Source organism: Panicum virgatum, chromosome 2N, assembly GCF_016808335.1.
Source record: "Panicum virgatum strain AP13 chromosome 2N, P.virgatum_v5, whole genome shotgun sequence".
NCBI lineage: Eukaryota > Viridiplantae > Streptophyta > Magnoliopsida > Poales > Poaceae > Panicum > Panicum virgatum.
Window position 1 is genome coordinate 55,858,384 of NC_053146.1, and position 68,933 is coordinate 55,927,316.

General features: G+C 51.0%; 11 protein-coding genes and 1 pseudogene across 12 annotated transcripts in view; 5 read left to right on the forward strand and 7 right to left on the reverse strand.

The window, feature by feature from the left end:
- Positions 1-530, reverse strand: part of LOC120658246 (auxin-responsive protein SAUR36-like) — a 960-nt gene extending 430 nt beyond the window's left edge. The window contains exon 1 of the mRNA XM_039936481.1: positions 1-530. This exon is cut by the window's left edge and continues 430 nt beyond it. Within this exon, the coding sequence (XP_039792415.1) occupies positions 1-116 (116 nt within the window). The 5' untranslated portion in view covers positions 117-530.
- A 737-nt stretch (positions 531-1,267) lies between these two features.
- LOC120658247 (auxin-responsive protein SAUR36-like) lies at positions 1,268-2,237 on the reverse strand. Its single transcript, XM_039936482.1, has one exon. The coding sequence runs from the start codon at positions 1,727-1,729 to the stop codon at positions 1,322-1,324; it is 408 nt and encodes a 135-aa protein (XP_039792416.1). The 5' UTR covers positions 1,730-2,237; the 3' UTR covers positions 1,268-1,321.
- Positions 2,238-11,416: 9,179 nt separating this feature from the next.
- On the reverse strand, positions 11,417-12,631 carry LOC120658248 (auxin-responsive protein SAUR36-like). The gene is made up of 2 exons (XM_039936483.1): positions 12,110-12,631; positions 11,417-11,727 (listed from the first exon to the last, which is right to left on the reverse strand). Exons 1-2 carry the CDS (start codon positions 12,512-12,514, stop codon positions 11,689-11,691), a joined length of 444 nt encoding a protein of 147 aa, XP_039792417.1. The 5' UTR covers positions 12,515-12,631; the 3' UTR covers positions 11,417-11,688.
- A 4,505-nt stretch (positions 12,632-17,136) lies between these two features.
- Positions 17,137-17,970, forward strand: LOC120658250 (auxin-responsive protein SAUR36-like). The gene has a single exon (XM_039936485.1). The coding sequence runs from the start codon at positions 17,268-17,270 to the stop codon at positions 17,697-17,699; it is 432 nt and encodes a 143-aa protein (XP_039792419.1). The 5' UTR covers positions 17,137-17,267; the 3' UTR covers positions 17,700-17,970.
- Positions 17,971-19,819: 1,849 nt separating this feature from the next.
- LOC120658249 (auxin-responsive protein SAUR36-like) lies at positions 19,820-20,958 on the reverse strand. Its single transcript, XM_039936484.1, has one exon. It carries the CDS (start codon positions 20,341-20,343, stop codon positions 19,909-19,911), a length of 435 nt encoding a protein of 144 aa, XP_039792418.1. The 5' UTR covers positions 20,344-20,958; the 3' UTR covers positions 19,820-19,908.
- A 703-nt stretch (positions 20,959-21,661) lies between these two features.
- Positions 21,662-22,986, forward strand: LOC120658253 (auxin-responsive protein SAUR36-like). The gene has a single exon (XM_039936487.1). It carries the CDS (start codon positions 22,332-22,334, stop codon positions 22,740-22,742), a length of 411 nt encoding a protein of 136 aa, XP_039792421.1. The 5' UTR covers positions 21,662-22,331; the 3' UTR covers positions 22,743-22,986.
- Positions 22,987-24,129: 1,143 nt separating this feature from the next.
- LOC120658252 (auxin-responsive protein SAUR36-like) lies at positions 24,130-24,689 on the forward strand. Its single transcript, XM_039936486.1, has one exon. The coding sequence runs from the start codon at positions 24,189-24,191 to the stop codon at positions 24,600-24,602; it is 414 nt and encodes a 137-aa protein (XP_039792420.1). The 5' UTR covers positions 24,130-24,188; the 3' UTR covers positions 24,603-24,689.
- A 1,231-nt stretch (positions 24,690-25,920) lies between these two features.
- On the reverse strand, positions 25,921-26,834 carry LOC120658254 (auxin-responsive protein SAUR36-like). Its single transcript, XM_039936488.1, has one exon. It carries the CDS (start codon positions 26,422-26,424, stop codon positions 26,005-26,007), a length of 420 nt encoding a protein of 139 aa, XP_039792422.1. The 5' UTR covers positions 26,425-26,834; the 3' UTR covers positions 25,921-26,004.
- Positions 26,835-29,907: 3,073 nt separating this feature from the next.
- LOC120658257 (auxin-responsive protein SAUR36-like) lies at positions 29,908-30,703 on the forward strand. Its single transcript, XM_039936491.1, has one exon. The coding sequence runs from the start codon at positions 29,993-29,995 to the stop codon at positions 30,404-30,406; it is 414 nt and encodes a 137-aa protein (XP_039792425.1). The 5' UTR covers positions 29,908-29,992; the 3' UTR covers positions 30,407-30,703.
- Positions 30,704-34,378: 3,675 nt separating this feature from the next.
- On the reverse strand, positions 34,379-35,094 carry LOC120658256 (auxin-responsive protein SAUR36-like). The gene has a single exon (XM_039936490.1). It carries the CDS (start codon positions 34,903-34,905, stop codon positions 34,477-34,479), a length of 429 nt encoding a protein of 142 aa, XP_039792424.1. The 5' UTR covers positions 34,906-35,094; the 3' UTR covers positions 34,379-34,476.
- Positions 35,095-35,809: 715 nt separating this feature from the next.
- LOC120658255 (auxin-responsive protein SAUR36-like) lies at positions 35,810-36,660 on the forward strand. Its single transcript, XM_039936489.1, has one exon. It carries the CDS (start codon positions 36,017-36,019, stop codon positions 36,443-36,445), a length of 429 nt encoding a protein of 142 aa, XP_039792423.1. The 5' UTR covers positions 35,810-36,016; the 3' UTR covers positions 36,446-36,660.
- A 1,157-nt stretch (positions 36,661-37,817) lies between these two features.
- Positions 37,818-40,825, reverse strand: LOC120658259 (annotated as a pseudogene). The gene is made up of 7 exons (XR_005668565.1): positions 40,570-40,825; positions 40,290-40,422; positions 39,531-39,634; positions 39,261-39,432; positions 39,017-39,157; positions 38,843-38,934; positions 37,818-38,746 (listed from the first exon to the last, which is right to left on the reverse strand). The product of XR_005668565.1 is annotated as an uncharacterized LOC120658259 (transcript).
- Positions 40,826-68,933: the final 28,108 nt, after the last annotated feature.

Consider the following 68,933-nt stretch of genomic DNA (forward strand, 5'->3'; position numbering starts at 1 on the left):
GTGCTGCACGGTGACCCTTGGGTTTCTTTCGCCGGTGACGTGATCCGCTTCCTCGCGAGGGCCGCCATTCTTTGCCACTTCTTCGCCATTTGAACAAGTCTCTTGGCACTGACCATGGTTGTTGCTTCTCCTGCTGTTGTGGCTAAAAGTTCAGAGAGCAGTCTTGGTGCTTAGCTACAAGCTGTAGTGCTTAGCTTGCTGATGGACTGATGAAGTCTTGGTGCTAAACTGGTGGATTTATAGGTGGAGGGAAAGAGGAGCCTGCGGGTCAAGAGCAGCTATCAGCTCCGGCTGGCAAGAGACATGCCCACGAGCTCTGAACATGCAGTGTTGCAAGAGAAAGCAACATGATTTCGATTGGATTTCTCCAGGTCCGGCCCACCGGTGTTGACACTTGTTGGAGACACTAGCCAGTTGCATTGTGTGGATATCACAATATGCTGCCCTACTGACCAGTTCTGTCCATGAAGCATACCTTATGAAGACCACATGTAAATTGGGCCCAACATGTTAGGAGTTAGGACCATTTTCTGTCTGTGATTTATTGTTTTTGGGTGATTAATATGTCATTCCTATCTGAATAGGATCCTCAGATTGGGACATGTAGTCTGACAGTTGTCCATTCTCATAGCACATTGTATCTGACCAACCAGATGGAAGTGTTCGACGGTCCAGGCAACTTGCTCGACAGCTTCATATCACTTCTTCCATTGGTGGTTTGTTGGATCTCCATCATCTCATGTGAGCTTCGTTTCGTCGCTTCTTCGAGCATGGACCTACAAAATTAGCACGCTGGTATCTTGGGACAGTGATAAGCACTTTTGCAATCTTCCCGCATATCAATGCTAGTCTGAGCACTGCTATAGTTTTAAAGTTGTCGAAATCGCTAGTGTGAGCCCCACATTAACACCATAGTTTTCTATTTGGGGGGGGATACGTACTTATGGTACAATGCCAGCGCTACGTAAATCTAAGACATTATAGTCGGTTCTTAAAGATTTAAAAAACAGAGAGTATAACAGCTCAGTTTATTAGACCAGAATTTGGAGAACTTGGTGTTCAATTTCTTGGTATGCAATCATGTTAGCTCCATGTCCCATGGGCTGCGTCAGGCCATGGGACATGGAGGTGAAAGAATTGGAAGCAGAGGTGAAAGAAAGAATCAAAACAAGAACAGATGCTAGCTCTAGCTGTTTAGTACTAATCTTCAAAAGCTAGGAACATCAAGTCCCATGGGCTGCGTCAGGCCATTTCCACAGTGGTAAGGAAGAAAGAATCAAAACGGGAACAGATGCTAGCTCTAGCTGTTTAGTACTAATCTTCAAAAGCTAGGAACATCAAGTCCCATGGGCTGCGTCAGGCCATTTCCACAGTGGTAAGGCCTCGGCATGGAGCTCAGGAACGCTCTTTCAACCTCTTCAGGGTCCTCTTTCCTAAGCAAGCACATCACATACTCCATCACCACAGCGTCGCAGGGCAGCATGATCTTGCACTCATTGCCTGCAAACGCGAACTCCTCCTGTGACATGCTTAGGAGTTCACATAAAACCATTGAGCCAAGGTACGTCCGCGGGACCTCAAACCGCCTGCCATCAGCTGAGTACACGATGCAGTGGCCCCTACTGGCCACCGACAACGTGCTGCACAATGATCCGTCAGTCTCTTTCGCCACGGTGGGCATGAGCCTCTTCCTCGTCAGAGCGGCCTTTCTTTGCCACTTTCTTGCCATCTGAGCGAGTCACTTGGCACTGATCATGGCTGATTCGGTGTCTGCCTTGTCTGAAAGTTCAGAGAAGCTCAGCTTGTATCAGGTGATGTTCAGCTCTAGGTGTGGTGCTTAGCTTGTTCATGGACCGATGAAGTATTGGCGCTAAGGTGATGGATTTATATGCGATAGCAAATAGAAGCATGTGGTTAAGTGCAGCTATCAGCTCATCTGGCTGGCAGGAGACAAGGCCATGATTTCAGAACATGCATTGTTGCAGGAAGAAGCAGTGTGATCTTGATTAGATTAATCTGGTCCATCTGTTTGGCACTGCTGGAACCAATAGTTTCAGTGTTTTGCCCCACTAGGGTATCCTCAATGTGCTGACATACTGACTTGCCCGTGCTGTCGAGCATTCCTCATGAGGACCACATAAACATTGGGTCCAACATGTCATGATCAGTTTTGGCCTCTTCAAATGTCTGAGCCAAAATGTACGCACGTCCAAGATCATGGCCTTGTCCCCTGCCAATCATCCTGTGACAGACCCGCTGAGTTAAAGCATTTAATTAAGCGTAACCGCTATCATTTGGTGTATTAGCTTAATTAAGTGTAACTTGACAGGCTGTTTCCAACCCACAGGACGATCGAAACACACCAGAAGTCTCGCACGACGGCGAGCGCAGAAGGTACCAGCATGAAAAAATCTTACAAAAATAGTAATTAACATTAATGCTTTTACAAAACAGCTTTAACTTTTAAATTTACAAAAGAAATGATAGCAGCGGAAGAGAATCTAACTTACAGAGTATTTTTACTAGAGAATAAATAAAACAAACTAAATAAGTCGAGAACTACCGAGGCGTGAAGACAGGACGTCACATCGAGCCCGCCGATGCGAATCCTGGTTAACTCCTATACCTGAAAATAGGGTAACAACAAACCCTGAGCAACTAATACTCAACAAGACTTACCCGACTAGTGGGTATAACTTAGCACACATATCTAGACATGCAAGGCATCTGGCTGGTGGTTTATTTTGCAGAAAAACATCTAAAAGTGGATCCTTATTTTCAATATTTTAGCTCCAAGTTCTATATAAATTAACCTCAATCTAATATTTGCACAAATCAACTATTGCACGCAAGGTGGAGCAATCATAATAATTCAAGGTGTTCAACATTATATATATATAATTCACCATCTAACATTTTGCTACAATGCAGCAAAGAGATCAAGGATCTCGTAACCGCGAGATACGGCAAATCGATTCGATTTAACCTTGCAAGGTGGACCTAACCATCACGGCACGCATTTGCCCCGTCGGACGATACGAGCCAACCATTCCCCTCCCCGCCTCGAACTACAGAACCGCCCCACCTACATATAGTCAGCCGGGCTCAACGAGAGACCACCAAAAGTAAATACATGCATCCAATTCTCCGCGACTACCCGACTCGCCCTAAGGGGTGGTGATGAAGTTCTGTACTTTCGACACGAGGCAGTACTAGGCTTACCGGTTTCGACTACCTCCTACTCCCGGCATGCGGTTAGTACAGCTCAATCCCCGATCAGCACTGCCGATAACGGATCGGTCCTTAATCGACACAGACGGAGCTAAGACACCCAGGCACCCTGTCCTGCTGCCATACCTACATCTCATCATCATTCTCCATCCGATCTCAATTTTCCTTCATTCCATTATTATTCCAATAGCTCATGTACCAAAATATAAGGATATCCTATATCTCGCGTGTAACAAGAGATTACTCGACTTCTATCCTATAGCTCGCGAGTGACAAGAAATCACTCGACTTCTACCGAAATCTATTAAGCGTAGCAGTACTATCGACCTACACATACTAGTATAAGACCAAGGGAGTCTAGGGATAATGCAACCAAGGTTTCAAACAATTCCTGAAACATAATGCATAAGTAATAAATCCATATATAGTGAGACATAATTTAAAATAGTAGGTCATGCACCAGGGCTTGCCTGGGGGTAACACTAAGTTAGTGTTAATTCTACCAAGGCCTTGGGCCCTTCCGAACTTGGGTCGGGTCTTCGGTTGCTTCAGCGGGTCCTTCCATCTTCTGAATATGTCCACCGACACCGCCTTGTGGGTCGACTCCAACACCGCGTGCTTTATGTCCACACGTGCACATCTAGCGTACCTAAATGAGGTGCAATAATGCATATGCATAAATACATATAAAATACCAATTAAATGCATATACATTGGATATAAATTAGTGCAACTAAAATTTCCTTCTTACAAAAGAACTATACGCATAATGGACTAGCTGGCGGACTGTCCGCTATGCAGCAGCGGACTGTCCGCAGCTCAATTTGCCGACCTACCAGACCTACCAACGTCTCTGGATAAACTTACAACTATACTGCGGACTGTCCGCGATCCAGGAGCGGACTATCCGCAATACACCTCTACCAACCCAACAGAACCCACGACGTCTCTAGACGAATTTCAAACTCTCTAGCGGACTGTCCGCGCCCAAGTGGAGGACCGTCCGCAGTTCAGCTCGGCCGACCCACCAGAACCACCAATGTTTCTGGAGAACTTCTAGACTGACTGGCGGACTGTCCGCTCACCCTTAGTGGACCGTCCGCTATACACCTTCACCAATCCACCAGAGACAACGACGTCTTTGGACAAATTTCTAATCCTAACGGCGGACTGTCCGGCCCTCCTTAGCGGACCGTCCGTAGTTCAATTCTGTGAAACCATCAGAGATAACCACGTCTCTGCTCAATTTTCTAACCTAACCTGCGGACTGTCCGGCCCTCCTAGGCGGACCGTCAGCGGTTCGTCTCTTTGACAGTGTACGACAGGCGGCAGCAAGCGCGGCGGCGGCGGCCGTTCACCGGCGCCGACGACGCACAACAGGAGGGGAAAAAGGCCAGGGAGCACAAGTAACTCCCATGAATCCATTCTTACGGTCGGTTCGGGCGGTGGATGACTGGAGAAGCGGATCGACGGTGAAGCAAAGCTTCAAGCGGGCTCCAATGGTGACCGGCGGTGGCGGGGGCGATTCCGGCCGGGAATGAGCTGGCTGGAGGTTGGGAAAGGTGGAGGAGGTGCTGGGGAAGATGTTCGCGCAAGGAATCGAGGTATGGTGGCCGAAGGAGGGAGATCGAAGAAAGGGGGCGACAGTGGGGCGAGCGGACGAGCGGAGCTCGTCTCTGGTCGATGTGAGGAGGAGAAAAGAGGATATGACAGGCGGGTCCCACAAAGAGGTAAAATATCTGGGTGTTACCTGGGCGGACCGTTCGCCGCTCCAGAGCGGACCATCCGGAGGCAGGGTGTTACAATCCTACCCCCTTAAAGAAATCTCGTCCCGAGATTTAAGCGGCGAAAGGAATGGTGAGGTTCAGATTGCTAACAGGTTCCATAGATTTATTTTTAAGAGATTGATATTAGTAGTTAAGACATTTATTCAAACTCTTAAATATCTTTTCTGAACTTTGCGATATTAAGGACCTAGTTCCAGAGGGTGCTAGTTTCTAGATTAATCAACGTAGCCGGTTTTAACGGTATAAACAGTGCCAATCGATTTACTAATTCGTTGCTCCACATGGTTCTGGAAGATATAAATTTTATAGTAACTAGATTATCATTACCTAACTGGAGATTGGCCGTGCCACTGAGTGAAAGGGCTGGATAATGTAGGTGGACACAATCACCATCAAAGTCGGCTGGAAAGGGCCGGTTGACTATTCTAGTGCTAGCACATAGTAGAATTTTGCAGAGAAAAGAGGTTCTAAGCTTCTCAACGAATATATAAATCAAGGAGGTTCTTGGGAAGAATTAAATGCCGGTGCTACTGAAGGTGCAGGTGCTGCGACCCCTCCTGTGATGCCGTCCTCTACTCCATCCGTCTCTACTGGCACCAGCACACACTTCAAGCGTGCCAGATTTGGTGCCTGGAATGACTTCGACGAGATCTTTGAGACCTTGCCGAACGACAAGAAGGTAAGAGTTGCTGTCAAGTGTCGTCACTGTTCTCATGTGCTTTCTGGCTGGTCTTCTGCTAGTACTGGGCATTTGCTCCGGCATCAGAAGGTATGCCTTTCTAAGGCTAAACATGCTGCTCTTGTTCAGTCTCGTCTAAAATATAATCCTAATGGTTCTGTCCACACCTGGGAGTATAAGCTTGATGTTGCTCGTAGGGAGTTGTGCCATTTAATTGCTAGACTTGATTTGCCTCTAGGTTTTGGTTTCGAAGATGCTTTTGAGGAATATATTCAGCGTGCTCAGAATCCTCGTTCTGCTAGAGTCTCTAGGCAGACCACAACTAGAGATCTAGAAAAATATTTCCTTGAGCGCCGTTTTGCTCTAATTGAATGCTTGAAGTCTGTTTCTTCTGTGTGCCTTACATCTGATATATGGTCTGACAATGTTAAGCAAGACTATCTTAGTGTTGTCATCCATTTTATTTCTGCTGATTGGGAGTTAGTGAAGAGGGTCTTTGGTCTTAGGCTAATTGATGTTTCACATTCTAGTGCCAACATTGCTGAACGTGTTCAATCTGTTGTTACTGAGTTTGGTTTGAAGGATAAGGTGTTTTCTGTCACACTTGATAATGCTTCCTCAAAAGCTTCTGCCATGTCTAGACTTATTCCCAATTTTCTTGGTTACCTTGGTCCTGACCCTAAACCACTTGGCACAGAGCGAACAGTGCGTGGTCTCTTGCACCAGCACTGTGCTTGTCAAATTATAAACCTCATTGTCAAGTCTGGTTTGAAGAGGATCAAGTCATATCTTGAGGCTTTTAGGACTACAATTTCTTATTTGAACTCTTCCAACCAACGTATTGCTGAATTTCATAACTTTTGCCTTGTTAAGGGGGTAGCCCCTCGAAAATTTCAGTTGGATATGGATGTGAGGTGGAATTCTACTTATATCATGCTTAAGCACCTCTTACCCTACAGATCCACCTTCTCTGTTTTCATTGGTGCTAATTATGGGTTGGTTAATGGTGAGCCACTACTCAGTGATGGTCATTGGTCTATTGCTGATAAGATGATGAAGTTTCTTGAACTGTTTTATGATTCAACTATTGCTTTATCTGGTGTTTATTACCCAACCAGTCCTTTCATGCTGCACCATATTCTTGACATTGCTGGTCATTTACACACACAAGAGTTTGATCCTTTGCTTATGAACATTGTTACTCCTATGAAATTTAAGTTCCTCAAATACTGGCAGAACATTCCTGTTTTGTATTCCTTTGCTTTTATTTTAGATCCTAGAGCCAAAATGAGAGGTTTTCAGAATGTTCTCCAGCTTCTTTCTCAAACCATTGGTTCTGATTATTCCAGTTACTTTAGTGAGGTAAGAACTGAATTGTACAAACTATTTAACAAATATGAAACAAAGTTTGGTGGAGTTCAGTTGCAAAGGACCTCTCAAACAGCAGGACCTACTTGTAAGAAAAGAACAACATGGGGTAAGATCTATGGTGCTACTGCTTCTGATTCTTCTACTCCCCTTGCATCTGCATCTGCTCCTGCAATAGCTGCTGTTTCTGAGTTGTCTTCCTACCTGGACAGTGACACTGTTACTTGTTTTGATGATGACTTTAACATTATAAGTTGGTGGCACGAGCACAAACTTACATATCACATACTGTCCATTCTTGCTAGAGATATAATGTCTGTTCCAGTGTCCACAATTTTTTCGGAGTCTTGCTTTAGTCTAACTGGCAGGGTGATCGAGGAGCGGCGCCGACGGTTGCAGCCTCATACGGTGGAGATGTTGACCTGTGTCAAAGATTGGGAGTTGGATGATGCAAGGGCACATCACGAGGTTGAGAAGGCGGTGCAAGATCTGGAAGATGCATTGAACAAGGACCTGCTGGGTGAAGGGCAGACTGGTGAAAATCAGTAAGTCACTAATGCATTCTTGTTTTTATTGTCCAAATTCATGTCACTAGAGTACTAGATACTAATGCAATTCTTTTTCCTTGGTAGGACTGTCTCTAGGGCTAGAAAAAAAGCTCGCGGCTCAAAGCTCGGCTCGAGCTCGGTGCGGCTCGGCTCGGCTTGGAGTGGCTCACGAGCTTGGAACGAGCCGAGCCGAGCCTCTTTTCTTGGCTCGCTAAAGCGCCGAGCCGAGCCAATCCGGCTTGCCCTGGCTCGCGAGCTGAGGCCAAACCAAGCAACCAGCCCAAATTGCCAGCAGCCAGCCCACCAAAGCTACATTCTATTATGAACTTTATGCCTTTTTCCTTGCTGTTACATTCATGAACATAATTAGTGGGGCTAAGTGAACCTTGTTGTTATGACTTATCAGTGCTTGCTGTTAAGACTTAAAGAACATTGTTGTTTGCCTTATTCTAGCCTTTGTCGTTTGCATTTTTCCTACAAAAACTGCTATGTAATGCAATGGGCTGCTGTGGCTCATGAGCCTGCTCGAGCCAGCTCGCGAGCCGATAACGAGCCGAGCCGAGCCTCTTCTATGGGCTCGTGAAATTGCCGAGCCGAGCCAGGCTCGGCTCACTGCACGACCGAGCCGAAGCGAGCCGAGCCGAGCCTGGCTCGGCTCGGCTCGTTTCCAGCCCTAACTGTCTCTAACACTGGGTATGCGCTGTCTGTCTAGTGAACAACTGATGGCATTTTGATCTTTTGGGAAATGGCAAGCAAGACTGCAAAGCCAACCAAGATTGCATTGCATATTTGCATCAATGAGAGAGTGTGCCTCTGTTCATTATTCTTGTGATAAACTCATGATGTGATATAATATTGTAATGTAATGAACAATTGAATTCAAATTATAAATCTGGGCTGTACTCTTTTTTCCTTCCTAGGGTTTCTCACAAGGGTGAGTTTTACCTAGGAAGGTTTTTAACGAGGCAGACAAAACTTGATCACACAGATCAAGTGCAAACAGATCTATAATTTGTATCATCACTTGCAAGTTATAAAGTGATGATCTTTTGCTTACTTTGGTTCCTTGTTTTCTGTTGATTCTGAAATTCTGATTCTGAATTCTGTTGCAAGTGATTCTGAAATTCCTTGTTTTTTGGAGTTGATTGAATGTAAATTTGGAAACCAGGCCGTGGGCCGGCACGGCACTCTATTTCTGGGCGTGCCAAACGGGCAGGCCCGGCACGAAATTGGCCCGTGGGCTCGTGCCTGGGCCGTCGGTGCCGCCCGTGGGCTGACCCGACACGGCCCGCTAAGTTGTAGGGCCGGATCGGGCGGCCCGAATGGACATCTATGGGGGCAAGGGGCGGCGACGGTTTTACAGAAAACCGCCTACCGCTATCCAAACAGTTATACAAAACTCACTCAAGTGGATCGCGGTTATTAATCGTGGTCCACCTTTTTCATACAACACCCTAAATCGTATCATAATTATTAAGTATGATGTAACTTTTTTCATAAAACCCTTCAAATGGATCCTCCCCTTCTTTTCTCTGTCGTCCGGCCGCATCAGCCCTGGTGGCGCAGTGTTTGGCCGAAAAACGACTCTGTGTTTGGTTAGCGTAAAAAAAATTCGCGAAAAGAGAATTTTGCATTCATGAAGTATTGTCGGTACCCCGACTGGGGTACCCCTTCTTGCTATGTCTAGGCAAGGGCCTTGAAGTTTTCCTTGGCTACGTCCAAACAGCCGGACCCCTGTGGTCCGGAGTCCTGATCTCTCGGCAACGGATCGGGACCTGCCTCACGACTGGGAAAGATCCGGGAGCGACGTGTGTCCCGGAAGAGGCGGGCAGCCCGAGCAGCCGGGGGTCCGGACCTCTCGGGGGATCCGGACACCCGCGGAAGTCCCAGACCCCTCATGGGGTCCCGGACCCCCTGTATGGTAACTGGACCCCTCGCTAAGGGAAGAAGTCGACGCCCTGCCTCGGGGTGGTCCGGAGCCGACACGTGTCTACAAGCACGGACACGTGTACAAGGCCGCTTGGTCTCCATACTAAGCCTCACCCACCACTGCATTCATTGTGGAAGGTGGACGCCCGCATTGATGCAGTAGAAGGCGAGGCGATTCTTTGACTAGGGGGCACTATTGATCGCGTATTACCAAGGTGCATAGTGGAACCGCTGGCGCCGCCCACGCCGCGCCTATCAGTCTGCCATAACAGGTGGATACGACGGCTCGGCTCCACCCATTATGACGCCTACATAATAGCCTCAGCAGGTCACGCCGCAAGCTACGTTCCCCCAACGGTCACCTTGCTGACGGGACAAGAGAAGACCTACTTTCGTCAGAGAGCCAGCAGGGCATGGAAGCATATCGGAGGAAAGATTCGTAACCACTGTAGTCATTTGAGTACTCTGCGCAGTATGCTGCACAGCACGTTGGGCCCACTTGTCGGGGCCCCAACGTCCAATGTATCCGCACCCCCTTGGTCTATAAATGGGGGGCGCCGCTAGAAGAAAACCTCAAGCTGGGTGAAAGCTAAGACCCGGCAGAGGATAGGTTCATCCCCAACCAAGAACAATACTACACCTAGTGGATGTAGGGTATTACGCTCCGGCGGCCCGAACCACTCTAGATCGTGTGTTCTTGCGTGCCTGCTTCAGTGTTAGATTAGCCTAACTGCCTAGTACTTCCCCGAATTCTTCCTCACTAGGAATAGGCGGGTGCGTTCCGCCACCCGGCTGTGGGTACCCTAGAAATCCCACGACAAGTATGAAATGAAATCTATGGGTAAAATATTTTCACAGATAGGTGTAACTTTGCGAACCGAATCTAATGAGACTATTTAATGCATGATTAGATACTACAGTATCCATGCTCTAATCATCCTCTAATCATGCGATCAAAAATCTTATTAGCTACAGTGTTGATACAGTAACCAAGATTGCGGAAGTGTAATTAGAATTTATTTAATACCTTTTAATTAGTGGTCAAAGTTGCAAAAAAAATTCGCGAATTTTTTTTCGCCTCCAACCAAACACGGTCAGCCTGGGCCCATCCATGGTGTGTTCATAGCTTCCTCGGTGCTCTTCAGTGAGTCCGTCGTCTGTTGTTTCCGGCGTATTGCTTCGGTAGTTCAGTTTCATTCATACAGAATTTTGAACCCCATCTATAATCCAGTGATGAAATCAGTTGCTTCTTCCAAATTATTTAGGTTCGTTGAGCAATTCAGTCAAATTCTTGATAAAAAAATCACCAAAAAAAAACAAATGTGAGCGTCTGAAATGGCAAATAAACCACTACTTTGCGAGTATGACAAATGGTTTTAACTCTTTACAAAATCATCTTTTTTTGAACGAACAACATTTGACGAGTATATTTCTACTACAGCAGAAAAAATACAAGGTTATGTTCTTGGGAGACCATAACTAGGCAAAAAGGAAAAACAAAAACACACAATCAACAGGTTGGATTTGGATATTAACGCACGCCAACGACAATTCAACTCTAGCCGGTTGGATTGGAACGTCGACACAAGCGGCACAATACAACTCTACAAGACAAACATCGACGCAAGCCGCACAATGCAACTCCACAAGACAACTCTGTCTAGTTGGACTGGGACATCGACTCGGACCTCAACAACCGCCTCATTGGACACGCCGACCACCAACATTCCACCCGTGTAATCTTCGAAACCTGCAAACACAACCCTACTTCGACAGAAATCCAGCAGAAGAAGACTGCACCACACCGAAAAGGATACAATTATGTGGGACCTCCGCCGTAGTGCCATGACAACACCATACACCACCTGAAAGGATGAAACCACCAAATTCGGACCCTCACAGACTGCCTTTTTCAAAACAATTTCAGTTCTCTTAATACAATGATACACAGCTCTCATGTGTATTCGGGAAAAAAATCGATTTCAGTTTTATGATGCGTTGATGAGGGCCCAGTTTGCTAATTCAGAGAACCGGCACCATTTCTTTTGGAAAAAAATCATCTCTATTCTATTTCCAATTTCCACATGTAACAATTTACATACATCATGCAGGAGCTTGAAGGAGAAGACAAGCTAAATGATGTTCTTCAGAAGCTAAAAACAGCAAGCTGCGGGCTAACTCCAATGTAGACCTGGGCATGGGTCACCCGACCCGAACAACCCGACCCAACCCGCCCGAAAAAAACCCGACCCGACCCGACCCGAGCTACGTGGCGGGTGGGCGCGGGCCGTATTTTTTGACCCGCAACAATCAACGGGCCGGGCACGGGCCGTGATTTTTGACCCAAAACCCGACCCAACCCGAAAAACCCGACCCAAAGGCCAAAAAAACCCGACCCAACCCGAAAAAAACCCGACCCGACACGCCCGCGCAAGGTGCACGGGCCAACCCGACCCGACCCGGTGATAGGTACGGGTCGGGCGCGGGCCGTCCTATGCGACCCGTGACCCGACCTTGACCCGACCCGAACCCGACCCGACCCGACGTTTGCCCAGGTCTACTCCAATGGATTGCGCCAAGCCACCTCCATAGTGGCAAGGCCTCGCTATGGAGCTCAAGAAAGCCGCCTCGACCTCCTCTGATGCATTTCTCCGGAGCAAGCACATGACGTACTCCATCACGGCGGCTTCACAGGGCAGTGTGATCCTGCCGTCGTCGCCGGCGAACCCGAACTCTTCTTGCGACAGGCTCAGGAGCTCGCCGAAGATCGCCGTGCCAAGGTACGCCAGCGGGACCACGAACCGCCTGCCGTCGGCCGAGTACACCACGCAGTGGCCCTTGCCGGCCACCGACGAAGTGCTGCACGACGACCCTTCGGTTTCTTTCGCCGGCGAGGTGATCCTTCTCCTCGCAAGGGCCGCCATTCCTTGCCACTTCTTCGCCATTTGAACAAGTCTCTTGGCACTGACCATGGTTGCTTCTGATGCTGTCCTGGCTGAATGTTCAGATAACCTTTCTATCAGGTGGCGTTCAGCTACTCGGTGTGGTGCTTGGCTTGCTGTCTTGCTGATGGACTGATGAAGTGTTGGTGTTGATGTAACACCTGCCTCGCCGACAGTCCGCGCGGAATCGGCGGACAGTCCGCCAGGCATCGCCCGGATATTTATCTAGATGGATGTGGGACCCACTCGTCATTTCTCTCTTCCTCCTCACTTCGTCCAGAGCCGAGCGGAGCCGAGCGCTCGCGCCGTTGTCGCCCCTTTTCCATCGATCTCCCTCCTCCGGCCACCAAACCTCGATTCCTCGTGCGGGAACCTTCCTCGGCACCTCCTCCACCTTCTCAAACCCCAGTTCGGCTTCTCCCCGGCCGGAATCGCCCAACCCCCACCGGTCACCATTGGAGGTGCTTGAAGCTTGCTCCACCGTTGATCCGCCTCTCCAGTCTTCCTCCACTTGAACCGACCGCGGGAACGGATTCGTGGTGAGTTCCTTGTGCTTCCCGGTCTTTTTTCCCCTTCCGTGGTGCGTCGACGGCGCCGGAGAACGGCCGTCGCCGTCGCCGCCGCACGTACTGCCGCCTGTGGCGAGGGTCAGAAGCTAGGTATCGTGGACGGTCCGCCTGGGAGGTGCGGGCAGTCCGCCTGTCAGATTAGGTTTCGACCAGAGATGATGTTGTCTCTGGTAGTTTAGCAGAGTTGCCTGCGGACAGTCCGCTATAGGAGAGCGGACGGTCCGCTGTTGAAGCTTGAAGTTTGTCCAGAGACGGTGTCTCTGGTGGGATTCGCAGGATTGAACTGCGGACGGTCCGCCACTTGGGCGCGGACAGTCCGCAGTAGAGTCTAGGATTTTGTCCAGAGACATTGTCGTCTCTGGTGGATTGAATACGTGAACTGCGGACGGTCCGCCAAGGGGGGCCGGACAGTCCGCATTGGAGTTTAGAAATTGTTCCAGAGGCGTTATTGTCTCTGGTGGGCTGGCGCAGGTGTACCGCGGACGGTCCGCTAAGGGTGAGCGGACAGTCCGCCGTATAGATTGAAGTTTTGTCCAGAGAGGTACTTGGAGCTGGTGGGTCGGTAAAATAGTACGACGGACGGTCCGCCACTGGGGAGCGGACAGTCCGCAGGGTAAACCATTTGAAATAAAGTAGTTACATCATTGAGCTGCACTCATTTATTTCATATGCATACGTGTAGCATCCGCAGCTGAGGGCGCCGTATTTGAGGTGATTGCGGCACCGCAGGAGCAGCCGACGCAAGCCCAGGAGGAGAGGTGTGAGCACCCGGCCCAAGGCCCGTCTGACCCCAGTTCAGTGCAGCAGCCCGAAGGCAAGCCCCGGTGCACTTCCTATTAATTTTAAATTATGACACATATATATATATATATTTATTGCTTATGCATTACGTTTAGGAGTTGTTTGAAACTCTAGTTGCATGAACCCTAGGCAGCCCCGGTCCTGAGTTTTTGGTGGCTCGGGGCGTAACTAAAAAGAGAGGGCCCCCTAACAATACTATGAACTAATAATAACAATAACAGTAGTAGTCAAACACACTTTAAAGTGTCCAAAGCAACATTTATATCATACAATTTATACATATTAGCTTAAAATTTCTTTTAGCATTTCTCAATGCGAAATCATCGATGATGGCATTAGTGTTGATCTACCAATAATTTATTCTCAATGCATAAAGTGGCCAAACCATTTAACTTTTTTTGAGATATTACAGACCTGAAATAATTCTTCAATAGTTTTAACTTTGATGGGTGTCTTCTAGATGACATGAGGGCTCTGAAATTTTTAAAAAGATAATTATCAAACGTAGATATAGAGGGTAGATGCTAACAGATGAATTCTGACTTCAAAGACGAAGGATCAATGAAGGGGCTAGTATCAGTCTATCAGATGATTTACGAGTTGCGGGCAGTGAGATTGGAATCCAATCAGGGTGAGTGAATGAACAACGACAATGAGAATTCAAGGAATCGATGAGTCGGCTAGTGTGGTACGCAATTGCCAATTAGACAAGCATGACTACGTGATTAGCTTGTAGGCCTTCTAGCGTTGCTTCTTGCTTGTCGTGTGAACCTAGCCCATTTACAAGTATACTATATATGTATGCGTGTTACCTTGGGAGGCCCCTACGTTTTGGGGGCCTGGGGCGGCTGCACAGCTCGACCCCCCCCTCAGGGCCGGGCCTGACCCTAGGTGTTCTTGAGTTATACTAGTATGTATAGGACGGTAGAAATGCTATGCTAGATAGGATTCGGTAGAAGTCGAGAAATTTTTGGTTACTCGCGAGATATAGGATGGTTTTATGTTTCCAGATATGAGTACTAATTTTGGATGAAAGTCTTGGAATGAAAGAAAGAATAGAATCTGAGACCTTGCGAGAGAAGTGTAGTTCCACCTGTGTCGATTAAGGACCGAGCCGTTGTTGGCCCTGCTGATTATGTTCGAACTGTACTAACCGCATGCCGGGAGTAGGAGGTAGTCGAAACCGGTAAGCCGAGTACTGTCTTGCTTCGAAAGTACAAAACTCCTACCCACCCCTTAGGGCGAGTCGAGTGGCCGCGGAGAATCGGGATGCATATGTTTACTTTTGGTGGTCTCTCGTAGGGCTCGGCTGACTATATGCAGGTGGGGTGGTTCTGTAGTTCGAGGCAGGGAGGGGAATGGTTGGCATGTATAGTCCGATGGGGCAAATGCGTGCCGTGTTGGTTAGGTCCACCTTGCAAGGTTAAATCGAATCGATTCGCCGTCAGTCGCTCTCGGATATGAGCACCTTGGTCACTGCGTCGCAGCGTAGTGTTGTGATGAAAAGATGGTTATACTTATGTTGATAAACACATGATTTATTACTTATTGTTCCACTATGTTTGCTCTAGATTTGGTTATACAAATATTAGACTATGTTAATTTATAATAGAACTTGGGCTAAAATAAGGAATGTGAGGAATAACTTTAGTCGCTGTTTTCTGCAAAATAACTACCAGCCAAAGGCCTTGCATGTCTAGATATGTGGGCTAAGTTATACCCACTGGTCGGGTAAGCCTTGCTGAGTATTAGTATACTCAGGATTTGTTGCCACAATTATTTCAGGACACGCAGACGTAGACTTCTGTCCCTGCTGCGCCAAGTTCATCCGCCGGGATGCAGAGGGATGGGAGGTTGTGGAGCCAGACGTCTAGTTAGGGATCTCCCTAGTGCACACTTTTGTTAGTCGTAGGCCCCTTTCCTCTAGTTGAACCCGGATTCAGTAATGCAAAGTTTGTAAATTATGAATTTATCCGCACTTGGTTTGTAAAACTTAAAGTAAAGTGTTATGTTTTTTTTGTTGTATTTTCAATTGTGTGTCGTGCTTGTACCATCTGCGCCCACTTTCGCGTGGGACTATCGGTGATGTTTCGATCGGGATGTGGGTTGAGAAAGGATCGCCAAATTAAGCCGTTAAGCTAATGAGCCCGATGTGTTCAAATGACGGCCATTACGTTTAATTAGAGTTTTAATTTGGCGGTTCCGTCACAGCTGAGCTGTTGGATTTATAGGCGAAGGGAAAGAGAAGACGATGCAGTTACCGACTCCGGTTGGCAATGGACAATGCCAAATTGCCACGAGCTCAGAACATGCAATGTTGCAAGAAAAATCAATGCGATTTTGATTGGATATTTCCCGGCCCATATGTTCGGCATTTGTTGGAGTTGGAGCCACTAGTAGCATATAGTCTGATAGCTGTCCATTCCATAACGCGTTGTATCTCCTGAACAACCAGATTGAAGGTGTTCGGTGGTCCAAACTACTTGCTCGACAGCTTCATATCACTTCTTCAGTTGGCGGTCCGCTGGATCACCGGCAGCTCATACGAACTCTATCTCGCAGCTCCTTCTTGCAAGGGCCTACACGGTTGCAACCAGGCAACTAGTAGCTGATAATCATACAGATGTTCATCAGTTCAGGCAACTTGCTTCTGTAATCTGTAGCAAATATTAATAATATTTGCACCTTAATTTGCAAGTTTCAGCAAGTCGTCTGATTGTGCAATGACAATGATGTACCGAATTGTTATTCGTGATTTCTGAAAGTTGCTGTGCTCACACTGCATCATTTCTGAGCGATAATACTTGATTCAATCCAAAGCCGAAACAAGTTGCTCGACAGCTCCATATCTCTTCTTCAGTTTGCGGTCCGGTGGATCAGTAGCACATAATGTGAACTCCATTTCGTCGCTCCTTCTGACAGTTCCCAACCAACACATTTCCTATGCTTCCTTGTCTTCATTCCTATGTGCTGTGCCTTTGGTTTAAGCCCGAAGAAATTAAAACAGCACTGAAATGGACCCCAGCTGATGCATCTGATGGCACAACCGCCAGCTGAACGAGCATGGCCCTCACCTTCACGTTGCCCCCAGCAAACATGGGTCCTCGTGCCGCTTCCCCGCGACACCGCTCGGCATGGCTCTGCACCTGCGTGGGTGCCTTGGTGGATGTCCAATCCAAGCACCGAAAGCGCCCACCACGACCGGCACCGGCAGTCTCCAAACATCACACACACCGTGCTCGTGGCCATGTCACTTGCCCAAAACCATCCCAACCCGTGTAGTCTTGTGAGCTATATATTTCATAGTCAGGTGGCATCCCAGTACCATCGCAGACAAAGCACTACGAACTCAACTCAGAGCTCGGCAAGTCGGGAGCTCCCCAGCTTTCCAGTAAAGAAAGGAAGAACCAGCCATGATCAGCGCCAAGAGGATCGCTCAGCTGGCCAAGAAGTGGCAGAAGATGGCGGCGCTCGGGAGGAAGCGCCTCGCCTGGGTGGCGTCAGCAGCGGCGCCGGAAGCCGACGAGTGCTGTGCATCCGTGGCGAGCAGGGGCCACTGCGCGGTGTACACGGCCGACGGGGCGCGGTTCGAGGTGCCGCTCGCCTTCCTCAGCACCGCGGTCTTCGCGGAGCTCCTGCGGATGTCGCAGGAGGAGTTCGGCTTCGCAGGCGGCGACGGCGGCAGGATCACGCTGCCCTGCGACGCCGCGGTCATGGAGTACGCCATGTGCTTGCTCGGGAGAGGCGCCTCTGCCGAGCTGGAGCAGGCGTTCCTGAGCACCGTGGCGATGCAGTGCTACCACCCTGCGAGCCGTGTGGCGCCGTGTGTAGCAGCTTGCTGTTAGTTGCAGCTGTACAAGTGAACGTATAACAGTTAGTTCATCAGTGTAGGTAGGATGACAGAGAGGTGTTATTCAGAGCCTTCTGATCCTGCAAAAGATGGTGTCAACGTGGCCAAGTAGCAGTGTTGTTCACTGTACACAAGGATATTGCACACTGATCGCAGTTTAGGGGCAATATGTTTATGCAGCACAAAAATTCAGACCTGAAAGGATACTGCCACTCCGTTGTCCAGCTGAACCAAAATGGGCCATCGTGACTCTTGCATTTCCAATTGGCAACTTGCTGCAAAATTCAGACCATGTTTCTGGTCAGCTAAGAAACATACTACCTCCGTCCTGAAATGTAAGACATTTTGATTTTTCTTAAGTCAAACTATTCTAAGTTTGGCTAAGTTTATAGAAAAGAGCACTAATATTCTGAACGTCAAATGGGAATAATTAGATCAATCTATTATCTTATTATTTGATCAACAAACAGAGCCTTCACGTTCGCTCTCAAGACTTAGAAATTCTCACGTTAATCGGAGAAAAATAGAAAAATAAAAATTACCCACCACTGCTATTACAATAAAAATTAACCTAAAATACCCGTATGCCTAATTAAAAATTACCCACCAATGCCATTATGAAAAATTAAATATAAAATACCATTTAGCTATGTATCAGTTACAAACATATTATTAATAAAAACTAAAGCTAACAACAATCAATCTTAATAAAAAGAAAAATATGCATAATATTATTAAAGCTCAACAAATCAAATTGTTATTATAGGTATATCATATTTGAATTGTTTTAACCAACAATAAGAAATAATATATGATAATGAACAGAGTGATGTATGTTAACAAATAGTATAATTTTTAAAAAATAGTAAAGATACAACGACTTGTAAATTTTTTAATTTTCAATACTAGTCGCGCAAATGCGCGGGTCATACGCCTAGTTATGAAATATATTTCTATAATTTACTTATTTTGTGTTATATGCTAATATTCTTTGCTATAAATTTGATCAAACTTAAACTACTTTGACTTATGACAAACTAAAATGTCTTACATTTTAGGACGGGAGTACCTCTGAAGGTCACTTGGAAATTGGGTCCTAACTCCTAAGGGCCATTCTCCCTGAGCGGTTTATCAATTGTAAAAGTGGTTTGACCCAGATTGATGTACGATTTATGATGTATGATTTATGATAGCAAAAGTGAGACCAGACCTGCTGAAATATGCCCAGACTGATGTTCGATGCACAATTCAGTTCAGAGTGGAGGACCAGACCTTTCGAAAAAACAAATACAAAGACACAGAACTTGAGAAAATGCGCTTGTTGAAATGGATCACAAAGACAATTAAAGACTCCCAAGACGCGTGCTACTGTGCAAACTCCAACTGATTGCCACATCACTCAGCTATGTTGCACGGCAAAGTGGCATCGCCAAAATAGGGTGCTCAAACCCTCATCTTTGAATGATAATGACTACTGGATGAACCTTTTTATGCAATTCTTTGGACTTCTCGCTCCGGCTAGATCTGGACCCCGCGTTCTTGATCTGACGGTTCAAGTCAATTGCAGCAGCAGCCGGCTGGTTCTTCTGCCTGACCGTATCGCACTGCCATCTCGTTCATCCCAGATTCCCACCGGACGCTGCAAAAACGTCTTTAACCCAACTCCCGTGCATCCGCAAACTCTTTTTTTTCCTCTCTTTTTGTTTCTAGTTTTCTTTCATGCTAATTATTCGACGGGACGATTTCAGTTTGGAATGAAACAAAGAACCTAGTCACTTGTCACAGATCAGCAAAGATAATAAGCAGGCTTGTGATATAACAAAATTTCGCGAAAGGCCGGGCGGTTGAGATGGCTAGCCCGGCCCGGTAGCATCCTTCTCTCAGAAGGTTCTGAGTTCGATTCTCATCATAAGCGAATTTTAGACTGCTGAGAGAAAAAAAACCCCTCGCTGTGCTCGCCATAAGACCCCTCGCTGTGCTCGCCATAAGACTTTGCCCTCACAGGCATGGGCCAGGGTTCGGGGGGTTTCTCTACCCGGGTAAGCCGGTGTGGCTTCCTTTTAATGAAAAAACGGTGGGGCCGTTTCTCCCCCCCCCCGGTAGAGTTTTTTTTTTATATAACAAATTCAATTTCCTATATGATTCTACAACTTTACATCCGGTTGAACCGGAATTTGTATAGTGCGTCAGGAGCTAACAATAGGCTATACACAAACAGCTAACGGCTGGTTGCATGGCACCACACCGCTGACATTGTGGCACGGCCTGACCATGGAGCTCAAGAACGCCCTCACAACCTCTTCAGAGGCGTCTCTTCTAAGCAAGCACATCACGTACTCCATGACCGCGGAGTCACAGGGCAGCGTGATCTTGCCGTCGTCGCTGGTGAACCCAAACTCTTCCTGCGACATCATTAGGAGCTCGCCGAAGACCGCTCTGCCGAGGTACGCCAGTGGGACCTCGAATCGCTGGCCATCGGCCGAGTACACGACGCAGTGGCCCTTGCTGGCCATGGACGATGAGGTACTGCATGATCCTTCAGCTTCTTTCATTGGTGCCGACGTGAGCCGCTTCCTCGCCAGAGCGGCCATTCTCTGCCACTTCTTTGCCATCTGAACAAGTCTCTTGGCAGTGATCATGGTTGCTCCTCCTGCTTTCCTGGCTGAATGTTCAGAGAATATTCTGTTGGTACTCAGCTGCTGCTAGCTAGATGTAATGCTTAGGTTGCTGATGAACTGATGGAGTATTTGTGCTAAGCGGATGGATATATAGGTGTGAGCTGAGAAGAGGAAGGCATGCGGTTCAAGGGCAGCTATCAAGTCAGGCTGGCAAGGGGCAAGGCCACGAGCTCAGAACATGCAGTGCCAAGCTTTGGTGTGGTCTTGATTGGATTTCTTTGGGGCCATCTGTTGGGCACTTGTTGGAGCCACTAGTCGCAATGTCTGGGGCATAGTCACACGATTCGGGGTCGAGGGTACCGTTCCTCGACCCGGAAACACCGATCCCGTCCCGGAAACGTGGGGTTGTTTTTGTTCCCGCCATGTAAAAATCTCTCACGAGGACCGTATCTCGTCCCTCGACCCCGTTCCTCGACCCCATCGACCCCGAATTTATGTGACTATGGTCTGGGGTGCTCGGCTATCACAATGTGCAGCCATACTGCCCTGCTTCATGGATCATGAGGACCACATGTCAGAGAGACAGTTCCTTCAGTGATCATGCAATGATAGACCCATTGTTTTGCTACATTTGTAGTCTATACTATCTACTAAAGTGCCAAGAATTGGTGCAATCTCATGAGCCTTGGCCCCACGTGGGGCCCGCATACTATTCATGCGGGTACCCACATACTATTCACGTGGGACCCACGTGGGGCCCACGTACTATTCAAGCGGGACCCATGTGGGATCCACGTACTATTCAGGCGGGACCCACGTGGGACCCATGTCCCATTCAGGTGGGACCCGCGTGGGGCCCACGATTCTATTAAGTTAGTCTCTTTATCTTAAAAAAATATTTTCCTTCCATTATTTGACAATACAAAATATATTTAACTACTTCCTACATACAAAAATAATAACTAAACTTTGTATACTACATCTACATGTGGTAGCTGTACTACTTCTTGGGTTTTGATTTCCCTCCGTAAACCCACAAAATATAATTAAACTGTTCATTCATTTCTAATCTTACTTTTTTTCCTACTAAAGTAATTAAACTATACCTACTGACACAAAAAAAACCTAAGGAAAAATTACCTATACCTCTATACTACAATGCTTGAGATTGGCGCGCTCTCAGACACAAAATTACTATGCCGCTTTACTGTAATTTTTAGATCTAACTCAATACATCGATACGATGTTGCTTCGAATATAGTAACGAATAATATCTTTCTATTAATATTTTAGGTCCATATTTTTTGTACAGGTGCACTTAGCGCGCCAACCTGACTAGTTCCTCTTAAGATATCTGAAAGCCTTTGTGCCCACAGCTGCCCACGGCACATTGTTTTGGGGCGACCGGATTAGACCACGGCCTGTCTATCTGCACAGACAACTTGCTTGACAGCTTCATATCACTTCTTCAATTTGCGGTGCAGCTGGAATGGTAGCACATCATGTGAGCTCCATTTCAGTTTGAAAGAAATCAGGAGAACCTCTGATGGCACAACCACTAGCTGAACGAGCCTAGCCTGGCCCTTACACTTCACGTTGGCCCCAACAAACATGGGGATGGGGTCCTCATGCCGCTTCCCCACGACATGGGTGCTGTCCAAATCCAGGCACCGAACTCGTGTCCATTATCTAAAAAAAGATCCAGGCACTGAAAGCACATCGTGACCGGCTCCGGCAAGAACCAAACACTCGACCCCATCCTCATCCAAATCGTACTAGCAGATGTGTCTTGCAACATTGCACTCACCATGCTCATGGCCTTGTCCCTTGACCAACCATTCCACAAGAGTAGTCATCTGAGCTCTCTATATATTCACAGTCAGGCGGCCTCCGATCCGAACACCATCACTTACAGCTTCACAAACAAAACAGAGCAAACTTAAGCATCGCCTCTCCAGCTTCCATCTCAATTCTCAAGAAAGAAGAAGGAAATAAGTGAGCAATCAACCATGATCAGCACCAAGAGGATTCCTCAGCTCGCCAAGAAGTGGCAGAGGATGGCAGCGCTTGGGAGGAAGCGCCTCACCTGGCAAAAGGAAGCTGACGAGTGCTGCACCTCTGTGGCGAGCAAGGGCCACTGCGCAGTGTACACCGCCGATGGGGCACGGTTCGAGGTGCCACTGGCGTGCCTTGGGACAGCAGTCTTCACGGAGCTCCTGCAGATGTCGCGGGAGGAGTTCGGCTTTGGGGGTGGTGATGGCAGGATCACACTACCCTGTGACGCTGCGGTCATGGAATACGCCATCTGTTTGCTCAGGAGGGGCATCTCTGCGGAGGTGGAGAAGGCATTCCTGAACACCATGGTCATGTCGTGCCACCATAAAAACAGTGTGGCACCGTATGTGTCAGCTTGCTGTTAGAGTTGCAGCTGTATAAGTGGATGTATATTGTAGTATTCATTAGTGTAGGTAGGAAGTAGGATAAAGAGGGGTTATTCAGAGCCTTCTGAGTTCTGATCCTTCATAAAGATCAAGGATGGTGGCTAGCAAGTTAGCGCCACTGTTCTTGTTCAATGTACACATCCTTTGTTGCACAAATAAATGACTTGTAACAATTTGGGACAATAAGTTTCGTCAGCACAATTTTCTGAAACCAATCCAAAAAGGTTACTGCAACTCCATGCTCCAGTTGAACCAAAACGTGCCATTGTGCCTCTTGCATTTCCAAGTTCCAACTGGCAACTTGCTGTGATATCCAGAATTTTGCCATCAGTTTGGTTTACAGAACATCAGGTGCTTACTCCTCCCAATCCATGTTTTATGGTCACTGGTCAGTATCGACCAGTTCTATCTAAGAAACATACATCATGAAGGACACATGCAAATCGAGTCCAACCTGTCAACAACAATTCTGCCTGAGGTTGTGCGGTAAGATATCAATTGTAAAGGTGATTATAATGTCCTATTTAAAAATATGAACTGGCTCCTCAGGTTGGGACAAATAGCCTGACAGTTGTTCATGCCCATGCCAATTTGTATCTGAACGACCAGATTGAACATTTTAAGCTGGCAAACTAATTGCTCGACAGCTTCACATCACTTCTTCAATTGGCTGTCTGTTAGGTCACTGGCATCTCATGTGAACTCAGTTTCATTGCTACTTCCTAATGGACCTAGAATTGCAACTTGGGAGCTAACTGGTAATCTCGGGCGTGTTCATGGGCCAGCTCTCCGTATCATAGTGACTGGATGTGCTAAGCCCACAGTTTGGGTGCATGCTCATATCCGATCCTTGAGGTACTCATCAGATAATCATTATTTGCCATCAATCGAGGCAATTTGATACTGTAGCCAGAGTGCCACCTGAAATAAACCCAGACTGATGCACGATGCATCATTCAATTCAGAGCTGAGGAGCAGACCTTCTAAAACAAAAACACAAGAAACATAACTAAAGAGGGTCCAAAATCATTCAGAATGATTGTTTTTGAGAAAGTTTGACCTGCGTAGCTCCAAATCACTGGATACAGGACACTGAAACAGATGATGCATCTGCCCAATTCAGCAGCCTGTACTGTAGCGTGTGTCTGATGCCAAACCACTAGTCCACTATCTTTGCCCTCATGGTGCACCGAGTGATGGCCCAGCACAATCAAATCTGAATCTCGATGTCTACCTTTGCTTCCAACAATGCATGTACCAAGGTCAAGGCTTTGTCCCCTGACAGCAGCATGAAGGCATGGCCACAGGGGCCATTTCTACACCTATATATACAGGAGTTAGCAAGACACCATCACTACAACCCGAAAGTCACAAAAAGCCTTTCAGAGCACAATACCTGAGCCAAGAAGCCAAGAAGAACCAATCATGATCAGTTCCAAGAGATTTTCCCAATTGACGAGGAAGTGGCAAAGGGTTAAGACAGACACTGGAGATGCTGACACATGCTCCACCACTTCTCCAGTTGCAGACAAGGGCCACTGCGCTGTGTACACGGCGGATGGGAAGAGGTTTGAGGTCCCATTAGCATACCTCGGCACAATGGTCTTCAGTGAGCTGCTGAGGATGTCCCAGGAGGAGTTTGGGTTCACAAAGGATGGTAGGATCACATTGCCTTGTGACGCAGCTGCGCTGGAGTATGTGATGTGCTTGCTCAGAAGAAATGCATCAGAGGAAGTGGAGAAAGCGTTCCTAAGCTCCGTAGTGATTCCTTGCCAGCATTCAAGCTATACAGTGCCACCAGTGGCGCTGCATCCGCAATTTGCAGTTTGTAGCTCCTGAAGACATGCAGCCTATTCAGGATTCTACAGCTATTAGTGTAATACACTTTGTACTCTTGTATGTGTACTACTCTGACATAATTAGAAGGAAGGAAATTGTACATTCTCTCTATCTTAATGAACTGATAGGCATCATTCCTTGCTGCTGCTATAAAAATTTGGTGATGTGAAGCCTTTTTACTCTTGCAAATCAGAGATGAATCAGAGCCTGGCAAACCAACACCTAAAGGAAAAATCAGCTCTTACTTTTGTGTTTCTTTTCATTTAGAATACATATGACACTTGGAGACAGGAACAGCGAATGAATGTATGTATAACTGTTAAGTGTTAACAGAACATATTTGCACACACAATTTAGGAGAGAAGCTTGCTTTCAATATGTATGCTTCAAAAAGAAAATGCCAAGGGAATGACCAGTTGGAATATTCTTAAGGTGAAGGAAAATAAGTTTTGGGGTTTTAACTAAAACGTGTGGTTGCTGTGCAAAAGAGTTTTTAGAGTGTAAGACAAAATTTGTTCAGAATCAGGCTGAGAAAACTGTGCATAAGCTTGTAGACCGACAAACCCTGACGCCAATTTTGCAAGCATGAGCTCAGAATTTATCTGAACTCCAAACTAGTACAGCCCTTACACTCGCGGGCACAGCAATAGAACAATGATAAATGAACCATATATTGTCCGAAGCTGATCGACGACCCAAAGGAAATTGATGTAGCACCGTCCGGCCAGCTGCTATGAACAAATGATGGCACTAATGCATAAACAACGAACTAATCAAGGATTCGTGCACGCGCGAGTCTGGACAAGTAAATCTGAACACACTTCGCTGATTTAAATGGGGCAACCTATTTGATTTTGGAGTTCTCACCGGAGCCGACAAGGCGCCTGCTGCGCGGCGCACTAACGTGGGCCATGTGCATCGCACCCGACGCACGGCCACCGGGAAAGCTCGGGGGAACGGCGGACTCAACGGCGCAGGCCGGCTTCGCCGCCGGCCCGCCGCCGCCGCCAGGAGCGGAACTACTGCGGAAGACGTCCGTGACGAACGGACGCCCGTGAATGTCCCACCCGGGGCCCAACGGTAAGACAGGCTGATACGCGGGTCCCACCCCGAAAGACCCAGAACCGCTCGGCCTTCTCGAATCTGGGCCGCGAGAATCTGATCGTACGGTGTAACTGGGCCCTAGATGGATCCAATTTTACGGAGGTGACAATTTCGGAGCTGCTGGGTGTGGGAGACAAGATCTTTCATGCTCTGCCCTATACCTTGCAGTTGCAATTGCAACCAAACAAGATTAGAAAAGGGATGAAATGAAGAATCTTTTGTACCATTTCCTTGTGATCCCAGAATCTTTACATCCAACTAAACAAGAACCTAATATAGTGCATCACGAGCTAATGAGCTATACACAAACAGCTGGGTGGCGCATGAGTCCCATCGATGGCGCCGTGCCGCTGACAGTGTGCCAAGGCCCGGCCATGGAGCTCAAGAACGCCCTCACAACCTCCTCCGAGGCATCTCGCCGGAGCAAACAAATCACGTACTCCACCACCGCGGCGTCACAGGGCAGCGTGATCCTGCCGCCGTCGCTCGTGAACCCGAACTCCTCCCGCGACATGTCCAGGAGCTCCGCGAAGACCGGCGTGCCGAGGTACGCCAATGGGACCTCGAACCTCCGGCCGTCGGCCGAGTACACGACGCAGCGACCCTTGCCAGCCACGGCCGTCGACGTGCTGCACGGTGCTTCGGTTTCTTTCATCGGCGTAGACGTGAGCCGCTTCCTCGCCAGGGCGGCTTGAACGAGTCTCTTGGCACTGAACATGGTTGCTTCTCCTACTTTCTTGGCAAAGAGTTCAGAGAACTTCAGTTTGTATCAGGTGGTGTTCAGCTGCTTGCTGTAGTACTTGCCTTGCTGATGGACTGATGAAGCCTTGGGCGCTAATGCCGATGGTTTTATAGGCCAGAACTGAAGAAACGAAAGAGAGATAGAGCTTGCAGTTCATGTGCAGCTATCATGTATCATCTCAGGTTGGCAAGAGACAACAGACAAGGCCACGAGCTCAGAAACATGCAGTGCTGGTTTTGATTATACATCTATGGGGCCATCTGTTTGGCACTTGACGCAGCAACTTGTTGCAGTGTTTGGGTGCTAACCTGCTAGGATATCGCAATGTGTCGACATACTGCTATGCCTCATGTGTCTTGACTCGACCACATGTAAATTGGGTCCAAATTGTAACATCCCTAAACTAATTTTACTATAAATCTTGTCATCATGTGCATCATCATATAAATTTAAAATTAGGTTTGGTTTAATTTCCGGAATGTCTGGATTTTAATCCGGAATCTCCAGGTTTGAGCTGACCCGGAATATTCGGGCTTACTGTACTGGACACGTGTCACCCTCACATCACTTGTTTGCCACCTCACCTCTCCGGCCCCACGTGTCATACCCAGCCCCCTTCACCTGGGAATCTCCTCCCAGCACTCTCTCTCACTCCCTCACTCTCTCCAACCCTCTCTCTCTACTCTTGGCCATGGGAGAGCTCCCCCTCCTCTTCCACCATTGAAGCCCCCCCTACCTCGCCGGAGCATTGCCGGAGCCACGCCGGAGATCGACGCCGGCGAGCTGCACCACCCCACTTCATCTTCTTCCTTGGAGCTTGGAGCTTCTCCTCCATCTTCTTCGCCTCCCTCAAGCTTCAAGCAAGAAGGACGAGCTCGAAATTCACCAAGCCCTCACCACCATCTTCATCAAGACCCTACTGGTGTTGCACTGGTCGCCGGTGAGCTCATCCCCTTCCTCGATCCATCCCCATTGCCCTAGGTTGGAGCCATTAGAGCCCCTCTCACCATTGATGACCTAGAGCTCTCAAACCTCAATGCATGTTGGATTTAGCTATCAAAATAGATTCCCCACATTCCTATGAACCTTTAGAAACAAACCTCATCCCAAACCGAGGTCGGAATCGCTGGAAACGGATTTTCCAATGTTCATACGTCGAGCTGCCGGAAAGTCCGGGGTTACTGTAGAAAAGTCCGGGGCCCGACTATCTGGGGCTGAAACGCGGACTATCCTGGGTTGACTGTCCGGAGTGTACGGACTGAAGTCCGGAGTGTCCGAGAACCCCTATAAAATAGCCATTTGATAGTTATTTAATCACATTGCTTTTAGTTATGCTTGATCTCCATATATTATATATTTAGCCTCTTTTATCATGGTTTGCACTAATTAATCATGCTTTCTCATATCATGTCCATCTCATTGCAATCATTCATAGCATGTATATTTATTTAGCATCATTGCATCCGTGTAGAGACCGAGACGCCGGATCAAGAGGCGGGTGAGCACGAGCCGGAGCTCGTGGGCGACGACGCTTCCTTTGAGACCCAAAGCAGGCACCTAAGCATACTTTTCTCCCATATTTTGGATTAATGAAGTCTATATAAGTGTCTTGGTTGTGCATGAGTTACTATACTTATTAATGCTTGATTAGAACCTATTTGATGCATTACCAACCTTGCTTAGGATAATCCCTCATAGTTGAGTATGTTTGTTAGGTGTCACAAACTACATGCTTAGCCTTGCATAGTTTTGGTAGAAGTCAAGAGGTGGCAAGGGCACCACCGCTCGCGAGTTATAGGATGTTTGATTAATTCTACATTCTTAGTTATTGATGAATAAAATGTGAGCAACTATGAATTATAATTCGGACTTGAGCAAGAATGGTAGGGTCACGATGGAAAGGAGTCCAAATGGTTAGTCTTGCTTGAGTTGGTTAAGGACCGTCTCTTTGGTCGCCGGTCTCTTGAGCACTTTTTTCGTACAAACTACATGCTTAATAATGGGACGGTAAGCCAATTAGCATGAGTCACACCTTGCCTTGATCAGATTCGGTGCGAGTCGTGACGGAGTGTGATCGGCGGCACCGGTGCACTTGTCCTTTTCGACCGTTCGCTCATAGCCGGTTGTGTTTGTGTGAAAGGTTGAGGCATGAATCAACACTTATCCTTGGCCGTGGGTATGGTCGTTGGTCTTGCCCTCGTGTGGGAAAAGTTGTGCACCCCTGTAGGGTCTTTAATCTATTGCAATAGCCGCGCTCTCGGACAGTGTGCACGCTCTTTGAGGTTCACCCCATTGTAGAGTCTCGTGATGGAGTTCGTGGAAGAATGATCTCAAGTTATATATGATCATTTTACTTATGCAATTGTTTTAATGAATGACATAGAGATTATAGATGCTTTAGCTTTTGCTTATTATAACTTGATCAAAATTCAATGCTTTTATGCAAAAAATACAAACCTTGACCTATCCTTGCTACTAACCAAATGCATTCTCCTTGAGGTCGGGTTATATACCCATGTCGGATAAGTCATACGAGTACCCTTTGTACTCATTGTGCTATCGTTAAAGTTGTTGCAGGTGATGCGCAGCGGGAGGCCGTGTTTGGCTACTTCTACCCCGCGGACGGAGATGCAGGTGAGGAGTAGATGGCCGGTGGCTACAAAAAAGGCACTATCGGCATATAGTGTTTACCTTCTTATTTTACGATGTGTATGGAGTGCGCTTGAGTAGACTTTTTCGCTGCAAACTCTGAAAAAATTATGTAATCTACCTTGAACCTCTTTTGTAATATAAATTGTGTGTTGGACATGCCTATGTAATGGTATTACTGTTGTGCTAGTGGAGTGTGTTTAAATCCTGGGCGGTGCTCATGACACATTCCAAAGACTACCGGGGTTAGTCCTCTTTAATTGAGTTGATCAATGGGCGATGACTTAATTAGGCGGAATTAACTTGGGCTGGTTCCTCACACAAATGGTCGGTACCAGTTCTTTTCAGTGGTTGCCCCCATCCTGAGATGTCTGAAATTTTGAGGGACTGAGTCAAGCTTATTCAACGATCCAAACAACTTGCTCGACAGCTTCATATCACTTCTTCAATTTGCGGTCTGCAGCTGGATCAACGAGCACATCATGTGAGCTCGATTTCGCAGCAGCTTCTTCCAGTCATCCAGGTCCCTACATTTCTTGAAGCATGCAGGCTTGTTTTCAGTCACTTCACCTTGGCCCCAACAAACATGGGGTCCTCATGCACACCACGACCTGCACCGGCACCGGCACGCGGCAAACACTCGGCCCCACGAGAACGGCATCCAAGTCGTACTCGCAGACGCGTCTGGCAACATCGCATTCGCCGTGCTCGTGGCCTTGTTCCTGCCCAGCCATCCCATTCCTGCAGCCGTGGGAGCTATATATTCTGAGCTATATGTTCCTTGCCCAACCCATCCCATTCCATCACAAACAAGACAAAGCACTTCAAACTCGAAGTGCTCCCCAGTTCTCGATTTCTCGTCCAGAAAGAAAGAGAAGGGATCAGAGAACCAACCATGATCAGCGCCAAGAGGATCGCTCAGCTGGCCAAGAAGTGGCAGAGGATGGCGGCGCTCGGGAGGAAGCGCCTCAACTGGCCTAAGGAAGCCGACGAGTGCTGCGCCTCTGTGGCGAGCAAGGGCCACTGCGCGGTGTACACGGCCGACGGGGCGCTGTTCGAGGTGCCGCTCGCCTTCCTCGGCACCGCCGTCTTCGCGGAGCTCCTGCGGATGTCGCGGGAGGAGTTCGGCTTCGCGGGCGGCGACGGCGGCAGGATCATGCTGCCCTACGACGCCGCGGTCATGGAGTACGCCATGTGCTTGCTCGGGAGAGGCGCCTCTGCCGAGCTAGAGCAGGCGTTCCTGAGCACCATGGCGATGCCGTGCCACTATGCAAGCCGTGCGGGGCCGTATGTGGCAGCTTGCTGTTAGTTCCAGCTGCACACAAGTGGAAATGTACAGTAGTAGTTCATCAGTGTAGGCAGTAGGAGACTAGGACAAAGAGAAGCGTTATTCACAGAGTTCTGATCCTGCAAATGGTAGAGGAAGGTGGCTATTAGTGCAATACACTTTGTACTCTTGTATTTGTAGTACTCTGACATGATTGGAAGTGAACAGTCTCTCAATCTTGATGAAGTTATTATAGGCATCATTCTTTGCTGCCACTTTGAAAATTTTGCGATGTGAAGCCTTTTTAAGTCAGTAATCAATCGGGGCCTGCCAAACAAATACCTACAGGAAAAATCAGCTCTTGATTTTGTGTTGCTTTTAATTTTAAATATATATGAAACCTGCAAATAAGAATAGCGAATGCTTGCACTCACAATTCAGGAGAGAATGAAGCCTGTGTTACAAATGTACTAGAAAAATGCCGCGCCTTTGGCGCCCCCAAGAGGCCTGTCACGAACATATATATCCGTGCTTGTAAAGTTTTGTTGTGGGCTCAATCAAATTTGATTTGGGTTGTTAAACTGCTGAAATATGTCTATGGATCGTCCACGTGTCCTTAGAGACAAAGCTTGTATGTGACGGTCACCATAATTGTCAATGCTGTGGTATATGCAGTGTGTAAATGTGCGAGACGATTCAACCTGTCATCGATACACATTAAGGGGGTTGGTTTCACAAAAGTCTGGGGGTCTGTGAGTTTGATGTTCGTGGAGTGCATATTTATTTTGCCAAAGTCCAGGAGCTTTTTTCATAAAATTGCCATCTATAGAGTGCCTGTTAATTTTATTAAGTTTAGGCTTTTTTTTGTAAAATTGACATTCACAAAGTTTAGGGGCTCTTTTGCCAAATTGTCATTTATAAACTACGGGTTTATTTCAACAAAGCTTGAGGGGTTCTTTTGCAAAATTTACATCAACATCTGTTTCTAGCCGTCGGTCCAGAAATTCGAGGTGACATGGCTATTTCGTGGTGCAGGGAATGCACCAAGATTAGTACGACAGATGCTTCAAAGAGAAACTGGGGAATGACCTGTTGGCATATACTTAAGGTGAAGAAAAATAGGTTCTTTGAGTTTTCACTAAAACAAGTGGTCATGGTGCAAAAATATTATAAAGAGTATGTAAGCCTATATATGTTCAGAATCAGGCTGAGATTGACCACTAAAACTGAGAAACTGTGCACAGGCTTGTAAAACGGCAACGCTGATCCAATATTGCAAGCATGAGGTCAGAATTTTATCCAAGCTACATGTCAAGTTGAAAGTGATCGGGTGCTCTAGTCTAGTAGGAGGAGGGGGTGAATTAGGCACAATTAAAACCTTAGCCTATGGCTCCAACTAGTTTGCACAAAACTTAAACTAAAACAAGCTATCTAGATGTGCAACTACGGTTCACCTTAGTGTGAAACCCTCATCCCAAAAAAGTTTTGCAACCTATAGCCAATCCTAGTAAGATACTACACTAAGAAAGTAAAGGCACATAAGTTGCAATATGAAATGCGGAAGCTTAAAGGGAGGGATGAGAGGAAGCGAACTCTCGACACGAGGATTTATCCCGTGGTTCGGTTTGCCACAAAGGCGCCCCTACGTCCACGTTGTTGAAGCACTCACTAAGAGTATCGCTTCCCGGCAATCAAGTCTCTTCCGTGAACACAATCACGGTCACCTTGATCCCGATCTTCACTAAGGGAGATTGCCCACGAAGGAGGGGTCTCTGTCCCCCGCACAATGTCGTCGACGCCGCTCCACACCAAGCCGGAGGGTCGTTGACTTGCCGGCGAGTCACCAATTGCTCCAAGGGGCCGGCGCACCGTAATACAAGTGTGGTTCACTCTAGAACCAGCCACAAGGATCTCAACCTTACTTGTTCACTCACTCAAGAGCTAATCTAGCACTCACACTTTACAAAGCTAGTGATAAAATCTAAGGATATGATCAATGAGCTCTTGTATGGCTTGGAGGTGTTCTTGGGTGTGTATGAGATGTCTTGGGACTCCAGTAAGCTCAAAATGGCCGGGGTGAGGCGTATATATAGGCCACCAACTCAAGAGAGCCGTTAATAGCCGTTGGCCAGTTTTCTGCGTAGGCATCGGAACTTCCGGTGCATAGGGCATCGGTTCTTCCGGTCACTCTGCACTCTGAAATAGCCGTTGGCCTCTCTGACACTGCTGCGGCAACTTCAGGGACCATCGGATGAACCGATGCTATAGCGTCGGAATTTTCGGTGACATTTGATCTTCATATAGCTGTTACACCTTGCTGACATCATTGCACCGACGCATTGCTCCGATGGCCATCGGTTCATCCGGTGCTGAAGGCTTGGCTGCTGCACGCTTGACATCGTCTCTGGAACATGGTACATCGATTGTACCGATGCCTCTGAATGGACCGTCGGTTCAACCGGTGCTACACTCTTTCTTCAGTTGATCTTCTCTTGATCTCCAGAGGCGCTCAGACTTGCACCGATGACAGGGCGTCGGATCTTCCGACAACCATCGTATGCACCGATGCTCATGCATCGGTTAAACCGGTGCCTCTGTTTTCTGCCGAACTCGTCCAATGCATCGCAGCGATCAATTGGATCATTCAGATTTATTCTATCTCTGAATTTCCACTATGCTTTGACATCTCTATGGCGGATTGGACTTGTCATCTTGATGGTGAATTGGACTTGGCGTCTCGACGATAGATTGGACATTGCGTTTTGACGATGAATTAGACATGTTAACTCATATCCATGGGACCTAAAAACTCCTACAAATGTGATCTCACAAACTCATTAGTCCCATTAATTATATTATTACTCAATCACCAAAATCACAAACAATAGTCTAAATGGGACCATGTTCAACCCCTACACTCAGCAATTGAACAATGGTTTAATGAACCGTGCATTGCTCATACCTGGTTGAAGGTCCACAGGAACTCACTGGAAAGTTGCGGAGGAATGGGTGCCACATGAGATGCTGCAAGACAAGCACACCACATATTAAAATGAGATATGGCACAGTCCAGCCATCTCCTATGAACCAATCAAGGCTTCATCATCATGGATCAACAGAGTTAAGTCTATGCTACTGAAAATAGAGTAAACAACTCACTGTCAAATACTAAACACACGCACACAAATCCAATGGTATAGTGTAGACGCCTTATTATTGGTTGCATTTCTTTGAAAGATATATTGAAATTGCAAAAAAAAAAATGAACAAATGTATATTTTATAACTGAGAAAAAGTTAAAGGTGGAGAAAACATGGGGTCCAACGAACGGTCACTCTGTGAAAAAGCTACTGCTAGGAATCTTGGATAAACATGTTGAAAATTTGGCTCAGCCGAATCATTGAAATAAGAAAAAAAAAATCAATTTACCCCCTTCAAGTTCAAGTATAGACAAACTCTGAATAACCCTTCTAAACTATAATTTGGTTCAATTCGCCCCTAAACTATGCTATTTAGTTCATTTTACTCTATGATATAATTTGTCTTTTTATTTCTCCGTACACAAGTTGAATTTCAATCTCAAATTTTGCAGGGTAGTAGTGGACATCAAAATGCATATTAAAAATTATTATAACTTTTCATCATTATTTTTCATATAATTTTGAACTATTAATTTATTATTAAATATTCTAACATATCAAAATAATGACAAAAATTTATGACGTATTTGTTCTAACATGTGTTATGATATCATAACGTTGCAACAAGTGACTCTATCTATGCGTTAAGAAATGAAAAATATAAATTGTATTAGGGGGTAATTGAACCAAAGGGTACAGTTTGGAGGTAAAATGAACCAGGTTATCTGGACTTTCGCGTTGAGGGAAGTAATTTAGATTTTCTTCCCTTAAAACAATACATGAGGTTGTCCTTGCGTCCTGCAATTCTGCAAATGCTTTGAGCAGCTCAGAAATACTCCTAACACCAAACTAGACAAGTATGGCTCACGGCGGGTAACATTAGTGAGGCATGTGATATATTTCATTTTCATACCATTTCCTATGATTCAACAACTGTACATCTGGTTGCCAAAAAATTACGTGCATCAGAATCTAATAGGCTAACTGCTGGCTGCATGGCGCCACGCCGTTGACAATGTGGCATGGCCTGACCATAGAGCTCAGGAACGCCCTCAGAACCTCTTCAGAGGCATCTCGCCTGAGCAAGGACATCACGTACTCCACCACCGCGGCGTCGCAGGGCAGCGTGATCTTGCCGTCGTCGCTCGCGAACCCAAACTCTTCTTGCGACAGCATCAGAAGCTCGCCGAAGACCACCGTGCCGAGGTACGCCAGCGGGACCTGGAATCGCCAGCCGTCGGCCGAGTACACGACGCAGTGGCCCTTGCTGGCCATGGAGGATGAGGCGCCGCATGATCCTTCGGCTTCTTTCGTTGGCGTCGACGTGAGCCGCTTCCTCGCCAGAGCGGCCATTCTCTGCCACTTCTTCGCCATTTGGACAAGTCTCTTGGCACTGATCATGTTTGCTTCCCCTGCTGCACTGGCTGAATGTTCAGAGAACCTGCTTCTGTATCAGGTGGTATTTAGCAGTTGATGAACTGATGAAGTGCTGGGTGCCAAGCTGATGGATTTATAAGATGGTCTGAGAAGAAAGTGAAGAGCATGCGGTTCAAGGGCAGCTATCAGCTCAGGCTGGCAAAGCAGACAAGGCCACGAGCTCATAACATGCAGTGCTCCATGCCTCCATGAACAAGCACTGTGTAGTTTTTATTGGATTTCTGAATTTCCATGGGGCCATTTGTCTGGCGCTTGTTGGAGCCACTTGTTGCAGCGTTCGAGCGCTACGATATCACAATGTGCTGCCATACCGCAGTGCCTCATGTGTCTTGAGACATGTTATTGGATCCAGATGTCGGTACCGGTTCTTTTCAGTGGTTGTGATTATTAGTATGTCCCCTATCTTAAGATATCTGAAAACTTTTGTGCCGAGCACATTGTTTTCCGAGGGACTGGGTTGAGCGGCCTATTCAACGGCCCAGACAACTTGCTTGACAGCTTCGTATCACTTCTTCAATGCGCGGTCTGCAGCTGGATCACTGGCACATCTATCACTGTAAGCTCCAGTTCGCAGCAGCTTCCTCCAGTTCCCTACAATTCCAGTCTCATGGCTCCATGCTTCCCTGTCCTCAATTTGCTGTGGACAGTGCCTTGTTTCCAGCCTGAAACTGCCGATGTATCTGATGGCACAACCACCAGCTGAACATCCACTTGAACTTTTCAAAAAAAAAAAAACACTTGAAGTGTGGCCCTAACACTTCACTTTGGCCCCAACAAACATGGGGTCCTCGTGCCCCTCGCGGCCGCGCCCGTACCGAAAGCGGCACACCACGATCCAGATTGTACTCCCAGACGCGTCTTGCAACATCGCACCCGCCGTGCTCGTGGCCTTGTCCCTTGCCCAACCATCATCCCTCCTCTTGTAATCGTGTGAACTATCTATATATTCAGGATCAGGCGGCCTCCGAACACCATCGTTCACAGTCACAGCTCCACAAACGAAGCACTGCAAACTCAAATCACAGCTCTCCAGCTTCCATTCAGGAAGAAAAAGAGAAGGGTCAGAGGACCAACCATGATCAGCGCCAAGAGGATCGCTCAGCTGGCCAAGAAGTGGCAGAGGATGGCGGCGCTCGGGAGGAAGCGCCTCGCCTGGCTTAAGGAGGAAGCCGACCACTGCTGCACATCCGTGGCGAGCAAGGGCCACTGCGCGGTGTACACGGCCGACGGGGCGCGGTTCGAGGTGCCGCTGGCGTGCCTCGGCACCGCGGTCTTCGCGGAGCTCCTGCGGATGTCGCAGGAGGAGTTCGGCTTCGCGGGCGGCGACGACGGCAGGATCACGCTTCCCTGCGACGCGGCGGTGATGGAGTACGCCATGTGCTTTCTCAGGAGAGGCGCCTCTGCCGAGCTAGAGCAGGCGTTCCTGAGCACCATAGCGATGCCGTGCCACTATGCGAGCCGTGTGGCGCCGCACGTAGAAGCCAGCCGGCAGGTTGCTGTCTAGAGTTGCAGTTCAGTGTATGTATAGTAGGGCAAAGATAGGTGTTCTTCAGCGCCTTCTGATCCTGCAGCGATCAAGGTGTTAAAAGTACCAAGAAGTTCCTTTTCAAAAGAAAATGCAAGAAGTTAGAGAAGCCATTGTTATCATATTCTTTGTACATAAGTTTTACTGTGGGTATCAGAGATATATGGGTAATCACATTGCTAGGACTTACATTACGAGTCAACAAAGTATTTCCAGGTTACTGCATGTGGAACAACGGCCATGCCGGGCACCAGCTGAACTGAATCATGAAATCTTGCCTCCATTTGGGCCCTCAACACTTAACCCCAAAGAAACTGAAACTTTGAAACCGCAGGGTTATCAGTCATAGCAAAATTGTTTCTTTCTTCATTTCCATGTCCATGGTTCCTGGTTCTGAGTTTTAGACTTGTAGTAGTAGTACTTTAGGAGTATAAGCTGAACCTCCTCATCATCAGAGAGTTCTCTGTGAAATAGATCAACATCGCATGATCTAGCTGCACATGAATGTGTTTATTGAGGTACCAGAATATGACCTCAAGTGTTGCTTCAGATATAGAAAGGCAAAATAGGCAAATTCATCTCCCGACTTTCCACCAAGGGTCAAGTTGGTCTCTCAACTTCCAAATTGGCCAATCTAGTCCCTAAAGTTTCGTTTTTAGGTCATATTCATCCCTTAACTTTTAAATCGGCCAATTTAGTCCTTCAAGTTTCATTTTTTGGCCAAAGTAATCCCTCAAATTCTATTTTTATATTCATTTCACTATTTTGAAGCACCATAATTTCTCAAGCAGCTTATATTAATGCTTTATATCTATTGTATCTATTTTGGGTTATGTGCTTAATCAATCTATTTATGCGCACGGTAAGTCACTAACTTTTTTTCCCAATTGTCCACTTTACTTATCTGGTTAGACAAATTATTTTTTAAGAAATATATTTTCAATTAAGTTCAAACTCGGTAATTTGCATGCTTATCCGGACTTCCGCAAGCTAACTATTTTTGGCAAACTTAATATGAATGCTTACTCTAGACTTATCATATAGTTAAAAAGAAGTAGCAGTCGATCTTTGTAACAAACATACACGTAAAAGTGTGCGGAAGATGTTAATCATATTTAGATATTTACAAAATGAGCTCCCGAAGGATGGACCTGATCCAAAAATAAAACTTTGAGGGACTAGATTAACTGTTTTGAAAGTTAAGGGACGAACTTGACCTAAAAACAAAAGTTGAAGGACTGGATTGGCCGATTTCAAAGTTGAGGGACCAACTTGAGCCTTGGTGGGAAGTTGAGGGACCAGGATGCCTATTTTGCCATATACAAATACTGCAGAAACTGTCTTCCAGCCCTGAGCAGATTGCAAAAAAAGTTGGGATTGCCATTTCAGCTCAACAAAATACGCTGGAGAAAGGCAATACAAATGATCTATATATTACCAGAATAATAAAAATGCAGCAATAGATTGAATCGGCAAATCCTTGGCCTAAGCCAAAATCAAATATTCTAGAAACACACTATAACCTACTATTATGTGAGATATTGTTGTACAGAAGCAGTAAGAAAGAATGTAATATGATGAGCTCTGATCTTCGTGTTGCACTACGGAAACTTGCCGGACTTGAGCGCCTCAAAGCGTGCAGTGAGAGTTTCGTAGTCAAGGGGCATATTTGGATGAACACGAGAATGAAGGTTTGCCTTTGGCAACTCAGGAAAATCATTGTCGAGCTCATCCTCTTCAGAGTGACGGTTTTCTGTAAAAGGCTCTCTTGTAGGAGGTAGTGGCCTTTCTACTGACTGTATCTCCACATCATTCTCATCCTCTGACTCTGAACACAGTCCCTCAGAATCATCAAACTTTATCTCTGAGTGCACCTTCCGAGCAGCACGGCTGTTCCTTCTGTGCATCTTCTTAGTGTCCAAATCCACAGGATAGTTGTCTCTGTCTTCTATGTGGTTTGTTCCGCTGAAGCTTCCTGTGCTGGATGCTTTCCCTCCATGGGGTTTTAGTTCACCAAAGGCATCTGTATCTTCTTTCCTGGATGACCTGCTTGAGTTGCTCATTGACTGCCTCTTGCGGGGATGAGTGGATTCATGAGCTGAAGCTTTGCAATCTTCGACTTCATCAAATGGATGGTTGTTCTTATTGGCAAAATCAGCTGCGGCCTTGGCAGCAGATGCTGCTCTCTCAGCAGACTCTGCAGCTGCTCGCGCGGCCGAAGCGGCATCTTTGAATTGCATGGTGTCCCCGTTATCAGATTCATCATCAGAATACCTGGAGCTGCGGAAAAAGAATATGAAAACATGTATGAGGAACGAACTAATGATATTGCAAATCTAATCACTCATGTGGTTACATATCTAGAAGGGCTGGAACCTGAAGTTAGTTGGAATTGGTTGCACAACATGTGGTGTCAGAGTAGTCTTAATAGGCATATTGGAAGCTTCAACAAATGTACTTGGCCCTTTCTGCAAAGAAGTCAAACATACTAGCTCAAAAAAACAGGCAAGTAAGATTGAAGCATGCACAGGAGATTTCAGTAGCACATACAATCAAATCTTCAGGAGGTTTCAGAAGCTCCTGCTCACTCTCAGTGGTATCCCAATCAATCTGATGCTCTTTTGCTATATCCTTTAGAACTTTCAGTTTAGTTTGCCCAGAAGGCTTCTTAACAGACAGCTTCTCGATCAGCTTCAAAAGGAGATCAAGTTCAGATTTGAGAATAATGGACATAGGCAAATACATCTATTTCAATGATTTGTTGAGTTCTAACTAAAAACTCATCCATGCTTACAAGGTTATTAACAGCAGCATCTGGGCGCAAGTCAACTGCAGCAGAAACGAAATCTTTGCCGTACTTCTTTTCAAAAATGTCACGAATTCAACCGAGTTCAGGGAGCTCTGAGCACCTTGGAGCTGCAAATATCAAACTGCAGATGCCTTCTTTCAAGTCTGCTGGACATTCCCTGAATAAAAGGATGGCAAAAGAGGTAGCAAAAAATTAGGCCTTCTTTTAGTTTTGAGAATAAATAATTTTTTAAGCCAAGGATTGCGCAGGACAAACTTCTGCTTTGCAATGATGGGGAGACGCGTAACAATCAGCTCACAGAATAGTTCAATGATCTCGTTGGCTGCCATGAAATTTTGCTCTCTAATTACATGTTCAACCTGCAAAATTGCCAAGTACATGGATTAATAATCATATGCAATTTGGTCCACATCGAATTTTCCAGTACTAGTGAGTGAAAGAGTTAACAGAACCTCTGGTAAACAATGCAATTTGCGGAGGTTATATACCTAATTTTCTTACACAACTTATTCAGGGGCTCCATACACTTCAAAATAGTGACCCCATTGTTCCGAAATTAAAGTACAATTAAGGAGTTTCCTTGCATCACTGTTACTAATGGAAAGAAACGTCATGTTTATAGCAGTTAATTTCTTACAATAAAGTTTCCCAATTCTGATTGGGTTAGGCGACAGTTAATCTCTTACAATTAAAGTATTCCAACTCTGATCGTGTACCCCCCAAAAAATGAACCAAATCAACTGATTTGTACGGAATTTCTTGTTATTGGACACCAGAATCCCCCATTTCTTGGCATCGCTGCCCGGAAATCCGAAAACCCGCATCTAAGGCCTACACCGCTAGATCAGAAACGAAGAAGACGCGCAGGCGCAGCTTCACATTCGAGGGGATTCTCCGCTAACGCCGGGAGGAAGGTACTACTCTGTCTAAACAGTACCAGCAACCCAAGTTTCTCCGACGAACTAATTTGTAATGCAATAAGACAAACCGAAACTCCCGGTGCCGAGCGCTCACCCTGATGCGCGCGGTGTCCTCCTGTTTGTCGCGGAGGAGCGCGGCGATGTCGCGGCGCATCTGCCGCACCTGCGCCTCCCGCCGGTTCCGCAGCAGCTTCATCCGCGCCGTCGCCATCCGCGCCTCCGTCTTGCTGGCAAAGGCAAGGCCCCCATCCGTCAGCCGTACTCCCGAGTCCCGAAGCCCCCCGTCGGCTGTCGCCACGAGGAGGACGACAACGCGGGAGAGAGAGAGAAAAGCAAACACCGGCGCGGGCGCGGAGGAAGACGGCGTGGCGTACCACTTGGAGGCGCTGAAGGAGCGGCGGAGCAGCACGGCGGCGACCGCGGCGCCGGCCAGCCGCCGCAGCGCGCGCGCCGGGGACTTGGACTCGCCCGCGGTCATCATCATCGCCGCCGTCGCCCTTCGGCCCCTGGGGCCTGGGACTCCCCGCGCCGCCGACGCCGACGCCGACGCCGAGGTAGTGGGTGAGGGTGCGGTGCGGTGCCGGTGGCGTGGGTGCGCGAGGCCTTCGGGGCTCGGGAGACTGACCACAGGGTTTTGTTGCGCGTCTCGTGCTGCCCGCCCGTTCGGCGCCGCCCCGCAGCCCAACGGTCACCTTGACTCGGACGGAAGCTGCCGAGCGAGATGCTCCTCGACGAGGCCAGGCCATGGACCCGTAGGGCGGTGCCTCGGTGGGCCCGAGACGGCAGTGGGACTGGGTGGCGCGCGTGCCGGGCCGGTGCTGGCCCTGTGGGTCCCACCGGTCGGCAGAGTGGGCGTCCCGAGGGGCGTTGTGGCGGTGGGGCCTGGAGAGTTTCCCGTTGGGGGGAAGGACGAAGTGCGCATGCTGGCATCGCTGCGGTCTGCTGCGACTGGGGTTTGGGCCCACGAGTCGTCGGTCGGACAGGATATGTCCGACCCAACAAGGTTAACGTCTCTTTAATGGGCTGACAATGCTAAGATGGGAATGGATCCGGAAAGTCTCCGAAAAGGCCCGGTATCGTCGTGGGCGTTTCCTCCTCACCAAGCATTTTGCAACTCCATCGTTGTTCATCATACAGTTTGCCAACTCCATCGCTTTTTTTTCTATTTTTGAAAGGACAGCCAGCTCCCTCGTTGATCCTCTGCTTCGATAAAATTCGACACGTTTCACCATGGATAAACCAAAGAGATATTAGCGCGGTGACTGATTCATAGTAGCTTCTCTTGGTCAACCCACGTGACCGCTTCGTTTCTTTTCCCCCCCTTTCCTTCGATACTCATCTTCTGTTCATCTTGTTCCTTGCTCCACACTGTTGCGCTCTCCGTTGTTGGTTTGTCGCCATCAATTCCATGAGGAAAAGGTAGGGAATATATACCGGAGTATGTTCATCGCATCTTTTTCCCCAACACAACTGTATTCCTCGTTACAGTGATTTGATTGAGCCCATGCATCTACAGCCGTTTGATTGAACGGAACCGAAAGCCTCCAGGGAAATCCCAAATCCGTCAGGCATGCAGATTTAGCTAACCAGGCAACGCCCGTGTCGAGCCATGCCAGAGCCGCACGGTACGGACGGCTCCTCGGCCAACGCCTTTCCCGCCGGCGGTCAAGTCAAGTCAAACAGCATCCATCTACTGATCGGGCAGTGAGCCCAAAGGCCGTTCGTACCGGCCGTAAACAGAAAGAAAGCCACGGCTCCCAGAGGAGATCACATGCACGCCCCAGACGCTAGCTTTTGCCGTAAACCAAACCCTAGCTTTTGCTGTTCCGCAGCAGCAGCAGCTGATGAAGCGAAAAATCGCTGAAGCCGCAGCGCCGAGACGCTAGATTCGGGACGGCTAGCGGCCGAGCAGCTACCGGCCGACACGGATGGTTTGGCCCTCCAGGCTTTCTTCTTGTTTCAGCGGCGGCAGCAACCAGCAAGCAGGCCAGCAGCTCGTCACCACCTTTCGATGTCGAGTTCTAGTAGTAGTAGAATAGTAGAGGGCTATGGCCTTGACTCCTTTTGGATCGGCCAATGAGGATTTGCCGGCCCGGAAAGGAGGGAAAGATCAAAGATGGTGAGGAACAGACCAGCAGTAGTGTTGTATCTGCGTTCAGAGTCTCCAGAAGAAGACCGGAAAGCGTGGACGGTGGAGTGGACGACGACAGCCTTTCTTTCCTTCTGCATCTGCTACTCCTTGTGGCCGGCAATCTAGCAGTAATACCCAAGTCTTCATCTTAAGCACAGGCACACACACACACACACAAAAAGCTCACTGGCAGTCGTTGCCTCCCAATTTATATGCACATTGCAGGTTTACAGGAGTGAAGAACATACATCTGTACATGTTTACCCTTTTTTTCCTTTGTCGAGCTGCTTTTTAGAACTCAGAAGTGCGTATGCGTGGCCAAGATGAAACAAGGGCAAGGTTTTGAGGAGCTCTCGCCACATGTGGACCACTTGCAGCAGCTCTCGCAGGGCGAGGATCTCAAATTCTGAACCCAGCTGCTAGGTCACGGCAGCAGCGCGGTACAGGAAGACAACATGAAACTTTGTGCGTGGCTTTGGCCGGGCCCGGCGGCCCCATATGCTTGCCTGCAAATAATTTCTCGCGCCATGCGACGGCATGCTATGGAAAGATGCGCTCCGGATTCCGCTGCTCGGAGGAGGACGATGGTGTGAGGTGAGGTGACCTGGAAAACTCACGTCGCCGTCTTTTCGCGGGCCGGCCTGCCCCCGGCTGCTTCCTCCGATCCGGCCGCGGCAATCCTCCTCGCCGTGCGTGACCAGATCTCGTTCTAACGGGTCGGCGGCGTCTCCGCACTCCGCAGCAGGTCGCCATCCCATCATTCATGGATGCGTGCATGACCTCTTTTCACTTCTACTGTAGTCGCATCTTGCTTTCAGGATCCATGCTGACGATGCTTTCTGGGCACGCCCCTGCCCTGGTGCCTGCCGGGTGAACTGAACACGAAGAAGCTGGCATGGGCGCCGCATGGCATGCCGTGGACAGGAAGCTGGTGAGGGAGGTGTGTCCCTGGAGTTTTTGGAAGGGAATAACCGAGCGAGCCGCGCCGGCGGGCATGCATAGTGATGTGTCCCAATCATGTCATGTGCACCTGGCGCTTTTGAGCTGGAATCATGGCACGCCGCGCGCGCACTTGTTGGCACGGCGTGCGACTGTTGCCTTGTTCGCTGCTCCCCGGCCACCCGCGCGTGCCCACCCTGCGCGCGCGCGCGGCGCTTGTACTTGGGCCATGCATGTGTTCAGCTGGCCGCTTGCTTCGCCAGGAGGGGCCGGCCGGCCCCCCTAGCTCGAGCTGCGACGCCGATGCCGACGCTGCTCGCAGCAAGAGCATCTGCGGCCCGCCCGGGCCGGACGCCGGAGGGCGACGGCCGCGCAGTGACGCCTGACTGAGTGACTGGACGGGCAGTCCGGAAACCGGCAGCCTGCATGTGATTGGTGTACGTGTGACATGCAAGCGGCCGGAAGGGGGTTGAGATCTGGGGGGCCCGCAGCAGCGAGTGCGAATCGAACGGCGGCATCACGCAGTCGCCGGCTCGCCGGCGCTGACGAGACGCCGCGCCGGTGGGTCAGAGGCTGGCAGGCACTCGAACATAACGTACTACATCCAACGCGGAGATGGTGCGCGTCGTGCCTGACTGGACCGACCCCCTTGTCCCGTCGCGGCCGGCCGAGAGCGCTCGCCTCGCCTCGCCTCGCCGCAACGACCAGGCCCCTCACGAGGCCGCCGGTGCCGGTGCGTCGAGAGAGCCTCCCGCCGTGCGCGCGCGCCCGGTGCCCGGCGCGGCGCGCGAGGGCGTCAGCCGGGGCGGCCGTGCGCCCATGTGGGGAGGCGCTGGGCACGCTCGCGGTGGTCTGCCCGTCGCGTCCGCCGCCCACCACGTGACGGCCAGGCTGACGTCGTCGTCGTCCCTGCATGGCGTACCGGCATGCACGCGCGCAGCGCAGGCGTGCGTGCCCCCCATGCTCGCGCAAAGCTGCAGGGTGCCAGGGTTGGGTTGCATTGCATGCATGCAGATTCGGAGGGGGCCGGCGGGCTGCAGATTTTTGTTTGCAGAAGGGGGCTCTCCGTCCATGCTTGCACGCACCGCCGTCCTGAAGGGCTGTCGTCGGCCGGCGTTGGTGTGTACGTGTACGGCGCCGATGAGTATTTTCGGAACCGTTGGGAACGCATCAGGATTCAGGGGCCTGCCTGCCTAGCTGCCCGGGAACTCGGGGCTCGATCCACCAGGCCGTTTGTTCGATTCCTTGCAGGCTTGCAGCCCGCGGCACACTGTCGCGGGAGAAGAACTCTTGTCCGTGTCCTCAACCCAACCCACCCAGGCACCCCACATGGCCTTCTTGCAACTGGAACAGACCGCGGCCACTCGACCGTTTCCTCCCCTTCTCTTTCTCTCCTTTTCCTCTGTTTTTTCTTCCTCCTCCGTTTAAATCCGCTCCGAAACTGTACTCTCTTCTATGTTACACGGTTACGAATACGGATATCGGATACGATACATATCGAATACACAGACACACACTTTTTAAAAAAACACCGATACAGGGATACGTCAAGAATAATTAATAATTATATATAAATATCACGTAATCAGATATTTATCCTTATCTAATCCCGAGGCTCAGAGAGAAACTGGTGCTAAAAAATACTAGTTAATCAGACGCACTGGAACCAACCACGCACCTCCATCCTTATCTCTTCTAGTGCAAGTTCCAACCTTATCCCTTTCTGGCTTCCTCCCCCTCCGCCAGCCAGCTCCTCGTCCCGTTGTCCCGCTTCCGCTCGGCGCTCGCTCCTGAAAGTGATCGGGTGCTCTAGCCTAAGAGGGGGAGGGGGTGAATTAGACACTAATAAAAACTTAGACCTATGGCTCCAACTAATTTGCACAAAACTTAAACTAAAACATGCTATCAATATGTGCAACTAGGTTGTTCTAGTGTAAAACCCCTATCCCAAAAGAGTTTAGCAACCTATAGCCTTTCCTACCAAGAAACTATTCTATGAAAGTAAAGGCATACAAATTACTAGAATGAAATGCGGAAGCTTAAAGAGCGGGATAGGAGATAGCAAACTCTTGACGCGGGTGTTTATCCCGTGGTTCGGTTAGCCACAAAGGCACACCTACATCCACGTTGTTGTAGCACTCACTAAGAGTATTGCTACTCGGCCACCAAGTCTCTTCCGTGAACACAATCACGGTCACCTTGGCCCCGGGTTCCACTAAGGAGCTTCTCCACAAAGGATGGGGGTCTCCACGTCCCCCGCACAAAGGTGTCGTCGCCGCTCCACACCAAGTCGGAGGGTCGATGACGTTGCCGACGAGCTTCACGCTCCAAGGTGCCGGCGCACCAAGCTCTTGTTTTGGTTCGCTAAAGAACCACAGCACAAAGGCTTAAGGCCTTGCAATCTCACTCACTAAGAACTAATCCTTTACACAACACTCTCAAAGTGTGCTAAGGGCTAAGGATATGATCTTGATGCTTTTGTATGGCTTGGAGATGTTCTTGGGTGTGTGTGGGATGTCCAGCAACTCCAGCAATCTTCAAATGGCCGGGGTGAGGCGTATATATAGGCCACCAAGTCTTGTAGCCGTTGGTCCAACGGTTAGCTGAAAATCTGCGTACCACCGGAAGAACCGATGCCTCTTGGCGGGGTAGCGTCGGTTCATCCGGTCACTCATAACACGAAGTAGCCGTTGGACTCCTGACGGCTGACGCAGAGACCACCGGTTGAACCGATGCTTTGCACCGATGCCTCACTGATTCAACCGGTGTTGAAGGAATCTTCTCCTGGACACTGACGTCATTACACCGGTGGTATGCACCGATGCCCCATCGGCTGAACCGGTGCTGAAGACACTTCTCCTGGGCACTGACATCGCCTCTGGTACAAAGGACGGCCAATGCACCGATGCCCCATTTTGACCCGTCGGTTCAACCGGTGCCTATAGGCTGACTTGGCTTCGACTCCCTTCTGCACCAAAGTACCATGGCGTCGGTTCTTCCGACAAGCGTCGGATGCACCGATGCCCTTGGCGTCGGTTCTTCCGGTGCTCCTGATCCGAAGAGCTTTCAGGGCGCTGCCCTGAGACCCGCGAGGGGCGGCTCCCCCTCGACCCCCGTCCGCTAACCGGGTAGCGGAACCCCCATAGGGGCTGCCCTTCGGGCCTTGCTACGTCTATTTTCTCTTTCTCTTTGTCATCACTTGAACCTAAAAGTCTGAGAATGATCATCTTAACAATCATATTAGTCCAAGTGTTGTGTTGTCATTCGATCACCAAAATCACTCGAAATGGCATAAATGGTGCCATGTTCGTTACAGCTCCCTTCCTCCCCGCCGTCTGCTCGAGCGGGAGATGGCGAAATCGAGGGGAACAGCAACAGAATCGAGTGGGCAACGGCATGCTCAGGCCCCGCCGGCCGCTGGCCGTCGTCTCGCCGCGGATCCAGAGGGGCGGCGCGAGAGGGAAAGACGTGAGGGAGAGACCTCTGCCTCCGGTCGCGGCCCTCCTCTGCCTCCCCATCCCCTCCGCAGCAGCGGCCGCCGCTCCTCCTCTGCCTCCTGCCCGCAGCAGCCGCCGCCGCCGCTACTCTGCCTCCCCTTAGCACTCCACAGAAGCGGATGCCTCTCTTACTCTGCCTCTCCTCTGCAGTGGGGTAGAGTATTGGGCTGTCTTATAGTCTGGCCACGTATCGAATCCACGTATCCATACTGATACGTATCCAAAATTTAAGGATACAGCCTGGAATGTATCCAAGATGTATCTAGGGCGGACCCGTATCTGATACATATTGGATACGGATACTCCACCCTCTTGGCATATCCGTGCAACAGAGACTCTCTTCGTCAAAGGAGAAACACTCCGAAAGGGCGGCCGCGCGCACTACCCCATGGACGCCGGTCATGGTGGCGGCGGCTGGCCAGACCACTAGTACTAGTAGAAGTCCATCAGTACCCCTCCACCACCACCACCCATGTCCTGGACCTTTCGCACGAACACGGCGCGTGCAATGCAAGCAGGGTCGATCACTGGAGCAAACAGGGACGACGAAGGACCCTGGACCCGAGCTAGCTAGATGCCACCTACGGCGGACTGGTCCCACTCCCTCCCCCAACCGATCGAGCAAGTGCCATGGAGATCATCACTCCTGGCTAGGGTTTCAAAATCCGGTGATACTGTTTAAAACTAGAATAGTAGCATAAAAAATTACTTTTGTATTTTTGAATTTAGAAGCATAAAATATAAACAACTGGATCCGGACCGCACCGGAAACGAAAAAATCCGGAAACCGGCGGCCCAGATTTGAAACCCTGCTCCTGGCTGACTCGTCATCACCCATGCGTGCGTGACACATCAGACAGCACGGAGGAGCAGGTCCGGCTGTCCCCTTTGTCCTCTGCCTGCTAGCGCTAGTTGCCAGGGACGATCGATCCTGTACTAGGAGTGGTTTACTTGGACGCACGATGCTTTGCCGGGGCACAAACAAGTCCGTCTGATTGGATCAGACAATGCTCATCCGCTGGTGATGAGGTACTGATCGAGGTTGCACTTCATTCCCGGCGATCTCTCCTCAGCAGCGGCGTCTTGCGCTGCTTGTTTCCTAGCCTGCTGATGCCACCTGGGAATGTCCAAAGCCAATGCAACATCTAGATCCCCTCGTTTTGAAACTGACGGATGAAACTGATGGAGGGTCTGTTGGAATTATGGGCTTGGCCATTTATTCTAATCAATGCAATAAAAAAATTCAAATTCCACTATTAAATGTTAGGGAATCAATTGCTTAATTCCGTATCGGGAATTGAGGAGGATCTCAACCGACTTAAAGGGTGGACCATATGTACACCACTTGTGAAGCCGGTAAGAGGAGGTCGGTGAACCACACGCGCGCTCGTTCGCTCGCCTCGCCGAGGCCGTGGCACGGCCGGACGTGACGTGACGTGCAGGTGCAGTGCGACGTGATAAGAGAACGTTTTGATGTCGAAAGCATTAAAACAGAGACAATAAACTTTTACGGCTAATGAGATTCCTGTGAAAACAGAGACAATAAAACGTTGGCATTAACAGGTGAATGATGACACAGAATAAAACCTTTGCGGTTAATGTGATTCCTATGACTCAATTGCACCAGTAATTGCTGCTCATCAAAGCCCATTATGACGTCTAGGTTCGTTGAATCTGAGGCACCTCCACGCCTATATAAACCACCCTCTCCTCCTCTCATCCTCACACTACAAGCACACTTTCTTCAAGTACTCCTGCTTAGGAGACCTCTCCTTTCTCCCTCTACTGCTTTCTGCCATCCCCATCGCTACCGCTGCGCGCACAGCTCTAGCGAGAGCGGGCCTCCGGAACCTCTGCTCGCTGAAGGTCCTGCACGGGACGCGGGCAATCAGGTTTTTTTTGGGAGCGTCTTGATGCAATTGCTCGCTCCCTGAATGACTACTTCGTCTATATCCCGGCGTGCGCTCCCTGAACCACTACTTCGTCTACATCACGGCGTGAACGACTACTTCCTGGTGACCGTTCGTGGGACTGCACTGCGAACATCTTCCGGCATCAACGTCGTTCGGCTACATCAAGCAAGGCCAGTCGAATAGAATGTCTATTCCAGCTGGTAACGGTGCACCCGGTGCCTCCGGCACTGGTCCCGTGGTTTAATATTCTGTTCATGCTTATTAGTAAGAATAACATGAACACAAGCACATATTTTATTTTCACATTATCACTCTTCTATGCCATGAAATTGCTAGTAAAATTTGAAATTAAAATATACTGAAACTTGCCTAGTTCTCTAACAATCCAAAAACCTGAACTTGTTAATAGACTTTCGGTATCTAACTTTGCTGCAACAATCAAACCACCACCTTTTGATGGTTCCAATTACAAATGTTGGCAAGAGCGGCTTATACTATGGTTGACAGTGCTGAGAGTGATGCATGTAAAAGAGGGTAAGCCTGAAAAGTTCAGTCCAGAGGAAGGGAGTGTGTTCGATGAGGCTGATTCCCTCTTTCGAGGCTGCGTCATTAGTGTTCTCGATGAAAATCTGGTGGATTCTTATGTCCTGCTGCCAACTGGCAAAAAATTGTGGGATGCTCTTGAGGCTCAATATGGAGTGTCTGATGCCGGCAGTGAGTTGTATGCGATGGAGCAGTTCCTTGACTATATGATGGTCGAAAACCGTTCTGTGGTGGAACAGGCTCATGAAATACATACTCTGGCAAAAGATCTCAAAAATTATAGCAAAGACTCCCCATGTGTGTTACTCGATAAGTTTGTGGCCGGAGGTATTATCTCGAAGCTGCCACCTTTTTTGAGGAACTTTGCTACTTCACTAAAACACAAGAGACAGGAGTTCACCATAGATGGACTCACTGGGACTCTTGATGTTGAGTAGAAGGCGAGAGCAAAGGACATACGTGGGAAAGGAGTTGTTGGTGCTTCAAGTGCCAATTTTGTTCAGAAGAACAACTCCCACAAGAATAAGAAAAAGCCACCGCAGAACCAACCAAAGACTAAGCAGACAACCACCTTCAAAAAGAAGAAGAAGAAGGGAGCTTACTATGTGTGCGCTAGTACGGAATACTTTACTGCAAAGTGTCCGAACAGCAAAAACAAGGATTCCGCCAACATGGTAATTAGCGAGCCTGGAGGAACATCGGGGTACGGTAATTTATTACCTACAGTTCTTTCAGTTTTTTGTTCACCCGAGTGGTGGGTTGACACTGGTGCTAATATTCATGTTTGTGCTGATGTTTCTTTATTTTCTTCTTACTAGGACGGCGGAACTTCCTCCTTGCTGATTGGGAACGGATCGCATGCGCATGTTCTTGGTGTTGGTACGGTAAATCTGAAGTTTACTTCGAGGAAGACCGTGCAGCTGAAGAATGTACAGCATGTCCCCACCATCAAGAAGAATCTAGTCAGCGGCTCTCTACTGTGTAGAGATGGTTTTAAATTAGTCTTTGAGTCCAATAAATGTATCTTGTCTAAGTTTGGTACTTTTGTTGGAAAAGGTTATGAAAGCGGAGGCTTGTTCCGTCTTTCTTTGACAGATGTTTGTAATAAAGTTGCTTACAATATGATTAACGTTTATGAAACAAATGTTTGGAATTCGAAGCTTTCTCACGTTAATTTTGGTTGTATGATGCGCTTAGCTAATTTGAGTTTAATTCCAAAGTTTACTTTTGTCAAAAAATTCTAAGTGACATGTATGTGTTGAATCAAAACAAACTCGCAAGCTTCATAAGGCCGCTGAGGCGAGGAGCTTGGCACCCTTAGAATTAATTCATTCTGATTTGTGCGAAATGAATGGAGTGTTGACAAAAGATGGTAAAAGATATTTCATGATTTTGATCGATGACTGCACTAGATTTTGTTACATCTATTTGTTGAAGTCAAAGGATGAAGCTTTACACTACTTTAAAATCTATAAAGCTGAAGTAGAAAACCAACTTGAGAGAAAGATCAAAAGAGTTAGGTCAGATCATAGTGACGAGTGCTTCTCAAATTTATTCACTTTATTCTGCGAGGAACATGGTATTATTCATGAGAGGACGTCTCCCTATTCACCTCAGTCAAATGGGATTGCCGAAAGAAAGAACAGCACTCTAAAGGATTTGGTTAACGCCATGTTAGATACAGCGGGACTTTCTAAGAAATGGTAGGGTGAGGCTATATTGACTGCATGTCATGTCCTAAACCGTGTTCCTACAAAGAATAAAGAGATAACACTATGCGAGGAATTGGAGAAGAAAAAGCCAACACTTTCATACTTACGTACATGGGGTTGTTTGGCAAAAATAAGTGTGCCAATAACCAAGAAATGTAAGTTTGGACCTAAAACTGTGGATTGTGTCTTTCTAGGTTATGCTATTCACAGCGTTGGGTATAGATTTTTAATAGTGAAATCTAGAGTACCTGACATGCATGTTGGTACTATAATGGAGTCCAGAGATGCTACATTTTTTAAAACATTTTTCTCATGAGAGGTAGAACAAGTTCATCTAGGCAATAGTTCATCGAGGATGATAGCTCTGCTGAGCCGATAGAACACAATGAACCTACACTTGTGGAAAATCCTGAGGAGGATAACAATGATGCTCCGAGAAAGAGCAAGAGACAAAGAACTGTAAAGTTTTTTTGTGATGGTTTCATTGTATACCTCATGGATGATACACCCAGAATCATTGAAGAGGCATATTCATCTCCTGATGCTAACTATTGGAAGGAAGCAGTGAGAAGTGAGATGGATTCTATTATGTCTAATGGAATCTGGGAGGTCGTTGAACGTCCTTATGGGTGTAAACCGGTTGGATGCAAGTGGGTGTTCAAGAGTTGGAAGAGGAGATCTATATGGATCAGCCAGATGGGTTTGTATCAAAGGGTCAAGAAGGAATGGTTTGCAAGTTGTTGAAATCTTTATATGGTCTCAAGCAAGCGACTAAGCAGTGGTGTCGGGGACCACGATTAGGGACCCCCTGATCAGTGTACTAAGACCATTCTAAAAAACGCAAACGCGTGTTAAGGCAGCTGGGCCCACGAAAGCCCACGACCTCCTTCCAATTTGGAAAAAAGGAAAGGACTCAATAAAGCCCAGCATGCGGCCCATTCACATCCTTCTCGAACCTACGGAACGATCTCTGCCTCGCTCAAGGGTAGCGGATCTATCCTCGAGCAGGTGAGCCATCTCCGCCTCGCTCGAGGGTAGCGGATCTATCCTCGAGCAGGTGAGCCATCTCCGCCTCGCTCGAGGGTAGCGGATCTATCCTCGAGCAGGTGAGCCATCTCCGCCTCGCTCGAGGGTAGCGGATCTATCCTCGAGCAGGTGAGCCATCTCCGCCTCGCTCGAGGGTAGCGGATCTATCCTCGAGCAGGTGAGCCATCTCCGCCTCACTCGAGGCCACCCCTTGGCACAAGGGACAAACAGCCCCGCCGCCCAACCACTCGCCGTACGGAGACATTAAAGGCCAGCCACTCCGCCACGACGCCCAGGACGGACGGCGTCAGGCTACCACTCCCACAGTGGATGTGACCGGGGTCCCATCCGCTGACTCCGGTCACCGCTCAGCCATCCCGGAGGCTGTAGCGACACTGTGGGACATGCGGCGCGAGACAAGACAGGCCCGGCGCTCCTCCCGTTCCTGTTCTGCCAACACCGACCACCCGGACTCGCCTCCCTCTGAGGAAGGGGTCCGGCGATGTCACGTGTCCTTCCGGAAGGAGCGCTCATCATACACGGTCGGAGTCCCGGACCTCCCCCCTCCTCTCAAAGGTCCGGGACCTCCACGTGTCCCCCGGACCTTCTAGTGTGCACGCCCGCACTCCGACCAGGGGGTCCGGGGCCGTCCCGCGCCATAACTACCGCCAGAACACTGCAGGACGATCGGCGCAATCTTCACAGAATGAAGGACGATATCCAGGGCGACAGCGACGCGCGCTGCCTTCCCACAGTGTACTTCCTACAGTATCCGACTACTGTGCCCCGCGATTCAGGGAAAATGATGACTTCCATACCCCACTCATGTACGCCGCCCCTCCTTGTGACTATAAAAGGAGGAGGCGGGCTCCCCTTAGCGGGACTCTGGACTCTGGTCTGCCTGGTCTCTCCGGCTTCTCTCTTCAAGAAGACGCGCAGGGACTACTGAGCACACATCTCAACCGACTCCACTCCTAGCAGAGACTTGGGAGCTCCTCTCCCTCTCTCACCTCGCTTGTATCCCCTACTGCAAGCACTCCAGGTGCAAGATAGTACAGTGCCCTCGCACACCCCCTTTGCTGGACGTACGGCCCGTGGCCGGAACCAGGATAAACCGTGCATTACTGTGTTGCCTCTTGCATCATCATCTGGGACGAGGAAACACGCGGCATTTACTAGTTGGGATCCGGGCCCTCCGGGTCGGGACACCGACAGTTGGCGCGCCAGGTAGGGGAACGCCGCGTGACATTTTTCTCTCTTTTTCCCATTTGATCTCCAGGGATGGCGAGCAGATCCAACCCATACCCTATGGGTGTCTCGGATCCGCTCCCAGCCGGATTTGTGATCTGGTTCGGGAGTCTCGAGTTCGGAGCGACCGGCAACGGTTACCTCATGCGGCTCCTCTCGCCCAGACGCAACCCCATCACCCCGACTTCGCCGGCCCGGCACGACAGGCGCTCGGGTCAGCGCTAGCGACAAGCACGCGCGGAGCAGCGTTGCGCGGCACGTCACAACTCCCCCACGTGGGTCGAGGCTGGCATGTCGCAACTCAGCATCGAGGCAAACGGGGCCACCGTTTCGTCAACACGTGCCTCGGCATCGTCTGTGCCGGCACCGTCACCTGCAGCGGCGCTAGTGCCTCCCAGGGGGGGCTCGACTTCGCCCTCGCCCTTCCCCTTCGGGATGCGCAACACCGCCGTTCGCACCTACGCCTCTTCATTCAGCACTAACCTCGCCGAGTATGAGGATCTGCCGGGTCATCATCTTCTATCGATCCGCAACCTCATCGCGTCGTCCCTCGACGAATCCTACCCCGAGACGGCGAGCTCAATCGCCGACGACGTCAACTTCTTCATGAACAACTTCGTGGCCGAGGAGGCCGAGGACTACTCTGGGGTCTACGACCTCGACGCTCTTCGCTCGTTCCAGCTGGCGATGGCTTATGCCTCACCCGCTCCGAAGACTCCAGCGAGGGGGATTTCGATCCTTCCCGGGAGTGCTTCATGGTGGACCTTGCGGACGAGCAGAACGACAACGCCCCAAGCAACGACGGGGACGCTGGGGCGGACGCGCGGGCAAAGCAACCGGTGAACCTGCCTGCAACCCCTTCCTCGTCAAGCTCGGCGGCGCGACAAGCCCAGCTGGCACAGCTCAAAGAGCTTCAAGCCAAGCTCGACGAGCAGCGTCAACAAACCCAGGAGCTGCACGCCGCACTCGAGCAGCAGCGTACCGCGAGCGGCACACATGCCCAGGCGGCGGGACGTGTTGCCCGGGAGCGCATCCTAGCCGACGACAACGTCGACAAATCTCCGGAACTGCAAACGGCCGGCGAAAAACTCGTCGCTGCGGCCTATCTACTTCAAGCTATGCCCGAGCCATCGACGCCTTCGGGCCGCAACCTGCGCTGCGAGGCACAGGAGCTCATCGAGCAAGCTGCCGTGCAGCAGGCCGAGAGTTCTACGTCTCGTATGCGCTCGAAGGCCCCGGAGCCGCCTGGCGGGACTGCGCATCAGGACCACTAGGCTTCTGTGCACACGCCACCAGCACGGAAGGACAAGGCAGTTGTAATACCTAGTGCGAGGGCACCCTCGGTGCACGAGCGCATCAGAAGAGTTCCCGTAAGGGAGCGAATCCGTGACACTCGCGGGCACGCTAGCGACGGCGACGCCCGCAACGTCATCGACGGCAGGAGGTACACCCCTCGACGGGGTGGACGCTTCGACCCCGAGCACGATAGGGGTGAGTCCCCGGAGCCTCCGGGCACCCGGGTATTCAGCCGGGAGATTCGAACGGCATCCTTTCCCCCGTGCTTTTGACAACCTAACACCCTTGTCAAGTACTCGGGCGAGACTGATCCTGCAGTCTGGCTCAACGACTACTGCCTAGCGTGCCAGCTAGGCAGTGCGATGGAGGACGCGGTCATCATCCGCAACCTCCCTCTTCATCTTGCTGACGCCACACGAACGTGGCTCGAGCACCTGCCTGCGGATCAGATCCACAATTGGGCCGATTTGGTCCATATCTTCGTGGGCAATTTTCAGGGCACGTACATGCGCCCTGGGAACTCCTGGGACCTCAAAGGGTGTCGCTAGAAGCCCCGCGAGTCCCTGCGTGACTACGTGCGATGCTTCTCCAAGCAGTGCACCGAGCTCCCCAGCGTCACCCATGTCGAGGTCATCAACGCTTTCCTCGAGGGTACGACGTGCAGGAACCTGGTGCATGAGCTTGCGAGAAGCCGACCCATCAACACCAATGAATTGTTCGACGCTGCCACCAACTACGCCGCCGGCGAGGAGGCTGTTGGTGCCATCTTCGACGACAAATCGAGCAAGCGCAAGGACGATCCGCCCGCGGAGGGCAGCATCGTCAAGCCCAACGCCCCCGCCAAGAAACTGAAGCGGGGAAGGAAGGGGAAGAAGCTGGTCCCACCGAACCAGCGTGAGTCGGGGCGGGCAAAGGACTCCGAGGAGGCCTTCGCTGCCGCCCCAGACCGCAAGGGTCCTCGAGGCCCCCCTCGAGGTGGTGGTGGCCAATTCGACGACATGCTCAAGAAGCCGTGCCCTTACCACAAGGGCCCGGTCAACCATACCCTCGAGCAGTGCGAAATGCTCAAGAAGTATTACAACCGCGTCGCGCATCGCGACGAAGACAAGAAGAAGGATGCGGGCGACAAAGGTGGAGATGATGAGTTCCCCCCCAGTGGAGAACGCCTTCTTCATCTTTGGAGGAGCAACGACGAATATGACTTCTCGGCAGCGCAAGCGCGAGCGCCGCGAAGTCTTTTCCGTCACCAAAGGCACGCCATCCTACCTCGACTGGTCGAAGGATACCATCGCCTTTGGCCGCAAGGACCACCCCCACTACGTCCCGCATCCGGGACGGTATCCGCTCGTTGTCGACCCCATCATTGGCAACACCCGCTTCTCCAAGGTGCTCATGGACGGAGGCAGCAGCCTCAACATCATGTACGCCCCCACCTTGGAGCTCATGGGGATCGGACTGGACAAGCTTTGCCCCAGCAAGTCGCCATTTCACGGCGTCGCACCGGGGAAGCGAGTCCAACCCCTCGGCCAAATCGATCTGCCTGTGTGCTTCGGCACAGCAGCCAACTTCCGCAAGGAGGTACTCACTTTCGAGGTGGTGGGATTTCGAGGGTCCTATCATGCCATCCTTGGTCGTCCCTGCTATGCCAAGTTTATGGCCGTCCCCAACTACACCTACCTCAAGCTCAAAATGCCGGGTCCAAAGGGTGTCATCACCATCGGCTCTTCGTTCGAGCACGCCTACGAGTGCGACGTTGAGTGCGTCGAGCGCGTGGAAGCTCAAGCGGATGACGAGGCCCTCGCAGCCACCCTCGACAAAATGGCGAGCGAGGCCTTGGACTCCACACACCGACACGTCGGGAGCTTTGATCCCGCCGAGGGTATCAAGAGGGTGCCCCTCGATCCGAGCCACTCCGACGACAAGGCGTTGCAAATCAGCGCCACCCTCGACGACAAATAGGAAGTGGTGCTCGTCGATTTCCTCCGCGCCAACGCAGATATCTTTGCGTGGAGTCCCTCGAACATGCCTGGCATACCGAGGGAGGTCGCCAAGCACTCTCTTGATGTCCGACCCAACTCCAAGCCGGTGAAGCAGCGCCTAAGACGCTTTGACGAGCTCAAGCGCCGGGCGATCGGCGAGGAGTTGCAGAAACTTCTGGCGGCCGGATTCATCAAAGAGGTATTCCATCCCGAGTGGCTAGCTAATCCAGTATTAGCGAAGAAAAAGAGTGGAAACTGGAGGATGTGTGTAGATTACACTAGTTTAAATAAGACATGTCCGAAGGTTCCCTTTCCTTTGCCACGAATTGATCAGATTGTAGACACTACTGCGGGATGCGAACTCTTATCCTTTCTTGATGCCTATTCCGGTTACCACCAAATCAAGATGAAAGAGTCCGACCAGCTCGCAACTTCTTTTATCACACCCTTCGGCATGTACTGCTACGTTACGATGCCCTTTGGCCTCAGAAACACCGGAGCCACATACCAGCGGTGTATGCTCCACGTTTTCGGAGACCATCTTGGGCGCAGCGTAGAAGCATTTGTCGACGACATCGTTGTGAAATCTAGGAAGGCGGACGACCTGGTTGCTGATCTCAGGATCGCATTCGATTGCCTACAAGCCAAAGGGGTAAAACTTAACCCCGAGAAGTGCGTGTTCGGGGTGCCTCGAGGCATGCTCTTGGGCTTCATTGTCTCCCAGCGGGGCATCAAACCCAACCCTGACAAAGTCTCGGCCATCACTCGGATGGGACCGATCCGAGACTTGAAGAGGGTACAGAGGGTCATGGGATGCCTAGCGTCCCTTACCCTTTTTATCTCGCGCCTTGGCGAGAAAGGCTTACCCCTGTACCGACTCTTGAGGAAAACCGAGCGCTTCACGTGGACCCCCGAAGCTCAAGAAGCCCTCGAAAGGCTGAAGGCGTCACTCACTCGATCTCCCATTCTCACACCACCTACGGACGGCGAGCCCCTCTATCTGTACGTAGCTGCGACGACCCAAGTGGTCAGCGCGGTGATCGTGGTCGAAAGACAAGAGGAGGGTCATGCTCTGCCCGTCCAACGACCGGTGTACAACATCAGCGAGGTGTTGTCTGAAACTAAGACACGCTATCCACAGATTCAAAAGCTGCTCTATGCAAGCTGCGCCACTACTTTGAGGCTCATCCCGTCACCGTGGTCTCATCTTTCCCCTTGGGAGAGATAGCCCGCAACCGGGAAGCCGAAGGTAGAATTGCCAAATGGTCTGTGGAACTGATGGGAGAAACGCTCACCTACGCCCCTCGCAAGGCGATCAAGTCCCAAATCTTGGCTGACTTCGTGGCTGAGTGGACGGACACTCAGCTACCCCCACCGCAAATCCAGGGTGAATGCTGGACTATGCACTTCGATGGGTCGGTGATGAAAACCGGCGCCGGTGCCGGCCTTCTTTTCATCTCGCCCCTCGGAGAGCACCTGCGATACGTGATACGCCTGCACTTTCCCGCGTCGAACAATATGGCGGAGTACGAGGCCCTCCTCAGTGGCCTCCGCATCGCCATCGAGCTCGGTGTCAAACGCCTCGACGCGCGCGGCGACTCTCAACTCGTCGTCGACCAAGTCATGAAGGAGTCTAGCTGTCACGATCCAAAGATGGAGGCATACTGCAATGCAGTACGCCGCCTCAAAGACAAGTTCGACGGCCTAGAGCTCAATCATGTCCCGCGCAAGTACAACGAAGACGCCGACGAATTAGCCAAGATCGCGTCGGGTCGGACCGCCGTCCCCCCGAATGTCTTCGCTCGGGACATCATCAAGCCCTCCGTCGAGTTCAAGGACCCGACGGAGTTAGGCCCCTCGTCCGCTGGGCCCTTCAGCGGGAACCCTCCGGCGGACGAGGTCGAGCCCATGGACGTTGGCTTCGGCACCACCTCCGCGGATGAGGCCGAGGCAATGGAAGTCGACGAGGCCCCCGCTTCGCGAGATTGGCACGTCCAGTACCTTGACTGGATGATTCGAGGGGTTCTACCCTCAGACCGCGCTCAGGCGCGACGCCTCGCCAGGCGGGCCAAGTCCTTCGTTCTAATCGACAATGAGCTACACAAGCGTAGCCCCTCGGGTGTCCTGCAGCGATGTATCCCCATCCCCGAGGGCAAGGAGCTGATCCGCGACATCCATGCTGGCGTCTGCGGCCATCACGCCGCGCCACGCACTCTCGTGGGTAACGCGTTTCGGCAAGGCTTTTACTGGCCCACCGCGGTCGCCGACGCCACCGACGTTGTGCGGACCTACGAGGGGTGCCAGTTCTATGCTCGAAAAACACATCTCCCGGCCCATGCTCTGCAGACCATCCCCATCACGTGGCCGTTTGCTGTGTGGGGACTAGACCTCGTCGGTCCGCTGAAGAAGGCGCCCGGGGGCTTCACCCACTTGCTGGTGGCGGTCGACAAGTTTTCCAAGTGGATCGAGGCTCGACCCATCGGCAAGATCAAATCCGAGCAAGCAGTTCTGTTCTTCACCGACATTGTCTTTAGGTTCGGGGTCCCGAACTCGATCATCACCGACAACGGCACCCAGTTCACAGGCAAGAAATTGTTGGTGTTCTGCGACAGCTTCCACATACGTGTGGACTGGTCGGCCGTGGCACACCCACAGACGAACGGGCAAGTGGAGCGTGCCAATGGCATGATCCTCCAAGGACTAAAGCCAAGGATCTTCAACAAGCTGAACAAATTCGGCCGGAGGTGGCTCACGGAGCTACCCTCGGTCATTTGGAGCCTAAGGACGACCCCGAGCAGAGCTACGGGTTTTTCTCTGTTCTTCCTCGTCTATGGCGCTGAGGCCATACACCCCACTGACTTGGAGTACGGATCGCCGAGGCTCAAGACATACCAAGAGCAACGAAACCAGCGAGCTCGCGAAGACTCGCTGGACCAAGTGGACGAGGCTCGAGACGCGGCGCTCCTCCACTCTGCGCGCTACCAGCAGTCCTTGCAAAGGTACCAAGCGCAGAGGGTCCGGCGCCGAGACCTCAACGAAGGGGACTTGGTGCTGAGGCTTCGACAGGACAACAGGGGCCGCCACAAGCTCTCACCTCTATGGGAAGGACCGTACATAATCGCCAAGGTGCTCAAACCCGGCACGTACAAGCTGGCAAACGAAAAAGGCGAGGTCCTCACCAACGCTTGGAATATACAACAGCTACGTCGCTTCTATCCCTAGAATTTCAACAGCTACGTCGCTTCTATCCCTAGAATTTCAAGTTTTTTGTACATTTGCCTATACTCGCATCTTCAATTTCCCGAAATAATAAAGTACGCTTTACTGGTTTATTTTTGGGATCCATCTGAGCCCTCGAAGGCTAGGATGCGCGCTGACGCTGAGGTACGCTCGGCTTTACCCTCGGCAAAGCCCAGCCTCCCTCGGGGGCTACTACGAGGGGAACCCCCGAACGTCCCCAAAAAGTCGCCAATATTTTTCGAAATATTTCCGCCTCGACCCTAAGTTTCTCGTATCCTTGGAAAAAACCGGTGCGAGGCGTAAGCAACTACGGACGGGGCCGGCCGAGTCGAGGGGCCGCCTACGCCTCCGGGATACGGCACCCCCCTCACCACCCTACGCCTACGTTGCTTATGAACGCGAACCCCCTCGCAGACGTTCATCCAAGTCGCATACAAGAACACGGAAATAAAGTAAAGAAATACAGGCTCGAACACATAAGGCCTCGACGGGCCACGCAGTCAAATTACGAAACAAAATCTTTTATATTCATAGGGTGCGATTACAAAGTGCGACTATGATATAAACACTAATCTATTTACATGGGCTTCGAGGCCCAACTGTCCTACAGGCTACCGTCCCCCCCTTGCGGGTCTTCAGGGGCGTCGAAGTCAGCGATGGGAGGGATGTCTGCCTCGAGCTTCTCGGCGAGGACGGTGGCGAACTCCTCCGCGGCCGCGTCGGCTTCATCCATAATGGCCGACGCGGCGTCCGTGTCAGCATCATCGGGAACGACGTACCCCGACGACACCCTCTGGAGATCCATGAGGTAATGCGTCGAGGCCACAGCGAGAGCCCGCAGGACACCGAGGCGGAAGGTACTCTTGGCGTGTTCGGCAATCCTGGCCGCCTAGCGCGCGCAGGCGGCTGATCACCGAACTGCCAGAGACGGCACCCTCCCCCTCGAGCTCTTGACACACACTCACGGCGGTCTGCTCCAGCTCAGCAAACTCCATCTGTGCCGCCGTGAGCGCGGTGTGGACCGCTTCCTTCGCCGCGGTCTCGTCCGCCACCTTTTGCCTCAGCTCTGAGCAAAGGAAATCAACATCAGCTACGAAAAGAAACAAATCGACGAAAAATCGAAGGTACTCACCCGACATATTCTTCTGCGCTTCCTCCCTCTGGGTCCGGGCGGCCTCTTCGAGCGAGGATAAGGAGGCTTCCTTCTCTCTAAGGGTGCCCCCCATGTTCTGGAGGGCCACCTCCTTCCCCTCGAGGGCCTCGCCCTTTTCCCGGAGGGTCCCGGTGAGCGCAACCACAGCCACCTCTTTGTGGAGGAGCTCGGCCTTCTGCTGCTCAAGCGTGGCACTGAGGCGTTGCAGCTCGGCGCTCTGCGCCTCAACCTCCCGAGCTCTTTCCTCGAGCGCCGTCCGAAGGCGCTGGAGCTCGGCAGCTTGCGCCTCGGCCTCCCGGGCCCTCTGCTCTGCTGCTGCCCTCTAGGCGTTCCGCTCATCGGTGACCCGCGCTAGTTCCCCCTCCAGCGCCTGCTGACGCGCCCCCAGATCGGCCATTTTTGTATTGGCATCGATATTTTTGAGCACCAGCTCGGCGTTGTGTTGCCCGAGCTGGCTCATCTGGGAGTACAGCCAGTTCATCTCAGCGCACTTTTCGCGCGAGATTTCCCTTAGCTGCTGCAAAGGGGGAGGACGTGGGTGAGGACGCGTTAAAACTAAACCGAATCCGAGCAAGTTTCGGGGGGAAAGATTTACCTGGCTGACCTGGTAATATGCGTTCTGGTGGAGCTGGAAGGCACGGTCGAGGGCTTGCAGGATCTCGCGACCGACGCCCATCTGCTTGTTCCAGGCCTCCTCCTCCTCTTGCTCCTTGCGAAGGAACTCCGAGGAGACCCCGGACGGAACGATCGCCCCAAGATGGCCCCCCTCGGACGTCCCCGCCTCGAGCTTGCCCGCGCTGGCTGACACGAACTCGGCGATGTGCGCGGCGGCGCTTGCCGCAGCAGCGGGGTCGATATCCATCGAGTCCCCGTACTCCTCGCTGCTGTCCGGCAGCTCCACCACCGCCGTCGCGCCCTCCTGCGCCGTTGGCACGGGCACTATCGCAACGGTACCCTCGTCCTGGGCCTCGGTGGGCTCCGAGATGGGGGCTCCTTCCACCTCTGGCGCCTCTTGCGCCGTGTCCTCTGCGAGGCCCTCGCCCTCGGCCCTCGAGGGCTCGAAGACGACGGTCTCCTCCTCTCCTTGGCCGGCAGGGCACTCCTGCGCGTCCCCGCCAGCTTCTGCTTCCGTATCCGGTCGGGCGGCGCTGGCCGCGTCGCCCTGACCGGCCTCAATTTCGATGGCCGCTTGGGCGGCGCCGCCGGCGCCGCCCCGGCCGGTCTCCTCGGCGTCGTCAGCCTGAGCGTCCGCTTCGGTGCCACTCTGGCCAGCGTCCCCCTCCTCCTGTGCCCGGGCCTGCTGCGCCGCCCGGGCCCCTCGAGCCAGGGCCTCCCGTAGCCTCGCGGCCACTGCCTCGATATCCACAGCAGGCTGGGGCGGCGGCGCCGTGTGCGGCGTGCTGCGTGCTCCAGTCTTGAGAGCCTTGATCGGGGCAAGCTGCACCGCATCTTTAGGAACGGCCCCGGGGCTGAAAACCAAGAGACGCGGATTGAGGACAACATGATTGAGAAATCCACCCAACACGTAACAAAAACGAAATCCGTAGTACTTACCCGGACCAAGCACTCATGCCCGTCCCTCGAAGACTGCCCCGAGGGCGCCCCCGTCGTGTCGGCCCGGTGGCTCGAGGCTACCAGTACGGACGACTCCTCTCCCGCCGCAGCCTCGTCGCCACAGGTCAGCACCTGGGGCGCGGGCGTCTCCTCGCCGGCCGCCGACAGGGATGACTCCCGCTCCATGCCCTCGAGGGAGGGATTCGCCGGTGACCCCGCCACGGCCCTCGGTTCCTCTGGCGCCACGGTCGCTCCTTCTTCTTCTTCCCAGAGGTAGAACGGTGGGGGGCTCGCGCCCTCCCCGTTGCTCCTCAGAGCGTGGTCCTCCTCCGAAGACTCGGGTGTGGCGGGCTGTGGCTTCCCCTCCGCGTGAGCAAGCTTGCACGCCTTGTCGTGCCTCGCCTTCCTCTTCCTTTTCCTCTCGGCCTTCGTCTCCGCCGCGTCCTTCCGCCTCTTCATCTTCTCCGCGTGGAGGCGATTGATCAGGCGCTGTTCTGGGACCGGGGGCCTCGAGGTGCCGCACCTCAACCCCTGTACAACACACCCAAGATGGGGTCCGGAAAAGTGGACTACACGACGCACGATGAATTCGAACCCAAAACTTACCAGGGAAATATACCCCGGCTCGGGGCGCATCTTGATCCTCCAAAGATCCGCGGGATCTTGGGGAAACTCCGCCACCGCGTACTTCGCCCTCCGGGCGGCGATGGTGTGGGAGAGAAGCTTGCCCGACGTCCTCGAGCCTTCAACCTTGCTCCCGGGGGTGAGCTCGAAAATCGGCAGGGCCCTTTCCACGAGAGGGATGACCCTCTGCCGGTGGAAGTTCGCAATAACGGCCGCTGCTGTCAGCCCCTTCCTCGCCAAGCGCGTCAGCGCGTCGGTGAGGCCCTCGAGCCTGGGTTGTTGCGCTGGGGGCGACACCCCCCAGTCCCACTTCGCCGGTCGCTCCCGGAGAACTTTGTTAGTAAATGCCGGGAGCGCGCCCTTGTGGTTCCGAAGGTAGAACCACCCTCGGCTCCACCCGGAGTTGTTTGTTGTCATCTTGCTTGTGATGTAAAAATTCCTCCGGGTCGGGCGGACGTGGAACATCAGACCACTGGCACGCGCGTACCGCCTCGGCTGGTTCCGCGCGTTCTCGATGAAGAGTTCGCCGCGGAACAGATGGATCCAGAGGTCCCAGTGGGCCTCGATGCCGAGGTACCCCTCGCAGACGGCGACGAAGACCGCCGCCTGCGAGATGGAGTTGGGGCTGAAATTGTGCAGCTCCACCCCGTAGTACTCGCATAAGGCCCTCATGAACCTGCTGACGGGGACGCCGAAGCCTCGCTCGTGGAGACGAACGAAGCTGACAACGTAGCCTTGCGGGGGCTTCGGCTCGGTCTCGTCTGGGCGCGGGGAAATCCACGCCGGCGCCCCTGAGTCGGGGTTCCGCGGCAGCAGACGGTCTCTGACCAGCTGCTCCAGGACCGCCACGGTGGTGGAGGACTTCCCCCATGGCAAGGGCTCCTGGATGTCCGACATCTCCGTGAGTCGAAGGGGGATGCGAAAAAGAATGCTCTAAAATAGCTAAGTCTCTCTCTCACTTTCTCCTTCTCCCTCCTTCTCGCTCTTGGCTACGGGTTCAGGAAGCGACGGAGGCGGAGGAGGCGAAGCAGGATGGAGGCAAATGGCCAGGTGAGCCCAAACACCCCCTTTCTCTTCATATTTATTCACCATGACGGGCGCATCCTCAGCCACGGCCCGAATCTACCGCATTGAATGCGGTAGATTTTGCTACCGCTGACGGATGGGCCCCACAACTGCGGAGTCTCCCACGCGCGCACGCAACAGTAAATGCGGCACGATAACCGGCGGGCGCGGCGCGACTGTTGTGCCATTCCATTCGTCAGCCGCCGCCCACGCCGCTTCGTCTGCCCGAGGCTGTCGCCTGAAAAGGCGCGCTCACGCCGCGCCGCACAAATCGGGCCACGTCGCCCGCTACCGGCGGAAGACCCGCGCGTGCGTGGCTCGCAGCTCTGCGATGTTTTCAGACCACGACGGAATATTCCTTCCAGGGGTCCCTTTACCCTCGAAGGAACCGCATTTCAAGGCCTTACTTATCAGGGGTTCGAAGCCTGGCCCTTCAGAGGGTTCGACAGGCGCCCCAGATCACCAGAGTCAGGGACTGCAGGGATGTGCCGTACAAGCTACCCTCGAACGCGGAGTTCGAGACATCCTACGTAGTGTTCAAGCCAGTCGAGGGTGCCTAGAAGGGGGATCCCATCGAGGGAGAGCATCGAGCCCTCGAACCCTACCGAATGGGTTCGAACCCCGCCTAGCGAACCCTCGCGAGTGCTTTATGAGACATGTCTATGGACCACGAGCCGACCCCTATCGAACGGGGCACGGACGTCCTCTTGAACAACCCGCTAATAGCTCACTGAAGCAGCCATAGCTCTTGGCCCGGGCATGGGTAGCATGGTGCGCTTCACCCCTCCTCCCTGTGGAAGGGTGACGAGGGTCGTAATCGAAGTCGAGGGTTCCCCTGAACGCCTTTACACGGGCCTGGGCTCGGGGGCTCCTCGCACACCACGGTTCAAACCACACCCTCGGATAGATCGACAACCGTTAATTGTGAAGCTCCACGTGTCTAATCAAACCCTCCGCTGTTGACGTGCGCTCTCCTGAAGGTTAAGCTGAGCGCCGGGCCACTGTACCAGCACTGAAAATGCCGAGGCCGGCTGAAAGAATGCCGATGCCGGCTGAAAAAGTTGCTGGACGACCGCCCCAGTAAAGCTACCTAGTGGGACAACGTTCATAGCCCTTGGACGAGCACAAACTCTCCTCCAAGGCCTCGGGGGCTACACCCGCGGGTGCGCTGACGCGCCCCCGCGAAGGTGACTTCACACATATTCGAGGGTCGAAACTCTATGTACACCCCTGTGCCCTCGGTAATCCTCCCCATAGAGGAGAAAGGGGACTTTATTGCCCAAATACGAATAAAGATTACAAAGAGTCACCGGCGCGAAGCCATCGAAAGATACAAATACGTTGCCACCTATGTGGCAATTTTCCCTGTCTTGGGGAGGAGCGAGCGACGAAGAAAGGCACCGAGCCCCTAGCTGACGCAACAGCGAGCCTGCTAGGGATGCGAGGACCAGCCCCCAGACCACATGGGTCCAGCGGGATGCTTTCCTCGCAAACCTTCTTCTAGCGTCTCCTCCACCGAAGACCATGCGGGGGGTCGAACTGGCGGACAGCGCCCTCCGCACCGTCTCCCCGAGAGCAACCTTGACGCCTAGGAGGACGATGCAAAGAACAGCCGCCCAACCTGGCACAAACGCCATGGTCAGGTGTCTCCATTCCCCTTCAGGCTAGGGGACATCGCAGAAGCAGGACCCCACGGGCCCAATGCTCTTCTGCTGATCCCACTGAACCTAAGGGATGGAGCGCACGCCCACTCCGGTCTTCCCCTACCGCTCGCAAGCATTCTTCTAGCGCCAACAGCCTAAAAAAGCCAGGCCACCCCATCTGGGGGTCGGTCACAAAAAGGCAAAGGAAACATTACAAGATCTAGGCAAGGATGGAAGAAAGAGTTGGGAGGTTGAAGAGGAAAGGGAACCCCACGACCCCTATTTATAGCTGCGCCGGGCACAAAGCTTCAAGCCTGACGAAGAGCGGAAGCTTGTATCACCCGTGACGACGCAGCACTCCACGAGCAAATGAGGTCCTTGGTCACCGCGCCGAGACACGACCGAACGAAATAAAGCGGAGCTGAGCCCCTGGACGCTAAGCGGTGCAGCGTCGGCTCTGGCCGGCTGCCCTCGAACGGCGCGCCGCAAAGCGGTCAGAAACGCTGGGGCCAAGGCCCTACGTGCGGGATAGTGCGATGAAAGCGCCAGCTGCCAAGCGGCGGGCGCCACCGTCGCCCTGGCCCCCCTCAGCGCGCGGACACGGCTTGTCCTTCAAACAAACAAACAAAAAGGCACGCGCCTCGAAGTACTCTACCCGCAGGCGCACTACCCCGTCTGACGAGTTGTCACATCCGCCGGGCCGACGCCCAGGCGCGCCTGGCGGGTGCACGGCATTGACCGATCACGTCGAAGGAGAAATCGCCGAAATACCCTTTGGCTGAATCCCTTGACTCGACCAAAGCCTCGGGGGCTACTGTCGGGGACCACGATTAGGGACCCCTTGATCGGTGTACTAAGACCATTCTAAAAAACGCAAACACGTGTTAAGGCAGCTGGGCCCACGAAAGCCCACGACCTCCTTCCAATTTGGAAGAAAGGAAAGGACTCAATAAAGCCCAGCATGCGGCCCATTCACATCCTTCTCGAACCTACGGAACGATCTCCGCCTCGCTCGAGGGTCCCTCTCGGGCCCACCGGACAATCTCCGCCTCGCTCGAGGGTAGCGGACCTATCCTCGAGCAGGTGAGCCATCTCCGCCTCGCTCGAGGGTAGCGGATCTATCCTCGAGCAGGTGAGCCATCTCCGCCTCGCTCGAGGGTAGCGGATCTATCCTCGAGTAGGTGAGCCATCTCCGCCTCGCTCGAGGGTAGCGGATCTATCCTCGAGCAGGTGAGCCATCTCCGCCTCACTCGAGGCCACCCCTTGGCACAAGGGACAAACAGCCCCGCCGCCCAACCACTCGCCGTACGGAGACATTAAAGGCCAGCCACTCCGCCACGACGCCCAGGACGGACGGCGTCAGGCTACCACTCCCACAGTGGATGTGACCGGGGTCCCATCCGCTAACTCCGGTCACCGCTCAGCCATCCCGGAGGCTGTAGCGACACTGTGGGACATGCGGCGCGAGACAAGACAGGCCCGGCGCTCCTCCCGTTCCTGTTCTGCCGACACCGACCACCCGGACTCGCCTCCCTCTGAGGAAGGGGTCCGGCGATGTCACGTGTCCTTCCGGAAGGAGCGCTCATCATACACGGTCGGAGTCCCGGACCTCCCCCTCCTCTCAGAGGTCCGGGACCTCCACGTGTCCCCCGGACCTTCTAGTGTGCACGCCCGCACTCCGACCAGGGGGTCCGGGGCCGTCCCGTGCCATAACTACCGCCGGAACACTGCAGGACGACCGGCGCAATCTTCACAGAACGGAGGACGATATCCAGGGCGACAGCGACGCGCGCCACCTTCCCACAGTGTACTTCCTACAGTATCCGACTACTGTGCCCCGCGATTCAGGGGAAAACGACGACTTCCATGCCCCACTCACGTACGCCGCCCCTCCTTGTGACTATAAAAGGAGGAGGCGGGCTCCCCTTAGCGGGACTCTGGACTCTGGTCTGCCTGGTCTCTCCGGCTTCTCTCTTCAAGAAGACGCGCAGGGACTACTGAGCACACATCTCAACCGACTCCACTCCTAGCAGAGACTTGGGAGCTCCTCTCCCTCTCTTACCTCGCTTGTATCCCCTACTGCAAGCACTCCGGGTGCAAGATAGTACAGTGCCCTCGCACACCCCCTTTGCTGGATGTACGGCCCGTGGTCGGAACCAGGATAAACCGTGCGTTACTGTGTTGCCTCTTGCATCATCATCTGGGACGAGGAAACACGCGGCATTTACTAGTTGGGATCCGGGCCCTCCGGGTCGGGACACCGACAAGTGGCATGAAAAGTTCGACAGAACTTTGACGTCTGCTGGCTTTGTTGTGAACAAAACTGATAAATGTGTGTACTATCGCTATGGTGGGCCTGAAGGAGTGATTTTGTGCTTGTATGTGGATGACATACAGATCTTTGGCACTAGCCTTAATGTGATTAAGAAAGTCAAAGAATTTTTATCTCAAAGTTTTGAGATGAATGATCTGAGAGAAGCTGATGTTATCTTTAATATAAAGCTGGTAAAAGATAGCAGTGGTGGGGTGATTCTTACACAGTCTCACTATGTGGAGAAGGTGTTAAGTCATTTTGGTTATAGCGACTATAAACCTGTCTCAACACCATATGATTCCAGTTTAATTCTAGGAAAAACAAAAGGATAATGCGAGATCAGCTGAGATATTCTCAGATCATTGGGTCATTGATGTATTTAGCTAGTGCAACAAGACTTGACATCTCGTTTGCTGTAAGCAAACTGAGCCGGTTTGTTTCAAACCCGGGAGATGATCATTGGAAGGCTCTTGAAAGAGTAATGCGCTATCTAAAGGGCACAATAAACTATGAAATTTACTACACCGGGTACCCTAGGGTACTAGAAGGGTATAGTAACTCTAACTGGATTCCTGATGCTGATGAGATAAAGGCCATAAGTGGATATATGTTTACACTTGGTGGTGGAGCTGTTTCCTGGAAGTCTTGCAAGCAGACCATCTTAACGAGGTCAACTATGGAAGCAGAACTCACAGCATTAGATACCGCCACTGTTGAGGCTGAGTGGCTTTGTGAGCTCCTTATGGACTTGCCGATAGTTGAAAAACCGATACCGGCAATTCTAATGAACTGTGACAATCAAACAGTGATTGTAAAGGTGAACAGTTCAAAGGATAACATGAAGTCATCAAGACATGTGAA

What these genes read in the sequence shown, in the direction of transcription:
- LOC120658247 (XM_039936482.1), bottom strand. Translation starts at nt 1,729, where the DNA reads ATGGCAAGAAAGTGGCAAAGAAAGGCCGCTCTGACGAGGAAGAGGCTC.
- LOC120658248 (XM_039936483.1), bottom strand. Translation starts at nt 12,514, where the DNA reads ATGGTCAGTGCCAAGAGACTTGTTCAAATGGCGAAGAAGTGGCAAGGA. An exon ending in GAGGTGGCTTGGCGCAATCC is followed by an intron (nt 11,728 to 12,109) that starts ATTGGAGTAGAC and finishes GCCCAGGTCTAC; the next exon opens with ATTGGAGTTAGCCCGCAGCT.
- LOC120658250 (XM_039936485.1), top strand. Translation starts at nt 17,268, where the DNA reads ATGATCAGCGCCAAGAGGATCGCTCAGCTGGCCAAGAAGTGGCAGAAG.
- LOC120658249 (XM_039936484.1), bottom strand. Translation starts at nt 20,343, where the DNA reads ATGATCACTGCCAAGAGACTTGTTCAGATGGCAAAGAAGTGGCAGAGA.
- LOC120658253 (XM_039936487.1), top strand. Translation starts at nt 22,332, where the DNA reads ATGATCAGCACCAAGAGGATTCCTCAGCTCGCCAAGAAGTGGCAGAGG.
- LOC120658252 (XM_039936486.1), top strand. Translation starts at nt 24,189, where the DNA reads ATGATCAGTTCCAAGAGATTTTCCCAATTGACGAGGAAGTGGCAAAGG.
- LOC120658254 (XM_039936488.1), bottom strand. Translation starts at nt 26,424, where the DNA reads ATGTTCAGTGCCAAGAGACTCGTTCAAGCCGCCCTGGCGAGGAAGCGG.
- LOC120658257 (XM_039936491.1), top strand. Translation starts at nt 29,993, where the DNA reads ATGATCAGCGCCAAGAGGATCGCTCAGCTGGCCAAGAAGTGGCAGAGG.
- LOC120658256 (XM_039936490.1), bottom strand. Translation starts at nt 34,905, where the DNA reads ATGATCAGTGCCAAGAGACTTGTCCAAATGGCGAAGAAGTGGCAGAGA.
- LOC120658255 (XM_039936489.1), top strand. Translation starts at nt 36,017, where the DNA reads ATGATCAGCGCCAAGAGGATCGCTCAGCTGGCCAAGAAGTGGCAGAGG.